Source organism: Gossypium arboreum, chromosome 9, assembly GCF_025698485.1.
Source record: "Gossypium arboreum isolate Shixiya-1 chromosome 9, ASM2569848v2, whole genome shotgun sequence".
Taxonomy (NCBI): domain Eukaryota; kingdom Viridiplantae; phylum Streptophyta; class Magnoliopsida; order Malvales; family Malvaceae; genus Gossypium; species Gossypium arboreum.
In genome coordinates, this window is record NC_069078.1 from 72,790,640 (window position 1) to 72,862,728 (window position 72,089).

Here is a 72,089-nt window from a genome sequence, read left to right on the forward strand (position 1 = left end):
CCCAGGGAGTCCTTTGTCGTTTTTAATTCTTGCAAATCAGGCCCAAAATTTTTATTATTTTGCAAATTAGTCTTATAATTATATTTAAATTCAATTTTAGCCCTTTCTTTATTATTTCAAATTTTGTTTCTTATATATATATATAATTTATTTATTTTAAAAACTATACATATATTATTATTAAAAATACTATTTATATATTTATATAAAATTTTTATTTATCATATATTATTTTCCTATATATATTTATATTATATTTTATTATATAACATTTATTATATTTTTATTATATATTACTTATTATTTTTATTATATATTATGTATATCGTATATTATCTATTATATTATTTATGTTTTATATTATTCATTATATTATTTATAATTTTAAAATTTTAAAATTATTATTATTAAATTATATTTTAACTCATTTATATACATATTTCATTATTAATCATTTATTTATATATTATGTGTTATTTCATTTTAAACTGATATTTTTATATTATATAATTATTTTATAAATTCTTTTACATACTTTTTATTTTATATATTATTTTTTTAAAACCAATATATTTTATTTTATATATAATTATTATTCTTTTGTAAATTTTTTTGTTATTATATATTATATATTGTATATTAAATACTATTTTAAAATTATCATTAAATATCATATTTTTATTTGTATTATAAGTATATTTCGTTAACAATTACTCACTTTATTTTATATTTTTATATATACTAATTCTTTTATATATTTTTATATTGTATATATCATTTATGTATTAAATGTCATTTTATAATTATTATTTGATGTTATATTTTATGAACATGTACATTGATATTATATTACTATTTTTATTGTGTATCATGCATCATTTCTTAATAATTACTATGTATGTTTGTATGTTTTGCTTATTCATCTTCAATATATGCTATGTATATCTTTGTATATATGATGTCATGTAATTTTAAACATGCATGTATCTAGTATATGATCTTTGTATTATTGCCATTGTATCGTTTAAATGCATGTTTTATTCACTTATTATTGCAATATTCTATTCCATAATGATAATGTGATTCCTCATGCATTAATTAAAAAACAAGATTCCAAAGTTTTCAAAATAAAAAGGCAATGCTTGGTGTTTGGAAGCTTCGAGAAAAGTAGTGCCCTAACTTATTGGGTTGCAATTTTTCTCGTTGAGTTTGAATAGTCAAGTACCCTTCTAAGTTTTTAAAATTTTCAAAATACGAGCAACTGTCTTGAAATTTCAAAGTGTTGTGTCCTAACTTACTGGATGTGGCGTTTTGTCGTTTCGAGATAAGGATTTCCAAAAAGGCTAACTTAGTGTCAAATATCTTAAAAATATTGTGTCCTAACTTACTGGATGTAATATTTTGATTTATTTGATATAAGTGAACCCTAATTTTCAAAAATAAAAAATATTAAAAGAGGATTGCATCTTAAAATTTTTTATTTCCGACCTTAAAGACATTTGATAATTAATTAGGTACCAATTTTTGGGCGTTACGGGGGTGCTAATCCTTCCTCATACGTAACCGACTCCCGAACCCATTCTTTTTATTTCGTAGACCAAAACTAATGATTTTAAAACAAAATGTTTTAAAGGTGATCCAATCACACCTAAAAAAGATTGGTGGCGACTCCTGTTTTCGTTTTTTAAAGTCGATTCCCATTTTCCTAAAACTCAATTTTAAAAAAATGGTTTCGACAAAGCATATTAGGATAAACTCCATGATTGCGGATCTGCTTACTAAAGGACTACACCCAAGGTTTTTCATGAGCACATTGCTTATATGGGTGTAATATCATTTAAAGATATTTGGTTTTAGTGGGAGTTTGTACTTTTAAATGTTTTTATGCTATAGGCACATTTTTAGTTATTTCAGTTTAAAGATATTAAGTTTATTTTCTGCAGAAATAAAGTTTATTTGGTTTATTCACACTCTAATTTTGGTAAGGTTTGATCTCACTAAGGAGGACCAGTTGAAAATAGACATGTTTAGATCATATTGCATGTAATTTCCATGCTACACATCCATATTTGATATCTATGTCATTTGGTTGTGTTAATATACGTGATCATGGATGGATTTAGTTACGATATATGTAACGAAAGTCGTCTTGGTTCTATGTTAACATAATTAATGGATGAGATTGTTCGGAATACCTTTTGGATATGATAGTAAAATTTTGAGCTCATAAGGTTATATAATTATATGTAATTATAGGGTAATTAGTATATATATGTGGTCCAAGTGGGAGACTGTTGGAAAATATGGACTGTAGCGACGTAAAAATTTTGCTTTCGGTCGCTAATTGAGGCGATTAAAAAATTTGAAAATGGAATTTCAGTTTTTTCTTTTAAAAGAGGGAGTCGCCACCGATCTTTTTCTAGGTGTGATCGGACATGTAATAAATCATCTTTTCAGAAAAGAAAATTTATTCTTGAACAAAATGAAGGCCGAATTTAGGTCTACGTCAAAAACCAAAGTAAAGTTGGGTTCGAGAGTCGGTTACGTGCGAGGAAGGTATTAGCACTCTCGCGACGCCCAAAATTGGTATCTTTATTAAACACATGTTGTCTTGATTTTCAAAAATAAAAATTCAATTTGACATTTAATCGTGATCCGATTGAAAAATGAGAATTTTAGTTTTCGTTTTTTTTAGAAGGGTGTCCCGTTTTTAACACGAGCCGACGAATTTCATCCAACATAGCGATGAAATCGATGATTTAATGTTAAATCGGTTCATTGCCTTATTTAATAAAAAAATATGAATAAAAATCTTTAAAGTAGTGAGCAGCAAAATTATATAAAATGGGCGGGAAACAAAAAATAAAAGAGTTATAAATACCTCAAGCAAACAATAAATATGACAATAATATTAAAAACAATAGCAATGTATGCGATATTAAACATGATAACAATAGTATTAAACAAGAAATAGAGACGAACATATATAAACATATAATAATAAGTAAAGTGATGGAAACGTAATATTAAAAACACTAATAATGTTACCTATATACATACGTATGTATATTTTAAATATAAACATGATAATAGTATTACAAAGTATATACATAGTATAATGTTGAAAATACATACATAATATAGAGTTATTAAAAATATATATATAAGATAATATGTAAGAAAAATATAATATAGTATTCTAAATATATACATGATATATATAAAATAGGATACTAAAAGGTATATATATACATAATATTTAAAATGCATAATGTTAAAATATTTACATAATATATACATACATAATAATAATGTTGAAAACACCTATTAATAATGTCACATAAACATGTACCTATATATATATTAAAGATATATACATATATAATAAAACATATACTAATATTAATAACAATAATAAGGATAATATAAAAAATACATACATGAAATAGTATAAAATATATATATAACTAATAATATAAATATATATATATATATATATATATGAAATAACATAAAATATATGAATAGTATGATATTTACAAATATATACATAATATAATATTTTAAAAAATACCTAATATAAGAGTATTAAAATAAAAATAATGAAGAAATGAGTAAAATAATATATTTATAATAAGTACTTAAAAATATCTATACGCATATATGTATAATAATGATAAAAATAAAAATAATAGTGAAAGTAAATAATATAATAATAAATATAATAATAAATACATATGTATATAATAGTAAAAAAACGAGACATTTAAAATAAATATACATATATATATAACTAAATATAATAATAATAATAATAATAATAATAATAATAATAATAATAATAATAATAATAATAATATAATATTAGAATAAAGTAATTAAAATAATGTCAGATATAAAATATATATACATACATATATAATAAAACATACACTAAGATTAATAATAATAACAATACTAGCAATAATAATAATTAGTAATAATCATACATTAAAAAAATAAAAATAAAAATAACAAGATTAGACAAATTGAGGTGAAAAGGACTAAATCGAAACTAAAATGGAAGTTTGGGGCAATTTAAAATAAATAAAGAAGAGAAGGACCAATTTTAAGCAGCACAAATAGTGGAGGGACTAAAACAAAATAAACCCCTCCAACCAAAACGCGCAGCAGCATTAAGGACCAAATTGGAACAAAAACAAAATTTTTGGGCAAAATTAAAAATACGAAAAATTGAATTATGAAGCTATAAAAAAGCGGAAGGGCTAAAAGTGTAATTAGCCCTTTCGTAAAAAACAAGCGGATCCTTAGCCAGTGTGGGTCGGGTCGGACCGGGTCTCATCAAAACGACGTCGTTTTGGGGTTAAAAGCCAGCCCCCAAAACGACGTCATTTTGGGGGCTATAAAAATTAAGTTTTTGAGAAAAAAATTCATTTGTGAGCTTGAGGGAAAAAAATAAGAGAGAGAAGAGAGAATTCTCTCTGAACTAGGCCTCTGCTCTGGATAGGAGGGCCACCGTCGCCGCCGCCAGTCCGCCACCGCTGGCTACCGTCCACGGTGGCCGGAAAAGGTAAAACCCTTTTTTTTTCCTTTTTTTTTGACTAAATGTATATGCTATTTTTTTAATAAAAAAAGAGGTTAGATGTATAAATAATTTCGAAAAAGAAAGAAAAAAATGAAAAGAAAGTAAATCAACCTTTGATTCGGTTTCTTGTGTTTCTTGCTGCGATTGTGGTATTTGAATCTCTTTCTTTTTGTTCTATATATATTTTTTTTGTCGAGAGAGCAAAATACAAAATATGAAAAGGCTTATATAACCATTTACATAATTTTTTTATTGTTTATGTCTTTTCTTCATTTGCAGGTGCAAGTGGTGGTGGAGCAGGTGGCGGTGGGTGGTGGCAGAGGCGTTAGAGGGCAAGTGGCCATAGGGTTAGCGCGGCTAGGGTTCTTTTTTTTTTGTTAATGTTTTGGGCTGATGTTAGTGGGTTAGGGTTTGTTTAATTAGGGCTGGTAGTTTAGGTTTTATTTTGTTTTGGGTTAAAAGTTGTAAATGGGCTTATGTAATGTAAATAGCCCAAAATTAGCCTACAACATGGACATCACATATATAATAAGGGTAATTATATGTTATTACTTATTATAATGATAGGTTAGCCCAAATTAAAAGTGATCTAATTTGGTTAAAATTTTATTGGGCTTTAATTTTTAAATAATAGGCTAATTAGAATTTGATTAGAACTAATATGCCAATGTTATAAATATTAGGGTTATGGTTACCAAATTATACACAAGATATCTTTTCTAATATCTCATGATTAGGAAAGAGAGAACAAATATTCTTTGAATTTCTTGTGTGCTAATTTGGAAGACCAAATCCCCAAAATTCAGTAAAACTTCAAGGAATTCATGGATTCAGGTATGCTTCTTCATTCAGTTTTATTCTTGATGATTTAACATAAAATATCCTGATTTACAATTCTAATTTTATATTAGATATTATTTAAAATTCTAACATTGTTTACTCGTTTTGTACTCGACTCGACATGCCTCTAATTTAATCTCTGTTTCGACTTTGAATTAAATATGAATTTACTTGTCTTGAACTCACCCAAAAATTAAAATTAAACTTGATTTTGCCTACTCGATGGGATATAATATGTTATAATTTTTAATTTTTATATTTTTTATCAAAATAGAACAAATCACTTTTAAGTTATGCCGTAATTTAATTTTTTATATTTTAATAAAAATACAAAAATATTTTTAAATTTTATTATATTTTTAATGATATCATTAATCATTTTATAATTATAATGATGCTAGAGAAAATAATGATATGAATTTTATCATCATATATTTTAAACTAATATTAGATATTAAAATATTTTGGTAATTATTTAGACAGGCAAATTTTATATAAATCAATCTCATCCAGACCCAATTAATTCTGAAATTGAACTGCTCAAAACTCAATTTCAAAAAAAAAAATCTTTTAGGCCAAGTTAAAACCTAAATATAACGAATTAATTAAAAATCAATTTAACTAAAAAAACTAAAACACCACATTATTTTTTCTAAAAAGTAAGGCAAATAATTTAAAGTTTTCTATTATATTCTTTATAAAATTATATATTTCTTGAAATCTAAAAAATAACTCATACTTTAAAATTATTCATTAGCATAACTTCATCTCAATTGAAATTGTTGAATTTTAGTTCAATTGACACTATTATTATTGTAACATTTAAGAAAATATGTGTTTGAGTGTGTTGAAGCATCGTTCCTTCAAGTTAAGGGTGAGGATAAGTTATGAGTAAAAATAGATTTTGCATAAAAAAATATTCTCCACAATAGAGTTACCCATAAGCTAGGCCAAAAAACTAAGGTTTGGTTCCAAAAAATTTTTAAACTCAGGTCACATTTTTGAGCCTAGCCAAACCGACTACTCGTTTTGTTTTGCTATTAAAAATTAATAAAATATTTAAAAATATGTTCTTTATATTTTATAATTAAATTTAAATTTAAAACTATTTATGTATATAGATTGAATTTGGGTTGAACAAAATTGAATCAAGATATCAAAAATCTTGTTCAAAATCATTTCAAATCTAATTGAGCCTATTGGATGGGATGGGCTACCTACTCATGAATAAATCTACTCTCGTATTTAAATAAAATAATTTAAATCAAAACTTAAAAAATTTGTAAAAAACAACTCTTAATTCATCACTACTTTGATGCACAGTTAGGAAATTCATCACAAATCTTCTCTTTGTACGCATTTAGTGGGTTGAGTTGAAAATATTTGATCAAGTTTTTTATTGCATCTTTTGAGAGTTTAAACTTTTGCAAATATACTTTTATATCCTTGAATCTAATGAGAGTTTTTCTATTTTGCTTTGTCTCTCGCCATGATCGAATAAGAATGGATAAGAGATTCGTGGAATTGACGTGAACTATATTTCTGGGAGCAAACTCTAAGCGAATATGAAGTGCATAGATACAAGTTATGCTTAGAAATAAAAGACAATTTTGAATCGACTTCTTCTACGAACAAGGAAGCTAGATTAGAGGTTAACATTGGTGTTTGGTTTACCTCACATTCTAAGGAATAATGTAAAATTCCAAAGTAACATTCCTCAATTTGGATTAAGAAGATCATACATTGCAAATAGTTTCAAGAAATCTCAATACTACCTCTTCCTTAATTAATCTTACATTTTCTTCATAATGTCAAATTTTTTTTTTGACAATTTTATTCTCATTTTAATAACTTTTGATTCACTTCACTTAAATGAAAAAATAAAAATAAAACTAATTAATCAAAAATTCTCAAATACCATTATAACTATATATTTATTATTATTATAAAAATAACATGTTATCTATTATATTACATTCTGATTGAATGTTACTTTTATAACAAATACAATTTTTTATTACTTTGATCATAATTGCCCTTAAGACCTAACAAAAACCTGTTTTAGTATTTTTTTATTTTTATTTTTTTACTTTGATAAAAGAGAAGCCTTATTTGTTTATTACTCTTCACAATTTTAGTTTATGTATGTGAGAAAAAAATATAAAATTAATTTACTAGAGATATGCATTCATTTATCAATTACAAAAATCCTTTATACTTCAATGTAAAGAATAAAAGAAAAGATGTAAATTCTAAGGGTACAATTTAGTAAAATATTCTTTTAAATAATTTTACAATTCTTCAATCAAATAAAAACTCTTACACTCCAATCAAATAAATCAATAATAATTTTTTTAACATTAATCTCATTATATATTCTTATCATATCTGCTCTTTTTGATACAATGCCTAGAACTACCTATAGCTTACTCACGTCCTCCTATACCGGCAACAATAGAGATGCCAATTGAACTAGGACTCAATCGACAAATCAAAAATAAATTTTAAATAAACACTAGTTAAGTATTTTTTGGATAAATATTAAAATTATACATAAATTTAATGTACAATGTCATTCATGAATTTTAACTTTATGTGATTTCATACACGGAATTTTAATTTAATTTAATTATCACAAATCATTAACAACATTATTGAATTAATACCATTTTACTTTAATATAATATATATTCGAACAATTATATTAATCTAATATGAAAATAAATGTATGTATTTGTTTATTTAAATGTATATAATTGAACCAAAATCAAAATTTCATATATACATATGAACCACAATTCAAGTTTCATATATATAATTACACCAAATCAAAATTCATATAGTAAATTTTACATTACACCAAAATTATTTTATAAAATTGATATTTATCCCTATATTAATATAAGATGATAAAATTAGAGTATGAGGAAATTTCAATGTTGGGTTCATATGATATAGAGATTAACAACATACCTTGAGTAAGAGGAGATTTCAATGGTGGGATTGCTTCGTAATAACTTCTAGTTTTCTTTTCACATTTTGTTCGCAAGTGTAATACGATTCCAACTTGAATACAATATACTTTTAACACTACATCAAATATTTATTGATAAAATAATTAGTTTCATTTTAATTCATTGAGAGGAGCAAATAGTTTGGGTAATTTGTGAGTTAAGTCTTGTAAATATTAGTATTAAAGAAGGGATTAAGCATAGCCAAGTCTTAAACATGTCATACAAGGTAGGAGGAGTGTTACAGAAAATGAATTCTAAAAATTTCACAAGCTGTCATAAACATACAATATTTCAGAGTGGTAAGAACCCTCTCCTGAGTTTCCTTAATGAAATCTAGCTTGAATTCATACTTTCTTTCATTGAAAACCCTTTGATGTTAAAGCTGGAAAGAATACAAGTTAGATCTGGATTTCAAAATTTGAGAGGTCATGAAGTGCCATATATGTGTGGAGCTTACAATTGTGTACCATGTTGCATGGCATCAAAATTCTTTTGCAACCATTTAACTTGGTTTTCCAATCCAGCATCCCTTAAGGCATTCATAGCTGAATGATATAGCCTTCCATCTAACTCAGTTCCTTCAGCTTTCATGTCCTGCAGAAGCCTCACCAACTCATCGATCCGACTTGTTTTCGAGAAAACTCCCACCATGGTGCCTGCCATTGCCTTATCGATCGATCCCCCGTTCAATCTAAACTCCTGGTAGAATTTCACACACATTTCGCACTCCCTTACCCGATTGTAAGCGCTAATGACGGTCGTGTAGCTGACTTTATCCGGTGCCAGCTTCCTTCGTTTCATCTCCTTCCAAAGCTTCTCCACCTGTCTCAAGTTCTTCACTCTCCCATGCATGTCCATTAATGAATTGTATATCCATACATTTGGTTGACACCCTTTTGCTTTCATTTGAGCTAAAACCTTCATTGCATCTCTTATCATCCCTGCTTTCCCATACATTGCTATCATGCTAGAGTATGCCACAACACATTTGTCAAACCCCTTCTGCTGCATCTCCGAAAACATCATTTTGGCTTTCGTGTTGAGACCAATACGACAGTACGCGTTTATGATCGAGGCATACGTTACCTGCCCTGGTTTGCAGCCCTGCAATATCAGCTGCTCATAAACTACAATAGCAGATTGAAACCCTCTCCTTTTGGAGAATCCATTGACAATTGTACAAAAAATACAATCAGAAACCTTTACATTTGCATCATTCATGACCCTCACAACATCCAAAGTTTTCTCTAATAACCCTTCTTCTATATACATCAAAGCAAGCTTCAAAAACACTTCTGGATCCCTCACCATCTTCCTCTCTTCCGCCTCTTCGAATAGTTCTTCGACTATGGTTATATCGCGGATGCTCGCGAACGAGATTATCAATGAAGAGTAAACCAAAGAACTCACGAAAAGCCCTTTCTTCTTCATGTCTCTGAAATATTCAAGAGCTTCATAAGGTCGACCCGATTTCGCCAACGAGTCACATAGGATACTGTATGCACGAGGTGCAAGTGGTGTCAATTTTAACTTGCTACTTTCAAATTCATCAAATAATGAAGAAACTTTGTCCATATCACCAATTCGGTGATAAGCTTCCATTATCTGGCAATAAGATTCAGAATCCTGAGAAATTCCATTGGATTTCATTGTTTCGTATGCAGCAATTGTGCTTCTAAACATATGCAACTTGTTATACCCCGCCATTGCAGAATTAAACGCAATGACAGAAAGTTCCTTATCTGATTTAAACGCTTCAAGCAAAGCCTCCGCAACCATGAATTTTCTAGCTTTAACACAAGTATTAATCAATCTAGAACAAGTATAAGCATCAGGGAAGACCTTGTAATGTTTAAAATCAAGTGAAAGAGACACAATTGAACCCCATTTCTTGGATTGGACAAAGTACCTGATGAGAAGCTTTAACATTTTTTTCTCTGGTATGAACCTTGGGTTTTCTTTTGCTTTCTCATAGAAATCATATGCAACATCCTCACTTGGAGTATCTTGCAATAACCCACACAACAACCCATTTAGATTATCAACATCAGGATCATGAAATTTCAGGCCTAACTTGGTGATGGGCACATTGCTGGTTGATGATGATGATGATGCATCTTCCATGATAGCAGATGGGGAATTACATGAGGAATTGATGTGGAACAATGGAATGTTAGAGGTGGGGAGTGAGACAAAGTGAAGGGTTTTGTATGGTGAGAAAAAGAGAGCAGATTTAGATTTTCTGGGTTTTGATGTGTAGGAATCAGTTGAAGCTACGGACCAGTCAGGAGAAGAGGAGATGGCCATGTCCGTTTTAGATTTTTTTTTTTTTTTTGAGGGAGATAAGGTTAATGGGAACTGTTGGAAACAGTATGTATAACTTGTGGAGCTAAAACATCTTTTGAAGGAAGTGGATTTTGCCATGGTCCGCATGTATTTTGTTACCCAATGGGAACATGACAAGTGGAATATAAATTTATCATTTTATGAAAAATTGGTTTTCTTTTTAGAAAAATAAAGGACTGGTTTTCGACACGTGTTTCGTTTGCAGGCAGTGCCAACTTTTCAGAGAGAGGCAGAGAAAAGTAGAGTTTGATAGAAAAAAAAGCAATTTTAAATTGTAAATTTGGGATAACAAATTAAAATTTTACATTATTTTTTATTTAATAGGTAATTTAATATATGAATTTTGAATTAGTAAATTTGAATTGTGATTTATAAATGTGTATAAAACTTTAATTTTAATTTAATTGTATACATTTAAAGAAATTAATACATATATTTATTGTCATATTAGATTCATATAAATATTTGAGTATGCAATATATTAATGTAAAATTATATTAATTTGATAATATTGTTAGTGATTTATAAAAATTAAATCAAATTAAAATTTTATGTATAAAATCATACAAAATCAAAGTTCATGTTTAACATTGCACATTAAATCAAAACTTATGTATACTTTAGATATTTATTTCTAAATTTAAAGGTTAAATTAAAAAGAAAATGTGATGATAAATTGAGTCCTCGTAATTTTTTGGCGATATTTTGGCCTTAGCTTTCAAAATTAGTCAAATTACATTTGTTTTCGGACGGAAAAATTTATTGAAGTATTAAAATTTTAAAAATTCTAATGTGTGAGTTTATGTGTTCAGTTTTTATATGGATTATTCGTTTAGAATTTCTATTTTTTTAAAATTTTAATGATTTTTTTTGAATTTTTGTAAGTTATATGTGGATTATCACATAAATGTAATAAAGCGAAGCAACACACAAGTCTCACAAAATTGTTTCGAGTTCATGAATAAGATCTTTTACAGTATCGATAAAGTTACAGTGACGAGCACCGTGACAATTTCAGAAGAGAATCGACATGAAATGATTGATGATTAAAGTGATCAACAGTGTCCATCATTCCGTTTGGGATCTGAAATAGCTCCATTTTGTAGAAGAGGACCTTGTTCTCTCGATCTAACAAATGTCTGAAGGAGAGACAAAGATAATGAACTCCCTATGCCGCCACAACTTTGAAAATTAGGGATTGGAACTCTGGAATGTGAACTTCCGTAGGTTGGAATGCCAGCTGATAAGTTGGGACTTACATTAACCATGCAGAAGGAAAGAATGGCGAGTTCAACTTCGACAAGTAGTGCATTGGCAGTGGAGCAATCAGCGCTGGAATTTGGCTTAGATGGACCATTTGGGATTGATATGGTTGATATCTTGATTGCCTGCTTGTGTTGAGGATTCCTCGATCTCGCATTGCTGTTGCTTTTTCGAGTCTTCTACTTGTTTCTCCTTCAGTGCCATTGTTGTACGAGTAGGCAGGGATCGTAGCCATCACTTGTAGAGGGACTTGTGATATGGGGGGTCCAAAGTAGGTTAAACATTTTGACTCGTGTGATATTCAAGAGGAGGAAAAGATGCTGGACTTGTGCTCGAAAAGTGGTTAAGCTTCCCACATGAGAAACACAAAGAGTTTAAGCCTTTATAAATAATAGCTTGGTTTTAGCCTTCGACAATGACAATGAGAAGAGGTTTTTGGAGATTTAGTTGCATGCACAAACATCATATCTACCTCTTTCACCAGCGATGGTGTGGCTATCCGTTCGTAAAAGAGGACCAATTTCTTTACCAATTTTCCTCAGAATTTCCATATTAAAGAATTCCACTGGCAGCTAAGCCTAAGCCAGATTACAATAGAGCATTGGATTAGATTTTAACTGTAGGTTTCCAGAGGGACGTGAGACGACTTGATAACCCATGGTCTTTCCAAAGACTTCAATGATGAGAGATCAGGACCATTTATTTTTTATTCTTTGTTTTTCATCTTTAGTAAAGGTGATGCTAATGCCTTCTACACCTGATTGTTGCATGTCATTCGAAGAATCTTGTAGGAGAAGATCTAAGTAGAAATCCTCATCAATTACTATCGATTGAACTGTAGATTCATTAAGCATTTAGAGGATCTTTGTAATAGACAGAAAGGCCATCAGTTTGTCGCAATTTAGAAGGTAATGAGTTATAGATATTTTGATGAATGGGAATGAAAGTGAAACTTGGCGAGATGATGATGATGACGAGTATTTATTTATTTATTTTTAAATTGAATTTGGTATTAATGGGTATTAAGGGTTAATAGGGAGGTTTTTAGAAAAAAAATCATTTTTAAATTTTATAATTTTTTATGTTATATATTTATTTTTGAAAATATTTAGGTATTTTTTTAATAATTTGGTATTCTTGGTAATTAAGAATAAATTATTACGATATGTAATGCAAACGACATTGTTAAGAATTTTCTCATTTGGGGAAAACACTTTCTTTTCTTTTTTATAGAAAAGGTCTGCCTAAACAATAGTCACCGAGTTCCTTTCTTTCTTTGCTAGAGAACTAGATTAATTTATGCACAGATGAAGCGGGGAAAGCAGTGTCTAAAACTTCTGTAGCTAGGGGAGTCCTAAGATATGGAAATGGGGATTGGATTATGGGTTACAACATATTTTTGGGTAAATGCTTACTCTTTGATCCTGAATTGTGGGGCATTCTTAATGGGTTGATTCTTATCTAATATAAGCTATTTGATAAGTAATAATTCAAGCAAGTAACTTGGAAGTGGTCAAGGCCATTCAAGACTCCTCTTTGATAATTTCAAATTTGAGCCTCCTTAGAAGAATTCATCAACTATTAGCGAAGATTTGACATTGGGTCATACAACATATTCCCAAGAAGTTGAATGAACTTGCAGATTGTATGGCTAGATTGGCTTTTGATACATGTCAAAACTTGACAATGTTTGAAAAGGTCCCAAGGGAGGTGTTAGCAAGTACGCCTATCGTCAAAGCAAGTGTTAGCTTAGTTCAAAACTCTTCTATGTAATTAGTTTGTCTTAAGTTGATTTTCTTTCCACAAAATAAAAAAAAAAAGTTATTAGTCTAAACTACATATATAATTACCCAACTATATATATATATATATATATATATATATAAAATCATTTTAGGCACCCACAATAAAGAGTTAACAATTTAAGCACCCACGTTACATAGTTCAATCATTTTTGGTCACTCTCGTTAAAATCACAAACGGTAAGTGACTTGATAATTAAAAATCAATATAATAAAAATTTAGCCTTCAACTTTTACATATTATATCGATTTAGTCATAATTTAAAAAATTAACCTTCAAAATTCATAAATGTTCTCAACTTTTACACATTATTTATATATATATTTAAATTTATTATTATATATTTTGGAAATATTTATGTATTTATTTAATTTTTTAAAATTAGGATCAAATTGAGAATATTTGTAAATTTTGAGGGTTAATTTTTTAAAATCATGACTAAATTGATATAATATGTAAAAGTTGAGGGCTGCATTTGTTATTATACCAATTTTTTAAATGTCACGTCAACTTGTGTTTCGTGATTTTGACGAAAGTGATCAAAACGACTGAGCTATGTAAGTGCTTAAATGATAAACTTTTTATTTTAAGGGCCTAAAATAAAATTTTTTATAGATGAATGATTATTTATGTAGTTTACCCTTATTTTATACTAATAAAAAGAAACTCACATTAAACTTTCATTACTAAATTAACAGTAGAGTGAAAAAAAAATCAAATTTCAAAAATAATTTTATAGTTGAGTTAGGGCTAGTTTGGTAATGTTTTTGGAAAGTGCTTTTGAAAAGTGTTGTGAAAAAGTACTTTTGAGAAGTGCTTTTTAAAAGTTTAGTTTAAAATTTTAATGTTCGGCATTGTTGACAAAAATTGATTTTGAGAAATAAAATGTCCATTTTAGACATATTATTATCAAGTAACAAATATGCATTTAAATAATATTTAAATTAGTTTGTATTATTATATTTTAGTAAGAATATAAAAAATTATTATAACTTGTTGTTAATATTTTAATATATGAAATATAAATTTTAAATATTTTAAGCAATAAATATTAATTATTTATAAAATTTAATTAAAATATATAAACTATATTTTAAATATTTAAATATAACCATTAGATACTTGTAATTAATAAAAAAAAGAAAAGAAAGTAGTATATTATTAGAGAAATTACTATTTTAAAAATATTGCCCTTTAATTTTTGAGCTAGATGTGAGCTTTTTTTTTTTTTTTGAAAATCGGTGACAGGGCTTAGATTAAAAAAAATAGAAAAGCCCAAACAATGTTATTTGGGCTAGTGTCTATCGAGAGAAACATACAAATAGGCAGCCCATACTAACTATAGGACAACCCTAAGTACTAAAAGACAAAAATGAAGGAAAAAACAGGAAACTTCAAACAAATAACAATGAAATTAAAAAACCAATAAACCTAATTAATGCCCCATCCCATCAGACAGCCTGGCCAGCATCTATTCCCATCGTCGTTTCATGTCAAAAGCCTCACCAGTTCCAAAGATAGCTTTTCACCAAATTTACTAAATCCAACTATCATGACTCCTCTTTTTACCGTTTCAAAAGATCAGTCCGGATGCTCTCTCCATCTTCCTTCTGGATCAGTTTCACTATGATTTCTCCCTTCTCGAACCAGGTAATCCCCTTCCCTCCTCTGCAATACATCTTTCGCTATATTGTGGGCTTGAACATTTTTCGATCTGTAAATAAATTGAAAGCTCACCTCTGGTATGCTGGTTCTTTTTCTCTGTACATCTCAAATGATTGCTCCCAGAACTGATTTGTCAACTATTTCCGATTGGCATTTTTTGACAACTGTTCTCGAGTCTCCTTGTATTATTACTGAAGATAAACTCATTTCAATTGCTAATTTGACGGCCTCTAACCCTGCATGAGCTTCTGCTATAAATGAGGAGGAGATATTTTCATGGAGAATCACCCTTTCAACTATTCTCTCACCTTGTTGATCGCGAACCACTAACCCCGATGCCGATCTGAAATTTCGTTTGTCGAAGGCTGCATCAAACTGGACCATTATACTTGTAGTCTCCCTTTCTTGGCTGAGGATACCTTCAGTGGGAGAAACAGGTTTCTTATCTCTAATCCCTTCCAGTTCTGCTAGATAGCTTCTAATTTTCTTGACTAGATCCCTAACTGCCAAATTTTTCCTTTCATGGACAAACTAATTCCGAGAGCTCCATACAAACCACAAGGCATAGCAAAACACCCGGCACTGCTCCTTAGTTCCTTTTTCAAAAAACCAGGTAAGCCACTCACTGATATTTTGATTCGAGTAGGTTACAGCCCAAGAGAGATTAAGGCTTGACCATATTTCACTAACTACAGGACACTGCCTAAAGACATGGAAACTATCCTCTTCGCCAGCACTACATCTCGGACAAATAAAGTTGTTTACCACTCTCCTGTAGCTTAGGTTAACGAGAGTCGGAATGTAATTCCAGTAAATCCTCCATATTGTTAAAATAATTTTTGAGGGCAGTTGTGTAGGCCATAGTTTCCTAAAAAAAATTTTTTCTTCAGTTTGTAATAAAGAGCTAGTAGGATCCATACTCGTATTTTGTAATAGTTTATAGGCGCTCCATATTGAGAAAACGCCTGAGGGTTCTCCTCTCCACACTTGGAAATCGTCATGCTCCACTTCAGCAAGAGGAATCTACAAAATCTTTTGAGCAGTTTCAATTGAAAGGTACTGAACACTAAGTCCTTATTCCATGTTCTGGTTGAGTGATCAATTAGGTCCGAAACTAACTCCAATTCATTGTTCCCTGTTTTGATTTGCCTACCCACTGCATCACATCCTGAAATCCATCGATCGTTCCATATAGAGATCCCAGTCTCTCTGCCAACTCTCCAACAAAGCCCATATTGGAGAAGGCCCTTTGCTGCCCAAATGCTCCTCCAGATAAAAGAAGGTAAATCCCTAGCCGTGCCTTGAGAAAATCTGATTGTGGAAAATATTTTGCTTTAAGAACCCTGGCAACTAAAGAATCTAGACAACTAAAAATACGCCATCCTTGTTTAGCTAATAACAAAATATTAAATTGGCAAAGATTTCGAAACCCCAATCCTCCACATTCTTTTAGAACGCACAATTTTTTCCAAGCGCACCAGTGCAATCCTTTTTTCCCACGTCCCTCCTGCCACCAGAATTTAGCGATAATACCCTCCATTTCTACACAGAATGACTTTGGTAATAAAAAACAGGCCATTGAATACGTCGGTATGGCTTGCAAAATGGCCTTAATGAAAACTTCTTTACCCCCTTGCGACAGATATCTAATACTCCAGTTATCAATACGCTGTTTCAATCGATCTTTCAAAGCTTGAAAAGATGCCTTCTTCTTTTTACCTACCAAACTAGGCAGTCCTAAATACCGTTCCGAATCTGTTGAGCTACGAACTCCAAGCTGGTGGACCACCAATTGTCTATCTTCTTCTGACTATTTCGAATAAAAAAGACAATTGATTTGTCAAAATTCACACACTGTCCTGATATTTTTTTGTATTTCCTTAAAATCTCCTTTATCACTTGAACCCCCCTTCTCGATGCTTCTCCAAACAGAATACAGTCATCTGCAAATAGTAAGTGGGACACCTGTGGGCCATATCTACTAACCTTAACCCCTTTCAAAGTCCCATCTCTCACTACTAGCCTCAATAGACTTGATAGACCCTCTCTGCAAATTAGGAATAAGAACAGACTCAGTGGATCCCCTTGTCGAAGTCCCCTAGTCGGATAAAATATTTCTCCAGCAAATCTATTCACCACTGTTGTATAGGAAACAGTAGACATACACTTCATAATGGCCTCTATCCATTTTTTCACAAAACCCATTCGAATCAAAACCTCCCCAACAAAATTCCATTCCACCCTATCATAAGCCTTGCTCATATCTAGCTTGACTGCCATGAAGCCATTTTTCCCTAATCTTTTCTGTTTTAGCGAGTGTAAGATTTCATATGCTAATAGAACATTATCCGATATAAGTCTTCCTGGGACAAAAGCATTCTGTGCTTCATCAATGGATTTATCGATAACTCTCCTAAATCTGTTCGAAATAGCTTTCACCATTATTTTGTAAATGACGTTGTATAGACTAATTGGTCGAAAGTGTGTTATATTAGTCGGATTGGTGATTTTCAGAATAAGCATAATAATTGATCGAACTAACCTCCATATCTCCATTCAGTAGGTGAAGACAAAAATCAACAACCTCTTTTCCAATGATAGGCCAACATCTTTGGTAGAAAAAAGCTGGGAAACCATCCTCCCCTGGAGCTTTTGTGGATCCCATTTGAAACAGCATCTCACGAATTTCCTCTCATGTATATGACACTATTAGCATCCTATTATCTTCCTTCGATATGCATCTATTGATCCCTGATAATAATTATTCCATATTAGTTGGAACCCTTGCTGTGAACAAATCTTGGAAATAAGTTCATGAGATACCTTTCATGCCCACCAGATCCTCTGCTTCCCCTCCGTTCTCGTTTTGTAATTTTTCAATCCGATTACGCCTCTGTCTCTGTGTAGCCTGGCTATGGAAAAATCTTGTATTCCTATCACCTAATTTCAGCCAGTTCAAACGAGCCCTTTGCTCCCAGAAATATTCTTTCTTTTCAATCTCGAAGTTCAGTTGAATCTTCGTATCGATCAACTCAGCCAAATTACTATCATCCCTTTCAGCTTCTGTTAATACTGATAATCCTTCAATTAAGTCCTTTTTCCTCCCTTTTTATTTTTTCAGTAGCTGTCGAGCCCACTTTTGTAAACCATTCCTTAACAAATCCATCTTCTGTCGAAAGTCTCCTTTAATCATACCCCATAATCATTTTACTTCATCATCGAATGAATCTTCCAAAATCCACCAAGCCTCAAATTTAAAACAGTTTTCTTTTCGCTGTTCAGCTTCTTTTTTTGTGACTATTAAAAGTGGACAGTGATCTAAAAATGAGTGGACCAGATGCTGAATTTTTGCTTCGAGAAACAAAAACATCCACTTCGTGTTTGCTACTCCTCTGTCAAGTCGTTCTTGAATGTTTGTCTCCAGTAAATTTCCTCTCTCCCATGTAAACCACCTCCTAGAAAAACCCAGATCATACAACTGGCAGTCCTCTAACGCTTTTCGAAATGCTTCCATCCTGTTCTCATCCCTTGGAAGCCCTCCCTTCTTTTCGAACCCATACATAATCTCATTAAAGTCACCAGCAACAATCCAAGGAATGTCATTTGTACGATAGAGATTTTTCAAAATGGCTCATGATTCTTCTCTGTCCTGTGCATACGGAGTGCCATAAAATCCTGTAAATCGCCATTTAACATTAACTTCAATATCCTCCATCAGAACGTCAATATGCCTTTTAGAAAAAACTCTGGAGAGCTATGGATATATCATGCCTCCATGCCAAACACAGACCTCCTCTAGTACCTTCCGCATCCACTTCGATACCATGTACAAAACCACAACTCCTCCTTACTCTCTCCATCTAAACTCTGCATAGTTTAGTCTTCATAAAGAAGACTACTTGGTGATGGTTGTCGATTCCACCAATATAAACCTACACTTAGTTTGCAAATTAAATCAGTATAGGGAGTAGGGTCGATCCCACAGAGACTGGAATTACTGAAAATTGTTTGTTTCTTGACCAGATTAGTATCTGGGCAGTTGTCGTGCCCGCGACATTTGGGGGGGAAATAAAATATGAAACCTGAAATAAACACAAGAAAACGTAAAAAGTAAAAAGTAAAAGATGAAATAAAAATAAATAATGAAATAATTTAAAGGAAAATTAATAAAACTTAGCTCAGCCTTAAGCACGGGTTTTCCCGTCTTTGACCCATTCCTCGAAATTAGGTGAACTCCTCTTTTCCGATAAGCTAGTTATAGCTACCAAGGACGCCTCAGACACCAACTCTTCCTTGTGTAAATTAGTTATGGAACGTCCTATAACTAACCCTTACCGATCGAACAACCTACGAAACGTTCGTGATTTAGAACTCCGGCAGCTTTGCGTTTTAGAAGAGCCTATCTCGAACCAATGCCCTCAAACGTTTGAGACATTTAAATCCGGTTACTACTTCCCTTGACGGAACCAAACAGCAATCCCCACTTGGCACGCCAATGTGTTCACGGAAGACTAATTAGACAATCGATCCTTTCGGAATTCCAACTGTACGTCTAGCCACACTAATTCAAACGACGTCTTTTTTGACTTAGTGTTGTCTAGACTTTGTGAGTTGACGAGGTCATACTCTTAATCCGGAGAAATAATAAATATCGAAAGTTGGGAGTTAAATAGCTCGGGTTCGTAACTCACGGGTTTTTTGACGGGGTTAACACCGACTTAAAACTGAAAGGGGTTTAGTGTGGCATGAATTTAATCATGCTTGAAGGTTATGGAAATGATAGAAATTATATGAAAAAGGTAGTGGAAATGGATAGGAAAAATATTTGCAAAGAGAATTAGATAAATTTTGTAAAAAGAAGACAAAATAATCTAATGCTCAATTGAATTAAGAAAAAGAAAAACAAGGTGGATAATAGAATTCCAAAATGAAATAGGAATGTAAAGACAATTGATTAATGGATGATTTCCTAAGAACTAAAACCCGCTATTTATATAGATAGGGTTTACTAAAAATAGCTTAAGAAAATTAATATAAAATCTAAAATAATAATAATTAAAAATAAATAAAATTAAAATAAACTTAAAATAGAATTTCCTATTTTTGGCTTTTTACAAAGTCAAATTTACGACTAGTCCTTGGCTTGCTCCATCTTTTCGCTTTGACCCATTCCAATAATTTTCTTCTAATTTGGCCCATTTTCAGCTTGCTTTTGATCAATTGCATCCCTGACAAGAATTAAATCATAAAAAAACACTTAATTAGCAGGGTTTAGTTCATCAATAAACCAAATTAAGCACAAAAAATATGCAATTTGACATGTTTATCAAATCCCCCTACTTAGCTCATGCTTGACCTCAAGCATGTTGTTCTTTCAAACATTAGAATTAATTCCACAATTTATTAAAAATCGAGCCTCTTTTCCATATCCTCAATCAATGCAAACAACATAGGCAAAAAGAAATAAATGTTCAAAATATACATTTTAATCAACAAGTGTCATAAAATTGAAATATGTCAACTAAACAATTTCGCTAAATTGAGATTGAATCCCATAATTTGCATGGCATTATTAATTAACTATGCATCAGAAAATTAATAGACAAGATCAAACCTTTTTACGCGAACTAGGATGACAACCCAAGTACCCTATCCCAGTTACTAAGTTTAAACAGTCTTTATTTATTATGTATTATTTTTTCTCTTTTTATTTTTATTTTATGGGGTGTTCAGCTAGCGGAATGTTTGTAAGTTATCGACTTGTCACTCGAACCTTTTTACGCGAGACAAGATGACAACCCAAGCACCCTGCCCCGGTTACTCAATTTGATCACATTTTCGAAACTTCATTCATAGCCTAAACCTTTATTAATTTATTTATGCACAAGCAAACATATTTTATTCAATCAATCAATTCATGCGAAAAAATTCTAGCTACATATACCAATTTTAAAACCTAAATGTCGACCAATCTATATACTTAAACATTTAATTCGAAATTTGCCCAATTGCTTAAATCGACTAAGTATGAGGTTTTAAGGCTCAAATGTTGAATAAATTGTCGAAAGAATTCATCGTAAGATTGAACACATGCAAAAGAGAAAGACATGCAGCAAAAATTAACATATCAATCCAACCCCCCCACTTAAGCTATGCTTGTCCTCAAGCATGTAAAATAAAGTCAGCAGCTCAAAATAAATTAAAAATGAAAAAGTTCAGAACACTCCCCGTGTATTTTAATGACATCATTGGTGTTGAGAGTCGTGACTTTGCAGGATATTGAGGATGGTGGCGACTTGTGTTTCCATTGTTTCAAGTCTAGTTTCGATTCGATTTAAACGGGCCTCCACAGTCAAAGGGTGTTCCTCTTGCTCTCTCGTATTAATGTGTGGATGTTTACGAAAAACTCTATTTTCCCGAGCAGCCCGTGTACCTGGAGGAACAAAATAACACGAAGCAGGGGTACCGGCAAGCAATCCCATAGAATCCAAACAATGTTTATCTAGGTGGTCCATACGATATGCACATGTGAAGGTTGTGAAATCAATTTCAGACTCAAAAAGTCGAGAGGCTAAATTTGAAATAAATGATCCAAGTATAAGTGGACGGTTGTAACTCAAAACGACATGAAAATTTCGTGCAAACCAATATCCTAAATTAACTTTAAGACCCGAATGCATGTACCACAAAAAGAACAGTTCAGTTTAGTCAAAGCAGCTGATGAGTCATTTCTACCTGAAAAACAAAATGCTAAAAATCGGTGTATGTATTTTAAAGCAGGCTCATGCACCCATAAATCTTTTGTGGTCTTTGGATTATAAAGTTGGTCAGAATTAGTTAAAACACGATAAACATGCTGAGCATCGAAGTCATTGGGAACATCTAAAAGAGCAAAATGATAGGCATCGGATTGAATGTCATTAGGGTCGATGAAACCCATGTCAATGTTAAATTCTGAAACAGACATCCGAAAGTCTTTTCCAAGCAAACGAAAGCACACTATATTTTGTGTTTCAACAGTTTGCAATGCATTTATATTGAAGCTAAATGTGGTATAAAACTCATATACTAATTCATAATATGCATCACAAGTAATATTAGCAAATAGAGTCCAACCAATAGCATCAAAATAATGGAGCATTGCATCATGAATATCCAGAAGTTTAAGAGTAGGGAAATCGATTTGCTTACAGACCGGAAGCAAGCGTTGTCAGATGGCGTTGTATCGTGTTTGCTGTTCCAATGTCGAAAACTTTAGAAATCCTCGCAAACGACTATCGGTAGGAATAACATTAGCTCGACTACATCTATTGCGTTGATTTGCTCGGGATGGTCGAACGTGCTCGTTAGGCGAGTCGGGTGGGGGATTTCGTTCAGCAGCTTCAGTACTGCTGTGCGGGGGCGTCGATGGCTCACGTGTCGATCGTTTATGACTTCGGGTTTGGCGTTGAGAGACTTGTTCAACAACGGTGGGTGTAGGCTCGACATGGACGTTAGAAGTTTCGACTTCCTTTAGATTGTCCGAAGTGCTTGTGTCGGCCAGGGTTAGACTTCGTCGTCGGCGGGCTCTTAGTTGCGCGGCCGTTCGTCTTGGAAGAGGTGGAGGAAAGTCGTCATCATCGATATCGACGACAAGAGGGGTAGAGAGTCAGTGCCGACTCCGATTGAGTGAAACCGGGAAGTTGTCGGCCATTTGGTTTCGAGTTTGAACCATGGTCTCGGTCGTAGCGTTAAAAAATTAGCGTTTCAAAAGGTTGCGGCGGTGATGGGTTACGGCAGCATACGACAGCAGTGACGGTGACGACGACGGTGGTGAGGACGAGTGGTGTATTTTTGGCTAATTTTTTTTGAATGGTGATGGTAGGGGTGTCGGTTTTGATGATGGGTGATGGGTTGTGTGTTTTAAAGAGAAGAAAAAGAAAAAAATAATAAGAATAAGAATAAAAATAAGGTTTAGGGGTAATGTGCGGTGGCGCACGGCGGTGGGGGTTCTGGTCGACGACGATGGTGCGATGTAATCGTTGGGGACTTGTTCGGCTATGGTTCGGCGGTGGGAAAGGCTTCGGACGGCATGGGTAAGTTGGAAGGGAAAAGAAAAGAAAAGAAAATAGAGGTGGCGTGGACGCAGGGTCGACAGTGGCGCGGCGCGAGGTGAGGTGTGGCGAGGTGCGACGATGGTGATGGATGGCCGGTGAAAGGAGTGACGACAGTGGTCGACGGTGACTAGGTTGTTTGGGGGTTGGGTTTTTTTTATGGAGAAGATGGAGAAGATATTGGGAAATTAGGGATTTGGGTGTTTAAATTTTTATTTTTGTTATTATTTTTTAATTGGGTTATTTTAGGTTGGGTGGGGTAATTGGGTTATGTGTAGTTTGGGCCAACCATGGTTATTGGGTTTTGTGTGGGTATTGGTTGGTGTTGGTTTATTTGGGTAGGTGATGTAATTGGGTCTAAGAGAAGTAGGTAGTTTTGTATTTGGGTTTGGTTTATTTTAGCATGTGGGTAAATGGGTTTGGATTTAATTTTTTGGGTGTTGGGTTTTTTTTTTCACTAACACCAAATTAGCAAGTCGTGCCCACGCCTCCATCAGTACTCGTCTTTTTGAAAATTAATAACTCCCATAGTGTTTCTGAAAACATCAAATTGACTAAGTTAAATAAGAATTAATTTATTTATTTACATCCTAATTTATTTAAACTAAAAATTAAATAAATGAAAATAAATTTGGGTTGCCTCCCAAAAAGCGCTTTTGTTTAACGTCGTTAGCTCGACGACCTGTTATTCAAACTTTAGGCTCGTCGAGAACAATCTCCTCAACTGTGTGTGTTTGAAAATTCTCGAAAAAGGGTTTTAGTCTTTGACCATTCACTTTAAAGCGCTTTCGTGTCTCTTCACTTTGAATTTCCACTGCACCATTCGCAAATAAATTAGTAATAATAAACGGTCCTATCCATTTGGATCGAAGCTTACCAGCGAAGATTTTTAAGGTAGAGTCGTATAGGAGAACTTTTTGTCCTATTGAGAACTGCTTCCTAGTGATGAACTTGTCATGAAACGCCTTCGTCTTTTCTTTATAAACTCGGGCATTTTCATATGCATCGTTTCTGATTTCTTCGAGTTCTTAGATGTCTAATTTCTGAGATTTTCCTGCAGACTTCATTTCCATATTACGCTGCTTAACTGCCCAAAAAGCCTTGTGCTCTAACTCGACCGGAAGATGGCATGGTTTACCGAAAACGAGTCGGTAAGGTGACATGCTTATTAGTCCCTTGTAAGCTGTCCTATAAGCCCAAAGTGCATCATTCAGTCTCAAACTCCAATCCTTCCTGTTAGGTTTAACCGTATTTTCCAGAATAGACTTGATCTCTAGATTTGACACTTCGGCTTGCCCGTTTGTTTATGGATGGTAAGCAGTGGCAATTCGTTGAGCCACTCCATATTTCTCCATTAATGCACTTACGAGCTTATTGTAAAAATGTGTTCCTCTGTCACTGATTAATGCTCGTGGAGTGCCATACCTGGAAAAACTAGAACTTTTAAGAAAGTCAACTACGGTCTTAGCATTATCATTGCAAGTGGCCTTTGCCTCTATCCACTTAGAGACATAATCAACAGCTAAGAGTATATAAAAATTACCGAAGGAAGAAACGAAGGGACCCATAAAGTTGATGCCCCACACATAAAAAATTTCACAAATATGAATAGAAGTAAGAGGCATCTCATTTCGACGACTAAGGTTGCCAACTCTTTGGCATTTTTCACAAGTTTTGCAGAAATAAAAGGCATCATGAAATATGTTTGGCCAAAATAATCCACATTCGAGAATTTTGTGTGCGGTGCGTTTAGGCCCAAAGTGCCCTCCGCATGCATAAGAGTGACAAAAAGTTAAGATAGACTGTACCTCTGTTTCTGCTACACAACGTCGTATTACCTGATCCGAGCAATGCTTCCAAAGGTAAGGATCGTTCCAAATGTAATATCGTGCATCCTTTTTTATCTTATCTTTTTTTGACCTTGGCAAATCTGAAGGAACAGTACCTGTTTCGAGGTAATTTACTATGTCTGCATACCAAGGATACACTACATTTGCTGAAAATAGGTTTTCATCTGGAAAGTTGTCCTTCAATGGTGTGTCGTCTACTGGAATCTGTAATCGACTCAGATGGTCAGCTACTAGGTTTTCGCTTCCCTTCTTATCCCGGATTTCAAAATCAAACTCTTGTAGGAGTAGAATCCACCTGATCAGTCGGGGTTTTACCTCCTTCTTCCCTATTAAATATTTCAAAGCTGCATGATCAGAAAAGATAATTACCTTAGTTCCCAATAGGTAAGATCTGAATTTATCTAAAGCAAACACAACAGCTAATAATTCTTTTTCGGTCGTTATGTAATTGCTTTGAGCAGCATCCAAAATCTTCGAAGCATAGTTGATAACATGAGGCTCTTTCCCTATTCTTTGGCCAAGAACAGCTCCCACACTTTGGTCACTCGCATCACACATGCTTTCGAACGGAAAGTTTCAATTTGGTGGCTGCACTATGGGAGCGGAGATCAATTTATGCTTCAGCACATCAAACGCATCTTTACAAGTCTGGTCAAATTCAAATTCTTTATCCTTTTGTAACAGTCTACAAAGTAGTCGCGCGATTTTCGAAAAATCTTTCATGAATCGTCTGTAGAATCCTGCATGGCCAAGAAACGAATGAACTTCCCTCACTGATGAGGGGTAAGGTAACGAGTCAATAATATCCGTTTTTGCCTTATCGACCTCGATTCCTTTCGAGGAAACTATATGACCCAAAATTAATCCTTTGTCAACTATGAAATGGCATTTCTCATAATTTAAAACAAGATTAAATTCTAGGCATCTTTGTAATATCTTAGCAAGATTATTGAGACATTCGTTAAAAGAGTTACTGTATACCGTGAAGTTCTCCGTAAAGACTTCGATGATTTTCTCGACGTAATCAGAGAATATGCTCACCATGCATCTTTAGAAGGTGGCCGGAGCATTGCAGAGTCCAAACGGCATCCGTCTATACGCAAATGTTCCGAAGGGACATGTGAAAGTTGTTTTGTCTTGATCCTCTGGAGCCACTAGAATCTGAAAAAATCCTGAGTACCCATCGAGACAACAATAATGGGACTTACCGGCTAATCGCTCGAGCATTTGATAGATGAAGGGGAGTGGAAAATGGTCTTTTCGGGTAGCTGCATTCAACTTTCTGTAATCAATACAAACCCTCTATCCATTCTGTACTCGTGTAGGGACCAGCTCACCTAACTGGTTTTTCACCACTGTCACGTCAGTTTTCTTGGGCACAACATGAACCGGGCTAACCCAATTACTGTCAGAAATCGGATATATCATTCCAACATCTAACAGTTTCTGGATCTCCTTCTTTACTACCTCCATCATGGATGGATTAAGGCGCCGTTGAGCATCCCTCTTTGGTTTCGTGTTGTCTTCAATGGAAATTTTGTGCATACAGGTAGATGGACTTAGCCCTTTTATGTAGGCTATCGTCCAACCAATAGCTTCCTTATAATCTCTCAGAACTCAAACTAGACTTTCCTCCTCATCTTTGGTTAACTTGTTTGACACTATTACCGGTAAGGTGTCTTTCTCTCCCAAAAAGACGTACTTAAGATGGTCCGGTAATACTTTAAGCTCCAAGATCGGTGGCTGCAAAACCGAGGGTAACATTTTAGTTTGGAAAGGTAATAGTTCAAATTGGTTACCTCGGTTTGTCAACGAAGGTTGCATATCTAAGTGATTGACGATTTCTTGCAACGGATCTTTAATAACTGCGAATTCCTCGAGATGATGTAAAACATCCATGTCAATGTTTCTGTAAAGGACAGTTTCCAACTCATCAAAGTCATGATATTCAGAATAAGATTGAGTTAAACAATCTAAAATATCAATGCTAGAAATATTTAATAGTGAGTTAGGATGACCCATGGCCTCGTAGACATTGAATTTCACAATTTCACCATCAAACTCCATGGTCAGTGTCCCACTTCGAATATCTATTTTTGCGCTTGTGGTACTTAGAAACGGCCTTCTAAGCAAAATGTCAGATGAATTAGTTGAATTATCATCTTCCATACTAAAAATGTAGAAATCTGCAGGGAAAACTAATTCGTTAACTTTAGCAAGGACGTCTTCAAGTAGCCCTTCGGGTTAGACGACTGACATGTCTGCCAACTGGATTATTACTCCTGTCTCTTTTAAAGGACCTGCGTTAATCAGCTTATAAATAGAATAAGGCATAACATTAATGGAAGCCCCTAAATTGTACATGGCTTTCTTAATACCTATATTGCCTATCTCACAAGGAATAGCAAACATACATTGGTCCTTGTATTTGGGTGGAACTTTCTTTTGCAGCACTGCAGAGACATTTTCTCCTACATTTACTCTTTCGTTACCTATTAACCTCCTTTTGCTAGTACACAATTCCTTGAGGAATTTTGCATAACGAGGGATCTGTTTGATAGCGTCGAGTAAAGGGATATTTACCTCCACCTTCCTGAATGTCTCGAGGATTTCTTTTTCCTCATTCTCTTTCTTATCCCTTGCAAGCCTCCCTGAAAAAGGAGGTGGCATCACAACTGGTTTCTGAACTTCCAATTCTGGCCTTGCTGTTGGATCCAAGATCTGCTTTTCCCATTCCTTTTCTTGCCCATGATTTTTTGCTGGAACTGTTTCAAGAACCTTTCTGCTACGAAGAGTTATTGCACTGACATTCTGTCGGGGGTTCGGCTCTGCTTGAGAAGGTAGTTTACCTTGAGACTCCAAGCGATTAACTGCCATCGAGAGTTTACTAACTTGATTAGTTAACTCTTGTATTGATGCGTCTGTCCTCTGTTGATATTTTACAGCATCGGCAGCAAGTCTTTCCACGATAGCTTCTAGAGATGTGCTCGGCTTGTGTTGTGGTGGTGGCTGCAGAGGTCTCGGTTGGTATGATGAATTATATCGGGGATTAGCTCCGTAATTCAGGTTGGGATGATCTTTCCACCCGGGATTGTAGGTGTTGGAGAAAGGATCATAGCGTCTTTGCGGAGGTCCTGGAAAGCCTCCGATAGCATCAACATGTGCCGTTGAATTGTTGTTAAGGATTGGGCGTAAATCCGTCGGGTGTTCATACGTAGTACAAATTCCACATAGTGGGGTCAAACTCTTCTTTTCTGTAAGCAAAGATTGAACAACATTTGTAAGCTTATCCAATTTATCTTCTAAAGTTGAAACCTTTACCCCATTAACCTGTCTTGTCGGTTTCGAATTTGGCCGATATTGTTGAGAATTTGTCACCATGGTGGATATTAGCTCTCTTGCCCTTTGAGGGGTCATATTGACAAGCGCTCCTCCGCTAGCAGCGTCGATCATCTTCATTTTCATAGGGAGCAAACCCTCGTAGAAATATTGAAGAAGTGATTGTTCGATCAACCCATGTTGAGGACAACTCGCACACAGTTTTTTGTACCGCTCCCAGTAGTTGTAGAGCGATTCACTCTCCAATTGGCGAATTTCCACTATGTCCCTCCTAAGCTCGGCTGCTCGAGACGCTGGGAAGAACCTGTCAAGAAATACACGGGATAAGTCATCCCACGTTGTGATAGAACCGGGAGGTAAGTAAAATAACCATTCTTTTGCTGTATCAACTAAAGATAAAGGAAAGGCCTGAAGTTTGATCTCATCTTCAGGTACTCTCTGGGGTTTCATGCTTGAGCAGACCATGTGGAATTCTCTCAAGTGAGTGTGTGGATTTTCGTTCTTCAGGCCTCGAAAAGTGGGCAAAAGGTGAATCAAGCCCGACTTCAATTCGAAAGGAGTTCCTCCGGTTGGATAGTTAATGCATAATGGTGTTTGCTCGTTGGGAGCAGCAGCTAGTTGACGAATGGTTTGGTTGGCCATCCTTTCTAGTTCACCGAGGTTGCCTTTTGTTTCAAAGAGTGGTTCAGTCTCAGGTTCAACCTCTTCTAGTTGTTTCCCACGTCGAATTGCTTCCGCACGAATTACTTCCGCACGAATTACTTCGCTCAATTTTTCAATGTCGGATTCTAGGATCCCCTGTCCTAGCTCAATTCCTGATTTACTTGCACGTTTAAGAGCTTCTGTCTCTTTTCATCGTGCTCGTGCTGATTTCTCGATCTCTGGGTCATATTCGAGATCTCCGGATGAAGATCTGGTCATGAAGACAATTTAAACAATTGTAAGTGTTGCCAGTCCCCGGCAACGGCGCCAAAACTGATGGCTGTCGATTCTACCAATATAAACCTACACCTAGTTTGCAAATTAAAGCGTTATAGGAGTAGGGTCGATCCCACGAGATGGAATTATGAAAATTGTTTGTTTCTTGACAGATTAGTGTCTCAGGCGGTTGTCGTGCCATGACGTTTGTGGGGAAATAAAATATGAAACCTAAAATAAACACAAGAAAACGTAAAAAGTAAAAAGTAAAAGATGAAATAAAAATAAATAACAAAATAATTTAAAGGAAAATCAATAAAACTTAGCTCAGCCTTAAGCATGGGTTTTCCCGTCTTTGACCCGTTCCTCGAAATTAGGTGAACTCTTCTTTTCCGATAAGCTAGTTATAGCTACCAAGGACGCCTCGGACACCAACTCTTCCTTGTGTAAATTAGTTATGGAACGTCCTATAGCTAACCCTTACAGATCGAACAACCTACGAAACGTTTGTGATTTAGAACTCTGGTAGCTTTGCGTTCAAGAAGATAGCTCGAACCAATGCCTTCAAATGTTTAGGACATTTAAATCCGGTTACTACTTCCCTTGACGGAACCAAACAACAATCCTCACTTGGCACGCCAATGTGTTCATGGAAGACCAATTAGACAATCGATCCTTTCGGAATTCCAACTGTACGTCTAGCCACACTAACTCAAACGACGTCTTTTTTGACTTAGTGTTGTCTAGACTTTGTGAGTTGATGAAGTCATACTTTTAATCCGGAGAAATAATAAATATCGAAAGTTGAGAGTTAAACAGCTCGGGTTCGTAACTCATGGGTTTTTTGACGGGGTTAACACCGACTTAAAACTGAAAGGGGTTTAGTGGGTCATGAATTTAATCATGCTTGAAGGTTATGGAAATGATAGAAATTATATGAAAAAGGTAGTGGAAATGGATAGGAAAAATATTTGCAAAGAGAATTAGACAAATTTTGTAAAAAGAAGACAAAATAATCTAATGCTCAATTGAATTAAGAAAAAGAAAAACAAGGTGGATAATAGAATTCCAAAATGAAATAGGAATGTAAAGACAATTGATTAATGGATGATTTCCTAAGAACTAAAACCCCCTATTTATATAGATAGGATTTACTAAAAATAGCTTAAGAAAATTAATATAAAATATAAAATAATAATAATTAAAAATAAATAAAATTAAAATAAACTTAAAATAGAATTTCCTATTTTTGGCTTTTTACAAAGTCAAATTTATGACTAGTCCTTGGCTTGCTCCATCTTTTCGCTTTGGCCCATTCCAATAATTTTCTTCTAATTTGGCCCATTTTCAGCTTGCTTTTGATCAATTGCATCCCTGACAAGAATTAAATCATAAAAACACTTAATTAGCAAGGTTCAGTTCATCAATAAACCAAATTAAGCACAAAAAATATGCAATTTGACATGTTTATCATTTGGGGATTATAAAGCTTCAGCATATGCTAAAGCCTCCAAATTGTCCGTGATTTCCCCAAACCACGGACATTCCAACTTAGGATTTTCATTAAATCGGTCGACTTGCCTCCTGGTAGCCGCCGATAATAATTGATTTTGATCTTCAGATCTCCCACTTTTTGGCATTAACTTGCTCACCTCATTTGTTCCTGTTGGCTCATCCTCTTCCACTCTAGATCTCTTTTTGCCCTCCTCTCCTATTAAAGCTGTATCTTCCATGTCGTGATCCATAAAAGTATGTATCTGCCCTGGCCATACCCTCTTCAATCGTTCGCTAGAAGCTGATGAATCCCCTTCTATATTAAAACCAAGAATTGGGTCTACCTTCCTTCCACAACTCTTTCTGTTTTCAGCTCGCCACATCCCATTCACTATGAGTCCTTTACTGTCATTACTACCATCCACTTTGACATCACCAACCTCACGTAGCCAGATACTATTCATAGCTCGAGCTTTTCTGGATTGAGCTCGTAAGGTTAAATCCAAACCCATATCAGCAGCTTCCATACCGAGCATCATCCTATCTTCACAAAAGGAATCACTGTGACCCAGTCGACCGTAATAAAAACAAAATAATGGCAATCGCTCATATTTAAAATTGAAATATGAACATCTCCCATAAAATAGAATCTGTTTTTTCCTTTTCAATGGGCGTCTAACATCAATTTGAACTCTGATTCTCATGAAAGTCTTATTCTCCTTCCCCAAATTGGATCCATCATATTCCAGAAAAACACCAATGAAATTTCCTATTTGGATCGCCAAATTTTCAGAATATAAACTAACAGGAACATCATGAATCTGAACCCAAAAAGGTGCCAAAACTAAAGGTACTTGTAATGGATCCTCCCCAATCGCAGTTTATAAAGAAGCAGCAAATGATTATTAAAAGTTCAAGGAGAACCTTTAAGAAGCCTATCAAGATTCATAAAATGAAAAAATTGAAACAAATACTTTTTTTTCCTCATATCTCGAATCTGAACACCCCTAACCGGATGGCATAAGTTAGCCAAAGTACTTTTCATTGCTGGAAAATGTATGATATTGGCTGTCAAAAAACAACCCATAGAAAACTCTCTCCCTCTTCTTCCCTACTCAGATCTGGTTGAATTTGAATAATTTCGTGTTCTTCTTCATTTATTGAGAGTTGAGCCAATGCGTTCTCCATGTTTGCAGGTGTAGAATCCCAATTTTTGTACCTTTCAATAGATCCAAGCCACTAAGCATGCACCTACGTCGCCTTGCAGAGGCCAGACTTCAAAGAACAAGCACTAACAAAAGAACGAAAAAACACCAAAGACCTAAAACTTCTTGCCAGCGGCGGCAGACAAAACCTTGCTAGGGTAGCAGACTAAACAATGCATTTAAATTTTTAATTTTTTTTTTAAGCAATGCAGAAGAGTGTTTAGAAGAATAAAAACACCGTGGGTGAATATTATTGGAAACTGGTGTTTCTAATATCGGTTTTAACTTAAAAGAAAAAAAAACAAAAATAGGCCATTTTCACTCTGAAAGCGATGCTTCAAGTTAAAAAATCTCTCCGAATTTCAAATTTAGGTAAGTTTCTTTCTTCTTATTTGTAAATTAAACGATCGTTCTCAGCATTAAGTAAACATCTATTTTCTCGCTGGTTTTACTTTTGCTTGTTGCAGCTGTACAATATGTGTAAAAAATTCTGTAATTTGTTTAATATACATTCAAATTCGCATCTTTTTACCTATATATATATATATATATATACATATATCTAAACTCTAACGTCTCTGTAAAAATCGGTAAACGAAATGAAAAAGCAAAAAGAAATTTGTTGGGGGTATTCATGACGCCAAAGCAATCCAATAACTTGCTGTGCATGTACTTGTTGGAGTGCCAATTATCCGTATCCATACCCATTGCTTGTCCTGAACTTCCCGAATTTCTGCCAACTGCATAATTTAATAAATTTCATGACTATCTTACACATTTCTCAATACAAAGCTTAAAGCAAGGATTTTTCTTTTTCCATTGAAATTCTGTTGCATGTTTAAAGTTGCTTGATTGTTGTGGATCCCAGAATGTTTTAATAGGAAACTTGAACAAAATAACGTAAAGAACTTCAGTTGAGTTTTTGCCTAGTCTGTGATGACATTTTCTAGATTGATTTTTTTTCTTTTGTTTGTTTGTATGAAATGTTCATGAAATGCATTATTTACCTTTTATGTCTGTGTTTTGGTTGCTTAGGATAATTATCAGATGTTAGAAAATTACAAATATGGATAAATTATGGTCTTGAATTGCTTACTCTGCCATCTCTTAGCTCGAAAATAGCTGAATTTTCAGAAAGTGGAATTGGTCTTGTAGAAGCAACCTGTCCATATTTGTAGAGATTTTAAAAATCAGTTTAACATCACTGTTGTTGTAGGCATGCAGGAGTAAGTGAATGTGGATGGCTGGATACTAACCTTTGGGTCACAGTTGCCATTCGAATAATTTGGGTTCTCCATTTTTGTTTGATGTTCAGTATCTTTGTCTCTATCATGCGGGGAACCACAGTTTTTCCATCTCCATGTCAATTGATCCATGTACCTTAGGTATACATTTCCGTCTGAACCTATCAAAAGCAGTTGATTGCCTTTGAAGAATGGACCAGGAGGAGCAACTAAGTTAACATCTTTGCATGGAGTGCCATGTTCTACCCAGATCCAACCATCCCATGCATTCCAGTGATATTCAACTAATCCACCATCTTCTGAAAGCATGAAAAGTGAACCTGTTAATGAAAAGAATGAAGGCCTTATGGCAGTTCCTGGCAACCTGGATAGAACCAAATGCTGAGATTGGTGATGCTCATGCCACAATTCAGTTACTTTGTTATACTGGTAGAGCCGACCATTTCTTCCAACAACAAACACTATATTCTCCCTAAAGATTTCTTGGTCTATTATGCATGCAAGTTTGGTTTCTGGAGGGTTTCGGCAGTATTTCCATTTGAACTTTCTCAGGGCAACCTACATGACATGTAAGGATGTTGGTTAGTGCAACACTTTGGAGCAAAGTAACGAATCTGAATCACTAGTTTTTGAAGACTAGATAATGGAATTATGTTATGTTAACGTTATATATCTTACTCTAGTTTATCTAGTAGTCAATTGCCCTTGACGCTGCCATATCATTCTGGATACTCAGAATGTGGCTCTTCTTAAGGTATAATTTGAAAATTTTCACTGTTAAGATGGTTTTAGGTATAATATGGTGAAAATGTGATAAACTGAGTCGGTACTTGAATATATAATTCAAGGCTTGTGTCTCTTATGGAAGAATTTCAGAAATGAAAAAGCAGCAGGCTTGTTATCTTTTCGTTTTGGCCTTTTATTTGTTTTTTCTTATAGGAGGAAAAGAAGAAAGAAAGAAAATCCTAAACGAACCATCTTGTAATTAATCTGTTTGCTTTTCAGATTTTATTTTATTTGCTACTTACTGTGAACTGAAGTAGTCTTCCACTTTTGCTCACAAAAAAGAGTGCATCTTCTGCTGTGACTTTCAGTTTACCATCCCAAGGAGGGCCTGCTGTAACTTGTGTTCCTTTCCTCATTGCAGTGCAATTTATCCATGCTAGGTCATTTCCGCTCCTTTCTCTTATAAGCAAGGTTCCATAAATGTCAACAAAAAATAAACTTCCATTGTAGTTTCCTAGGGAACCTCTCATAGGTGTTGAATGGTCGTGCCTTAACCAGAGCCATACATTTTCAGTGTAAAGATATTCAAACGTCAAACCCTCATCTGTTACCATAAAAAATGATACACCTGCTTGCATCATCCTCAGTCGGAAATTAGTGTTAGTCCAGTTATCTGGGAAACTGTATTCTTTTGATGTTTCTGCAAGGGCACTCCTGGATGTGCTTGGAGATAAGTACTCTTGTTGTGCTTTATTACCCTTTCTCCTTCTTGTCAGGGATCTTGTATTACCTGCATCGTTTGATTCATCTTTTATACCTGCTATGCAATTCATAGGTCCACGTTCTTCTGTACAATACTCAGCATTCCATCCTTCTGTCTCAGGCGCATCTAATATTGACCAGACATACTTAGAGGATACTTTTTTTCTCATGTTAAATTGATGTGTTGGCCCTGAATTCTCACCACCTAGGTTAGGCATATGTAACTCTGCAAGTCTACCGTCATCCAGTGCAAACAGGGTCCTGCCAAGTTGAAATCTTAGTCCTGCAATACCTCTAGCAGCTTTTGCATTTGGTGGATGCATATGATTCAGCCATGTTACTGAGATTTGGTTCTCTTGAGCTGTACCTGTCTTCACATGTAAAAGTTAAATTGAGGATCTACTGTGGTTGCCAGATATCAAGAAGACTGTAACTAGCAGGTAATAAACATGCATCATTATCTTAAGACTACATAATTTCATACATTTTTTTGAACTTGCTTAGAGGTCTCATATAAAAGCCATGAGTTCCCTGAACTACATGTGCATAAGAAAGGGCAACCTCATTTGTTTCCCTCAATGAGTTTACATGTTTTGCATGAGAAGTTGGTTCTAGGAACTTAAGATACTTATATTGTAGTTAGATATCTTTTTGTGGCTGAGATTTGAGTCTTCTTCATTATTCAGTTAAACTCACTGATCTAAAAGTTGCTTTTCGAAGTCATTTTGTAACTTATGTTACTTCTAAACTTAATGTTGGTTGCTTTATCATCTACTCCCTCGTTGACTTTCTAAAGTCTACTGTCACGGCCCCTTAACACATTTTTCCTTTAGTTCTTTTCATGATTCTTCAGCTTTATACTGATAAGTGAATTAACTGATATATATATATATATATATATGTATGATTATTTAGGGGGGACTAAGACAAATATTTAATTTTGAAGGCCACCTGGTATATGTATAGTCAGATTGTGAAAATATCTTAATATCATTGATTTCCATATTTGGCAGTTACCTTTAATCTTATTATTTCTTCTCTACTTTTTTTGGACTGTACTAGGTTCTCTCATGTCCTCAGATCATAACTGGTTTCTTGCAAGAACTACAATGGCCGTTCCTTAGAGTTAGAGGGATATTCAATAGAATTTAGACGTATACTCTAATGTGGCTTGGAATGAGATTGTTATTGATATCAATAACTAGATGTCTGAAAAAACAGTGTTATTTGAACTTAGGGTTAGTTTTGTTTATGGTTATGTTTCCAACATGGATATGTTCAGATTCTTAAATGTTTTTTTTCCAAGATAGATGAATATATGACAAATGCAGGTACTTCAAGAAAAATGAAGAATTGGAGTCACATAGCAAAAAAAAAGAAAAAAAAAAAAAAGAAAAAGCTATTTGGGGACCATTCAACTTAACCTTATAAATAACTAATATGTTTAAAGTTACCATTCAAGGAAGATTATCTATCAAGCTATTGATTTTTTTCCATTATTAAAGGAAGAAGAGAAGATTGCTGGTACTTTTTTTTGGAGAATCTCATGGATTCTTTAGGTGCAAATATTGTAGTGCTGTAAATCTATAATTGTTTCAAATTTGTAGGGATAGACTGATATTTTGAGATAGGATCCTGATTTCTTTCCTAGAATAACTATTGTATCATTTGGAATAAGAAACAATAAATATTTATGTTATCGGAGCTAGGTATTCCTAAAATCTTCTCTCCATTCATTTACAGCCTTTTGTTGAAACCTTAGTCTAAGAAAACTTATCAACCTTCATTGTTGAAACCTTAGTTCAAAAACCTATCTTCCTTCATTGCTGAATATCACCTTGAAAATGGCTAGAATCTGAAATAATTCCTCAAACACTTACTGAAATAGTCAATCAAATGGCGGACTACAGAATTTGAACCCTGCTTATCATCTCAATTGAAGAAACTATCTGCAGTGGTTACAAATTGTCAATGGAATCTATGTCATTAGTCTGCTCCAACCATAATTGATCCCAAGTTCAGTGCATGGGTTGAAGAAGATTCCTTGATTATATGGTGGCTTTTGATTTCTATAGATTCTAAAATAGGTGGACCTTTTATGTTCCTTTCAACTACTCGAGAAATATGGGAGGCAATAGGTCAATCTTATTCCAAGATCAATGATGTAGCCCTTATTTTTTGAGATCAAAACCAAAATATCAGCCACTAGGCGAGGTACATTCTTCAGCTGTAAATATAGTAGTGCTGTAGATCCATAATTGTTCCAGATTTGTAGGGATAGACTGATTTCTAGGGATAAACTGATTCTTTGGGATAGGATCCTGATTTCTTTCCTAGAGTAACTATTGTATCTTTGTATAAATAGAGGTACAAAGCTGTCATTTGGATAAGAAATAGCAAAGGTTTCTTCACTTTTTAATACTACTTGACTTACCTGAATGGTTTGGTATTCGATACTCAAAAACTGATCCGGTGGATGTAGTTAGAAACAATGAGATGAATGTTTCATTTGGTTCATCTTCCAGCAAGGGAGTAATAGATGTCAGGTGATGATCTTCTGGACTTTCATGATTTATCCATTTCCATTTCCGTTGATATAGTCGTCTCTCTACCAACTTACCTCCCTATATATCAAAGGAAGTCCATTAGACATGACATTAAATTTAGGATAATAGGATATGTATGCATTGTGTTATTAGTTTGTAATGCAGAGTACCTTTGTTAGGAGAAACAAGGATATAGAGTGATCTCCAATCAAGCCATGTACGGTGCACCCCATGAGTGGTATTAGAGAACCCTCTTTTGATGCATCTACACTCTTTAGATGCTTTTTCCATGATGGCCTTGAGTTCTTATCATATTCATAGAGATCACCTGCAGAACTATTGCACCATTTCATGTTTAACTAACTTTGGTGAATCTTAAAAGTGAAATAAACAACGGGTTATAGTTTATACTCTGATAGCAACATGCATAGACATTTGTGGCATTCACACATAACTCTTTCTTTTATACCTTAGGATCTTGTTTTGGAGAAGCATTTTATTTTATTGTGCATTCATTTCTCCATTTGACAATGCTTTATAATTTGGTTAAAAAATAGTCAGAAGTTAATGGCAAAATAACATTTGTGAAAAATAGTGGAATGTTCCACAAAATATTTTAGCTTTTGACTATCTTTGAGTCAAATTTGAAATAGCAGTAAAATTGCACCTGCACCTGTTCAAAGTTGAGCTGTAAATTTGATCCATCATCTTAAGTAGAGTAGGAATATTGAACCTTATACCAAAACTAATAACATATGCCTTGTTAGACTAAAGATTTTCAATATCTCTTTGCTGGATAAAAAGTAAGACTAGAGTATTTTGGATGTTTCTGTACTTCTGGAGAGAAAGGGAGAGCACCTTATTGTATATACAACTTCTGCTCTAATTCTAGCTGCATCAGCAATTGCTGCGACATCTGCTCCTGGTGGCCGGCCATGATTCTCCCACCTGCTCTATATTTACAATTACAACACATAAGCCATACTGTATATTAGAGTCTGCTATTGAAATCTGAATCTCATTTATAGACTGGCATATAAGAATTGAGTCATCAATGGTAGCAACGAATGAAGTTCTCTATTTGCTTTAAGACTTTGAAAGGAAAAGGTTTCTACCTTGGAGGTTCAACCTCGCTGAGTTCTAGCAACAAGCCGTTCTTTGTGCAGAAATAAACTCTCCTAAATTGAGTTCAGAAAAAACAACGAAACTGTTAGTAGTGGGAAATTGCTTACATAATGCAATGAAATTTGATCACGCCCCTCTATCATGTGTTATTCCCTGAAACAAAATTCTTGATGTTGAATTAATGTACTTACTGTCCATCATATGAAACAGTACTGGACTTTATTTGAATCACTGAACTCTGTTCTGCTTCTTCATTTGTACTTTGATTGAATGCAGGTTTGAACTCCACCCATATTGGTTGCGAGTTGTCACCGAGTTGCATCTGAAAAAAGGAAGATAAATCAGCCTATAATAACAAGGAACCCTTGTGGTCACAATACAAGTACGTGCCTTTTGCAAGATTTTATGTGTTATATTATTCTGGCTACGGATTCAAAAAGTTGAGGATGGGGTTTTAAAGTATTCTAACCTAAAATAATAGAAGTGGACAATTTACTCTGAAATCGTTTGTTTTCAGGATTTTAAGAAGTGAGCTTTTTTGGGTTTGGTATGTTGGTTAATTTTCAGACATGTTAGACTGAAACTTTGCTCCTTTCTGTTTCAGTAAATTGATTATCATTTGAGCTACAGAAGTCCAATTGAGGCGATTCAAGATGTGTTGAGAAGCAAATTGAAAGAGCTACAAGTTGAAAAAGGCAACTTAGGCTAACTCCACTTGGATCAAACACAAGATCATGTCAAAATTCATGTGCTGTTTTTGGTCGAGGTTTTGAGTTCATTAGGGAATATGAATTCATGTAAAATTTACCCCCCACCCATGCACGCATCACACTATCCCTCTCTCCTCCCTTTCGTGTCCAACCATACTGTTGAAGTATGTGTTCTGTATTGGTGTCAGCCTTGTTACCTGTTAGCTATGATTGAAATCTATCTTTATACCGGTGGAGTTGTGCCTGAGGCTCTCCATTAATGTTTTACATATTTCAGAAATACCGTTGGCCCATTGGATTCCTTTCCTACTTCTCTTTGTTCCAAAATAATTGAAATTTGGCTTCATGGTTTTCTATATATGCATGATCATCAAAGTCGTTCTATGTGCATGCTATATTTCTATTCTGTAGCTCTTATGGACATTAAAATACTCATCAGAAGATTGTATAAACTTTCTAATAACTGGCACATACATGGGAGAGAAAATGATCCAAATATAGTTTAGTTGAAGTTTACTTTATTCGTTACCATAGGAAGAAATTCATCTCATCCAAATTTAGGATAACCAGAAGTTTTCACTATGCAATCCTGTAAAGTTCATACTATTTCATCTAATGTAAAATTTAAAACAATTGGTATTTAGTGGTACCTGGTATAGATTTCCTTCCTCTGAGATGGCAAGAATTGTCTGGTTGACTATCAAGACTGAGACTGCAGAACCTGCGGATAGATGCAAATCATGTGGTGCTATAACCCACTGAACTCCATTCCAGAACCTCTCATAGATAGACCCACTTCCACCAGTGACCCAAATGGATGTATCAGACATTTTAGTCAAGGAGATTCTTTTTCTTTGAGGCAAATTTGCATAAGAGTTTTCATCTAGTCTTCCAATATTACCATCCTTCATACTGTTGTTGTTTTGGTTAGAAGCATCTTTTTCGTTTCCTAAGTTTTCTTCTTTGGTCCCTTTTGTTTGATCAATCAAACCCACTTTATTACAGTTATCGTTAACACAAGATACAAGATCAAAAGGAAGTTTCACTTCAACCCATCTGTTGGATTGCTCTTGAAACTCCCAGAACCGATCTGTTTCCTGCTCGAATTGCCTAGTCGTTTGTTGAACAAACTGTTTGCACAAAGAAGCAGAAGTGAAAAAGGCAAGATAGCTTATTGACAAAAGGACCCAGATGAAAAGTTTTAAACGGAATATAAACATGGCAGCTGAAGAACCTTAGAAAAGGGAAGATGAAGCTAGGTATAACAGAACTCTACCAAACTAAGATATTGCTGATTTTGTCATAAGCAAAATTAGGTTGGTTTTTTACAGTTTGTGGTGCCCCATATGGACCCCTTAGGCAAAAAGGCTATCGTAAAGTACTTAGAGGACACTACAGCTGCTCCTTTCATGGCCTCTCTATTGCCACGAGTGCCTGAGAAAGAAGATCATGGCAGCGGGGGCCCATGGAAGATGGAGTAGAGAAATAGTTACAGCTATCCCTATATTGCCGGGCATCTTTATCAGTAAACTCGCAGCAAAGTCAAGCTTCTACGTTTGTTTTGGTTAGCTTGTTTTTCTACTCTGCGTTTGTTGTTGCAGTTAGTGATGCTTTTTTCTTACCTAATGACATAGAATTTGTGTCACTCTTGTAATAATTCGTTGCCATGTTTAAAGTTTAAACAGTACGGTTAAACATGATGTTGGAAAATATCTTTGGCTACTTTTATGAAGTAAATCCTGCTCCTGAAATTCTATACTAACGCTTAGATTTGTTCATGTTTCTTACATGTTTGCTCAGTGATCAAATGAGTTTACAACTAAAGCCACTTGGTCAATACATGGGGCGGGGGTCCACTACCGTCCTTCATTATTTGGTTCCAAGGATATAAATCATCAAAAATTTTTATAGTTAGATCGAATGGTAAAGAGTTTGATGTCTTTAAGTAAGGTATTCAATTCGATTTTTATTTATGAAAAAAAATCATCGAAAGATATTTACCCCTTTCGTTTAGAGGTCTGATCCTCAATTTAATCAGAACTTAATGATTATCGAATACTAAGGGTCTCAGAATAAAAAAAAAAAAGAAGAGTTTCCAAGCATGGAGATCATGAAAAGCTTTTTCCATTGGTTTGAGTGGTTAAGAACTTGATGTTTTTTAAGTAAAATTTTAGATTTTAAATTTTGTAGATGAATAAAATAATATTGAAAAAAATTTACTTTATATTTAGAGATTTAATTTAACTCGACTTTAAATTTAACTACAACCTAATGTAATTATTAGATCACAAAACGTGAAAAAACTTTGATTGAAATTCCTTTATATTTTCATTTAACTTGTTGGATGGGAGTCTTGGCATGTGTCAGCTGAGGTATGATGTTACCAAATTTCTATGGTCATTGGTAAATGAAAGTGACTCATCACAAGTTGGGTTTATTTAATGACATGAATTTTCTTGCCCGCTTCTTTCAAAATAGTTTCATTTTACAATACAAATATGAGATAATAGATACATGAGGGGTGTGAGAGCTGTCATCATCCATGCATGGTCCACATATCATGATTGGCCTTTTCAATTTTGGTAGCTGAGATGTGAAGTGAACCCCCTTATGGCACAAACCATGTAGTGGGTACTGAATATTCAATTGATGTTTTGAATTCCAATAGTAGGGTTCATTCACCATTCATGATTGGGGAAGGTGCCAAGAAATGGGGTCTATAAGGCCTTGGGTTAATAATAATAATTATTATTATTTATGTGTATTAATAATGTATAAACTAATTACTTCTATCAAAGAATTAATTATAAACTAATTGCATATGATGGTAGGTGTGGCACTTGTTAATATTTAAGTCTACTGTGTCTGATTATATATGTGCATGCATATAAGATATTAGAGCATTGAAATTAGCGTTTGATTATATGAAAAATGTTCAAAGAGAATATCTATTAGGTAGATATGAGATTAGTTGATTCCAACTCCAAATAACATCAATTTTGAATTATAAAAAGATATGCTCCTAAGAAAATATAGAATTTGACTGACAGCCACTTTTATTTAAAGAGAAAAACAATTTGATTTCTCTAATTTAATTATGGTTGATGATTCAATTCCTTCTCAAACGATTGATGTAAACTTGGAAAAAAAAAAGTAATATATTTGTTAGGTTTTTTTTTAAAGTGTTATAAGGACATGATGGGTCTCAAACTTAAGTACTCAAGACTCAAAACTTTATTAGCATAGAAGTTAAGTAATGCCAAAAATAGAGTAATTTTAGGTACTAACATAAAATAGACAAAATTTATTTTTAAAAATATGACCTGATATAAAAATTAACATCAACATGATAAATTATTAATATAGCAAAATTTATCGAAAGATATAATATTTCAATTACAATTATGAATTATGAGAATGACATAAATACAACATGATTAGGTCATATATGTTTTTAAATAATGATATCTCAAAAAAAAAAACATAACAACTTTGTAGGCCGTCAAACTATTTTTAAAAATAACATGAGATTTTTATATATATTTTTATTTAAGTGTGATTGATTTCTTAAAAATTTGTCATATTTAATAAAATATTAAAATAAAATAGAATTCATTAAAATAAATTTTGTTATGCATGCAAAAATAAAAATAAAATTAATTTGAGAGTATAGTCGTGTGTGAAGAAGATTACGACACTTTTATAAGAAAAATTATCAATAAATCACGTATTATTTGAAATCTTGAAAAGAATTTAATGTTGATATTTAAAATAATTTTTTCTAAAAATAAATTTATCTTATTTCAAATATTCATTTTCAATGAATAAATATCAAATGCTCTTTTATTATCTTGATCAAGATATGATAATTTATTATTACTTGAAAATATTACTAACATCAACTCAATTCGAATAATTTTAGAAGACAATACAATATGATTTAGATATAGTGAATTCCACAACTCAAATTCAACCCTCACATCAGACAGATCAATTAATTTAATAATTTCTAAAGTCTTTCACAATTACAAATCATTCATTTTCAGTATTTACATATCATTAAAGCGGATACTTTTCATACCACACAAATATATATTTCTTTTCGAAGACTTATTCAATTGTTTCACAGATCATACTCAATTCTTAATCCCTGTACTTCTCAATACTTTATCTTAGCCATACTTATTATAGATTAATAGAATTTATTCATATATTACCATAAAGACGGGCATTCAAATCTTACAAGGCATTCTTGACAGATTACACCATACAGGCTAAACAAAACACGCTATATAGACATCATACATAATCTCATTATTGTCCCGATGGACTTCACAGAAGATGCCATAGGCCTTTACCTCATGGTTTTATACAAAGTTTCATGTGTCGCAATCTGCCATTTCGATTTATACACTATCAAAGGCTATGCCATGAACATATATACAATCATATCACATTATGCCAAGGGTATTAATCACACGGTCTTATACACGTTCATGTATCACTATCAAACTTTCCAGTCTCATCTTACTGAAGGCCACACCATGAATGGCTCCAATTCATACCACGTTACCATGGGCTTCTAGCTCATGATCTTACACTTAATTTCAATACGTGACATGCCAATCTAGTTAGCATTATAACTACCCTACCAAAGGCTTCACAATAGGACATTTCTCATTCTTACTTACCCAGATGATCGTATTTTTTATTGACATTCTTTTCGCACCAAAACTATACCTGCACGCTTACCAGTTAATATTATTCTCAACAAGAACTTTACACATTGTAGTAATACATACTTCATCCTTACTATGATCCCACATTTACTGATTATTATAGTTATCATCATTTTTTTTATATATAATTACTTTTACTTGAAAGATTTACATGAGAGAGTCAGGGTAGAGACTCACCCACTTCTTACCCACTACAGTTCTAAGCTCCACTATTATTACTCTTGTACATACAAATTACTTATCATCTCAATCGTTGACAATCTCATGCAAAAACCTTATACTCGTAGTCTTACTGTTCAGATACCAAACATAGATTTACTCATTTAGAACTTAACATGCACAGCTGGAACACTTACCCTAATATGATATAACCACTGACCATTAAAGAACCATAGCTTCTAAATTGTCAATAAAGAGATATATTCAGACTTAAAGAAGGAATCAGTGAATACTACTTAAGGAAGAAGAAGAAGAAAAGAAGAACCCTTTTCAGAACTCATTTCATACATATAAATATGACTCAACTTACTAGTGAAATTTAACAAGTGTTATATGTTTCATATTTGCCTTCTTAATGGCCTATAGTTTCCAAGAGAAATATAATTAAGTACCTCGCATTCACAATTATCAAGCTAGGCTATCTAGTTGATTTTTAACGAAGTTACTTATAATCTGATTATCACAGTGTCCCAAACGAACCAAGTGTACCATACTTTTGGCGAATACTCATTTCATACTTACACTTTATCTATTAACACAAACTTCTCCTTAATATAGAAATATCATGAAATCAAAATCTTACTTACTCATATGGCAGTTATTATACGCCCACATGTATACGCCAAAACAATCATTTGGATGGATAACACTACACCAGACAGATTGTTTACTACTATATGCCAAAACTATGGGTCTCACCAGACCTAGATTGTTACGAGTAGGCTCCCTTTCAGCTATCATAGCTACTAAAAAAGAATGATGTTTTGGAGAAAATTTGTCACAGTTTACATAATGTGCTATAGGATGGAAGATACCTGAGGGCAAAATTGGTTTGAATGAACGTACAGAGGGGCTTATTGGTTGTGCAATATGTGTCACAAAATCTCATAGTTGAGTGGAAACTTCTTTTGTTCTATAACCATACCCAAGTTGTTCTTGAACAAATTCAACCGAGACTTCAGTGACACCCCCTATCATCGTTATCAAATTGAGTCACAGTTGAATTCTCAAGTATCTCACTTTCTTTGCCCTCATTTAAGTCACCATAAGCATGGTTGGTGATATCAAAAGGAGAACTCTATACTAGATCTGGTTGTGTACTCTCCTTACTAACATTAACAAATGAAAATTCATATTCAAAGTACACAACATCTCTATACAAAATACTTTCCTATATCAAGATCATAAACTTTCCACCCTTTTTTTTCCCAAAAGGATATCCTACAAACATACAACGTTGACTTATGCTAGCAAACTTGTCTTTCTCCTTATTCAAGTTCTGAGCATAACAAAGGTATTCAAAAGTTTGAATATGATTATAACTAGATGGTTTACCAAGCAAGATCTCATTAGGAGTCTTTCCTCCTAATAGTTTAGAAGATGTTCAATTGATCAAATATCCAACCGTCAAAACACATTCTCTTCAAAAATTGATAGGAAGATTACCTTGAAATTTTAAAGATCTAGTCACATTTAGTATATAGCAATGCTTCTTCTCAACACGACTATTCTGTTAGGGTGTTCCTACACATGAAGTCTGATATAAAATTCTATTTTTTGAAAAATAGTCTTTCAAGCACGTAAATTTAATCTCATTATCACATCTAACTATTTTCACATATTTATGAAATTGTCTTTTAGTCATAACAAAAAAAAATTATGTATGATAAGGCCCACTTCTATATTTTCAGTCAACAAATATATCCATACACCCCTGAAAAAAATCATCAACAATGGTAAAAAATATATGAGGCATCGCAAGAAGCATTAACACAATAAATGTTGGATCTGGTACCCTAAGTGTAGTATTTTCGTCTAAGTACAATTTTAATTCTTCGAACAGATTGGTTAATAAAATTATTCATAAGTTGCATTAATACTTTGTATATTTTCCTTACATGGTTTTTGCATGCAAAGCAAATGGAAGCAAATATTGCTCATTGGTTGTCTAAATGTTTAAGTAATACTAAGTGGTATTAAGTGGTTGGATCATAGTACAGAAAAACAACTTGTATTGGTTTATGAACCTAAACCTGTCTTTAGTCTAATTGGAAATAAGCAAACTGATTGAAAGACTAGTATGTTGTCTATTAAGTCCAATTGGCGAGATGCATTGTCTTAGACATTGAAACAGATGAATCCTAAAAGATAGAGACATATGTATGACTAACAATACATCAGACAGGACCCAAACAGAATAGATCTTAAATCCATTTCTGGATTTATTCACTAGTGATGTTCATAGTGTGACATACCTAAATCTTGAGTGAATGGCGGACTATGTATGTGTGACTCGTACATTTTGATGTAAGTAAAAGCCTAGGGTCAAATAGATAAGGAACTGAAAGTTGGTGCGTTAGGTGTACGACTTTTGTAGTATGTAGTGTCATTCACACAAATGGAATTCATAACCCAAAACATGGGTAACTGATATTCTCTTATTGGCATTACATGGTTGATGAAAATTAAACATGGCCACAGGTTGTCCGTCTTTGTGATAGATGATTTGATCATTATTTGATAGTGATTGACTTTTCATGAAAGAAGATGTAATGGTTACCATATGAGATAAAATAGGATCATATTGGGAGAACAGATGTTATCTTAAAGAGATCAATGATATCCTATGAGGGTAACACACTTATGACAAGGTTATTGGATGAGCATTGAGTAATTGCTTTCGTAATGGTATGTCGTTGGGGAGAGCTCAATCACGAAACTATAGTGGAATGACTTTGTGAATAAATGAACTTATAAGTAATAGGCAAAAAGCCAAAAATTAATTATAAATCATTTGAGCCTTAACTTCATATGTTCAATTGGTCCCTCCGTTAACTTGTTGAAACTAGAAATGAATTGCATGTTTGAATAAAAATGAACGGAATGAATAGAAAAAGAGAAATAGGAAGCATTTATGAATGATTATGGTTTTCTCCAAAATAGAGAAATGGAATCATTTGGAAATGAATGTAGGTTTCCAAAAATAGAAATGGAAATGGAAATTTGCAATCCTATATATGATTTCTTAAAAAATGATAGAAGAATGAGTTTTTGTTTTTCGACTATTTTGAAGCCTGAAAATGAAATAAATCATTCGGTCATAATGAACATGTTGAGTTTTGACATATTGAACGAATTTTCTCAAAATTTTACCGCGGGTAAAATCATCAAAATTTTACTAAAGTAAAATTGGTATAAGAAAATTATTTAATATGTAAATATTAAAGTTTGTTTTGGGAAATAGAAAAACTAAATCAACTTGGATCACTTTACAGAGTACTGAGTCAAAAAGGCTAAGGAAATACCCGTAATTGGACTCGATGTGAGAGAGGCCCAAACATCCCTCGTGAACATGAAGGGGTCGAAAACCTTAGTAGGAATACTAGGATGTGTCGTTCACCCTAGTCCTATTCTAAGTAGGATGTTGTTTTTCTATTTAAAATAAACCACTATAACTTAACCTGTAACATTCCGAAATAGGGCCTAAACGGAACAGTGGTTGCGAAACCACAAATTCAGGGTAAAAAAATAAAATAAAATAAAAAATATTTTATTATTATTTTGAGGTTCATGGTATGATTACATGATTGTGTGAAAATTTCGTGATAAAATTCTATGCATAAAGTGCTTAAATTGAGGTTAGGGACTAAATCGAATAATTTGCAAAACTTGCATTCTAGAAGTTTTAGTATGAAATTATTTTGGAATATTAATTAGGAGATCTTAAATGGTAATTTGACCAATTTTAAGTTCATGGACAAAATTAGGACATGGAAGGAATTTTTGAAAGTTTAGTAAGGAGGGCATTTTGGTCATTTGGTTATTAACATTAATAAAAGGTAAAAAGATGATAAAATTGTATCATCTTCTTCAAGTTACCAGCAGAACCTTGCCTCTCTCCATAGCTGGGGTTTCTTCAACTTTCAAGCTTCATAGTAAGTGACTCCAAGCCCGCTTTTAATGATCTTTACGTTTTGAAGTCCGGTAGCTCGATAAAGCTTATGCTAGCAATAATTTAAGTTAGGAATCAAATTTGGAAAAATACCCATAGGTGAAGTTTGTGTATTTTGATGTTTTATGATGGAATATGAGGTTTTAAATTATGTTAGACAACTTGTGCTACTTGGTTTTAAGTGAAAACGACTAAAAAGGCTTAATCGGTAAAAATACCTAATAGTCATAAGTACATGTTAGTGTGTGAATTTGATGTTGCCATAGAAGGTAAAATGATCAGCATGTCATAAAACATAAGAAAATAGGATGAAGTTTAATTTACGAGCCTTGGGGCAAAAGTGCAAATATGTGAAAGTTTAGGGCAAAATGTAATTTTTCCAAAGTTTGAGTAAAGGGTTGTTTTGATAAATGTTGATATTAAATAAGCTAAATTTGCTATTATAGATCAAGAAGAGCGAAATTCGAGAGTAGATCGGGAAAAGAAAAAGTAAAGGACTAAATTGTAAAGTTTAGTCACATTTTGTATCGAGGTAAGTTTACATAAATAAATGCAATATTCTTTTATTTTACATTATTATTGTCAATTTCAGCATTTATATATTATGTTATGAAAATATTTAAAGTCGAATTTAAGGTGAAGTGACAGAGGAAAAGTGTTAGAAAGCCCAGTTGAACCCTAGGAATGTTAGGATATTAGGGTTGACAGATGTAATGAAATGAGCCATGTAAGTCCATATTAGAAATATGGCTTTGGAGACAGGATTGAGCCATGTAAGTCCATATTATATATGGCATTGGAGACAGAATAATTCATGTAAGTCCACGTCAAAGACATAGCATTGGCGGGATATTGATGAGCGAGAGCGACCCTAGTATCCTTAGTATTCCGAGTGGTTCAACGGGTCAGGATACGAGTTAAATTATAGTGAATTAACAGCAAAGGAAAAGTAGATTATACTTATGAAAAGGAAAGGTCGTAAGAAAGAAGGTAAGGGAATAAAGAAGAAGATAGAAATTGAGAAGTAAAGAAATTTATGATGTTAGATGATATTATGCATAATTATTCATTATGTTGAATGTTGTGATTTATTTGCTTGTAAGCTTACTAAGCCTAGTGCTTAATCTCTTTATTTTCTTCTTCTTATAGTACTTATCTAGTCACTCGGGATCGAAGGAAATGTCGGAGGCCGATCACACTATCAAAGAAATAACTCGGTATAACTAGACGTTTTGTTTTGGGTATGGCATGTATAGAAACTTAGCTACTTTTGGTATAATATGAATAATGAATGATGTGTAAATACTTGCTAGTGATTAGCTAAGAAAATAGCTAATGATATACATGTTTATTAATATGTATGATTGAATGATGATTATCACATGAAAATTATGAAAATGTGAAAGTAACCTAAAACAGATTCAAGTAATGAAATGATGTAACTTTGAAAAATCACTAAAAATTGTAGAAACATATTTTGAAGATGAATAATATATGAAATTAAAGCTTATTATGTATATTTTCTTATGGAATAAGCAAAACAGGTAAAAGTATTATATTTTATGATATATCTGAGTTTTAGTGAAATAGGGTCAGAGTAATTTCTGGATCCCCTGTTTCAACTTTGGAAATTCACCATAAATTGTACAAAACTAATTAGAAGGTATAATTTATATGGTTAGAATTCTTGTTGAATCTAGTTTTGATAGAAACAAATGACTTAGTCATATGAATTTTTTACAGGAAGAAAAATGGTTCGTAGTAAGAAGAGGTCAGTGCAATCTAGTTTTGAAACAGGGGAAACTTTAACTAATAAAATGTACTAATTGGATAAGTCAAAAATTCTAGAAAAAAATTAGTAGATATATATATGAGTCTAGTTTCATGAAAAATTTACGGATCTTAATTTCGAGTTTTGAAACTCGAGAAATAAATTTTTAAGTAACCATGACGTAGAAAAATAGTTTATTCGAAAATTAAAATAAGTGATTTAGAGTTGTTTAAAAGGTAAGATAAGTTTAGTAACACCTCAAGCTTGACTCGGTGATGGTTTGGGCGTGAGGCGTTACATTTATTGGTATCGAGCAGGTTTAGTCGGTTCTCGGAACAGCTAGTGTGAGAAAAAGTCTAGCTATACATGCCATACTTGTATTTTGATAGTGTGACGACTCGACGATTTTAAATATTTTGTTTTATTGTAATGGATCCCGAGTGAGCTGGTGATGATGATGTAGAAAGTAATGCGCCTGCTCCGTAGAAGGGTAGCGCCATCGAGAATAGGCGAAGAATGATTAATCGGGGAGGAGTGACTCGAGAAGCTCTCTTCCAAGCTTTGAATGATTTGTTTGCCGAGTTCGTTAAACGAATCCGCAGTTAGACCTCCACCCCTCATGACTCTCGGGCTACCCATGTAGCTCAAGCTCCCCAATCACAGTGCAGTGATAAGAGAAAAGCCACCAGTTGATAGAATCAGAAATAAGGGCGAAGAGTTCCGAGCAACAAAAGATGATGATGCAGAAAGAGCGAATTTTGGTTAGAAAATACTATCGAGTCTTTGATGAGTTATCTTGTACACCGAGGAATGTATGGAATGTGTAGTATCACTTCTTAGAGACTCAAACCTACTACTGGTGGAAGACACTTGTATCGGTTGTACCAAAAGAGAGGGTCACTTGGGATTTCTTTCGGGAGGAATTTCGTAAAAAGTACATCATCGAGGTTTATTGACCGAAGAGAAAGGAATTCTGGAATTGAAACAAGGTAATATGACGGATCGATGAGATTCGCTTAAATTATCGGCAACTTAACAAGGTAACAGAAAGAACAAGTATCCATGGCCTAGAATTGATGATCTGTTTGATCAATTGAAGGAGCTCTGTGTTTTTCAAGATAGATTTGAGATCCGGATATTATCGGTTGTGAGTTAAAGAGTCGATGTCTTGAAGACGCTTTCCGGACTAGGTATGGTCATTATGAGTTCCTTGTGATGCCATATGACTTGACTAATGCTCCTGCCATTTTCATGGACTTAATGAACCGAATTTTCGAACCGTACTTGGATAAGTTTGTAGTTTTGTTTATTGATGATATCTTGATTTATTTTCATGATGAGACCGAGCATGCGAGCATTTGAGAACGCTTTTCTGATTCGAAAGATAATCGGTTGTATGTCAAGTTCAGCAAAAGTGAGTTCGGTTATGAGAAGTTGGTTTTCTTGGACATATTGTTTCGTGAAGGTATTAAGGTTGATCCGAGCAAGATTTCACCATTGTTGATTGGAAGCCTCCTAGAAATGTATCAAAAGTTAGAAGTTTTCTTGGTCTTGCGGATATTATAGGCGATTTGTAGAGGATTTTCCATGATAGCTACCCGTGACAAGATTGCTGTGAAAGGATGTCAAGTTTGAATGGATGAGAAGTGTCAATGAGTTTTGACAAGTTAAAAGCATTGTTGACTAAAGCTCCTGCTTTAGTGCAACTAGAACCGGTAAGGAGTTTGTGATTACAGTGATCGTCCATGAATGGACTTGGTTGTGTACTTATGCAGGAAGGAAGGTAATTGCTTATGCCTCTAGACAACTAAAGCCACATGAGAAGAACTATCGACACATGATTTAGAGCTAGCTGCCATTGTTTTTTGTTGAAGATTTGGAGACATCATTTGTACGGTGAGAAGTGCCACATATTCACCGATCACAAAAGTTTGAAATATTTGATGACTCAAAAGATTTGAATTTGAGGCAAAGAAGATGGTTAGAGTTGATTAAAGATTATGAGCTAGTGATCGATTATCACCTGTAAGGCAAACGTTGTTCTTGATGCTTTGAGTAGGAAATCTTTATTTGCATTAAGAGCTTTGAACACTAGTCTAGCCTTATCGGATGATGGTTTTATCTTAGCTGAGTTGAGAGCTAAACCGATGTTTCTTGAAGAAATTTGTGAAGCTAAAAAAATGACGGTGAGTTGTTAACCAAAAGAGATCGGTCTGAGTCGGATGTAGAGTCGATTTTCGGATCGATTCGGCGGTTGTTTGATGTTCCGAGACAGGTATGCATACCAAGAATGATGAGCTTATTCGAAAGATTTTACAGGAAGCACATAGTAGTTCTTTGTCTATTCATCCGGTAGTATAAAGATGTATAATGATTTAAAAAAAATGTCTTGGTGGGTAGGAATGAAAAGGACATTTGAGTTTGTTTTAGATGTTTGATCTCGGCGGTAAAGGCCGAACATCGGTACCTTCGAGTTTATTGCGACTGTGCTAGTCCCTGAGTGGAAATGGGATCGAGTTACTATGGATTTTGTGACAGGATTGCCGTTTACACCAAGAAAGAAAGATGCAGTATAGGTTGTGATTGATAAGTTAACGAAGTCGCCTCATTTTATCCCAGTTCGTATGGATTATTCACTTGACAAGTTGGCCGAATTGTATATGTCAGAGATAGTCAAACTACACAGGGTACCATTATCGATCATTTTAGACAGAGATCCAAGATTTACTTCACGGTTTTGGAAGAAATTACGAAGGCTTTGGGCACAAAGTTGAGTTTTAGTCTGACTTTCCACCCTCAAACCGACGGTCGATCAGAGAGAGTTATTCAGTACTTGAAGATATGCTTAGATGTTGTGTCTTTGGAATGTCAAGGCGGTTGGGAAAAATATTTACCATTAGTAGAGTTTGCCTACAATAATAGTTATCGATCGAGTTTGAAGATGGCACCTTATGAAGCTTTGTATGGACGTAAATGTCGCACACCTTTATATTGGATGAGCTTAAAGAAAGCCGGATTACGAGGTTGATCTAGTTAAAGAAAGCAGAAGAAAAGTGAAAGTTATCGAAATTGTTTAAAAGCGACTTGAGACGGTGAAGTCATATGCGATTTAAAAGAAAAGAGATCGAATATCAAGTTGGTGACAAAGTTTTTTTGAAAGTATCCCGTGGAAGAAAGTTCTCGATTTGGCAAGAAAGGCAAACTAAGTCCATGTTTTATTGGACCGTTTGAAGTGATTGAGAGAGTCGGACCATTAGCATATTGGTTAGCTTTCCGATTGAGTTAGAAGATTCAAAATGTATTTCATGTGTCTATGCTACGTCGTTATCATTCAGATCCGTCACATGTGATTTCTTAGACAAAGGTTGAGATTCAACCGGACATGACTTACGGTGAAGAACCCAGTAAAGATTCTAGCTCGAGAGGTAAAGCAATCAAGGAACAAAAGTATTGCATTTGTGAAAATACTATGGAATAGACATGGGGTAGACGAGGCTACATGGGAACCCGAAGAGGCTACACAAAAATAGTACCAAAATCTCTTCACAGGTAAGATTTTCGGGACGAAAATCCCTAAAGGGGGGAGAAATGTAACATTCCGAAATAGGGCCTAAACGGAACAGTGGTTGCGAAACCACAAATTCAGGGTAAAAAAAATAAAATAAAAAATATTTTATTATTATTTTGAGGTTCATGGTATGATTACATGATTGTGTGAAAATTTCGTGATAAAATTCTATGCATAAAGTGCTTAAATTGAGGTTAGGGACTAAATCGAATAATTTGCAAAACTTGCATTCTAGAAGTTTTTAGTATGAAATTATTTTGGAATATTAATTAGGAGATCTTAAATGGTAATTTGACCAATTTTAAGTTCATGGACAAAATTAGGACATGGAAGGAATTTTTGAAAGTTTAGTAAGGAGGGGCATTTTGGTCATTTGGTTATTAACATTAATAAAAAGGTAAAAAAGATGATAAAATTGTATCATCTTCTTCAAGTTACCAGCAGAACCTTGCCTCTCTCCATAGCTGGGGTTTCTTCAACTTTCAAGCTTCATAGTAAGTGATTCCAAGCCCCGTTTTTAATGATCTTTACGTTTTTGAAGTCCCGGTAGCTCGATAAAGCTTATGCTAGCAATAATTTAAGTTAGGAATCAAATTTGGAAAAATACCCATAGGTGAAGTTTGTGTATTTTGATGTTTTATGATGGAATATGAGGTTTTAAATTATGTTAGACAACTTGTGCTACTTGGTTTTAAGTGAAAACGACTAAAAAGGCTTAATCGGTAAAAATACCTAATAGTCATAAGTACATGTTAGTGTGTGAATTTGATGTTGCCATAGAAGGTAAAAATGATCAGCATGTCATAAAACATAAGAAAATAGGATGAAGTTTAATTTACGAGCCTTGGGGCAAAAGTGCAAATATGTGAAAGTTTAGGGGCAAAAATGTAATTTTTCCAAAGTTTGAGTAAAGGGTTGTTTTGATAAATGTTGATATTAAATAAGCTAAATTTGCTATTATAGATCAAGAAGAGCGAAATTCGAGAGTAGATCGGGGAAAAGAAAAAGTAAAAGACTAAATTGTAAAGTTTAGTCACATTTTGTATCGAGGTAAGTTTCTGATAAATAAATGCAATATTCTTTTATTTTACATTATTATTGTCAATTTCAGCATTTATATATTATGTTATGAAAATATTTAAAGTCGAATTTAAGGTGAAGTGACAGAGGAAAAGTGTTAGAAAGCCCCAGTTGAACCCTAGGAATGTTAGGATATTAGGGTTGTGAGATGTAATGAAATGAGCCATGTAAGTCCATATTAGAAATATGGCTTTGGAGACAGGATTGAGCCATGTAAGTCCATATTATATATGGCATTGGAGACAGGAATAATTCATGTAAGTCCACGTCAAAGACATAGCATTGGCAGGATATTGATAGACAGGAACGACCCTAGTATCCTTAGTATTCCGAGTGGTTCAACGGGTCAGGATACGAGTTAAATTATAGTGAATTAACAGCAAAGGAAAAGTAGATTATACTTATGAAAAAGGAAAGGTCAGGTAAGAAAGAAGGTAAGGGAATAAAGAAGAAGATAGAAATTGAGAAGTAAAGAAATTTATGATGTTAGATGATATTATGCATAATTATTCATTATGTTGAATGTTGTGATTTATTTGCTTGTAAGCTTACTAAGCCTAGTGCTTAATCTCTTTATTTTCTTCTTCTTATAGTACTTATCTAGTCACTCGGGGATCGAAGGAAATGTCGGAGGCCGATCACACTATCAAAGAAATAACTCGGTATAACTAGACGTTTTGTTTTGGGTATGGCATGTATAGAAACTTAGCTACTTTTGGTATAATATGAATAATGAATGATGTGTAAATACTTGCTAGTGATTAGCTAAGAAAATAGCTAATGATATACATGTTTATTAATATGTATGATTGAATGATGATTATCACATGAAAATTATGAAAAATGTGAAAGTAACCTAAAAACAGATTCAAGTAATGTAAATGATGTAACTTTGAAAATCACTAAAAATTGTAGAAACATATTTTGAAGATGAATAATATATGAAATTAAAGCTTATTATGTATATTTTCTTATGGAATAAGCAAAACAGGTAAAAGTATTATATTTTATGATATATCTGAGTTTTAGTGAAATAGGGTCAGAGTAATTTCTGGATCCCCTGTTTCAACTTTGGAAATTCACCATAAATTGTACAAAACTAATTAGAAGGTATAATTTATATGGTTAGAATTCTTGTTGAATCTAGTTTTGATAGAAACAAATGACTTAGTCATATGAATTTTTTACAGGAAGAAAAATGGTTCGTAGTAAGAAGAGGTCAGTGCAATCGAGTTTTGAAACAGGGGAAACTTTAACTAATAAAATGTACTAATTGGATAAGTCAAAAATTCTAGAAAAAAATTAGTAGATATATATATGAGTCTAGTTCCATGAAAAATTTACGGATCTTAATTTCGAGTTTTGAAACTCGAGAAATGAATTTTAAGTAACCATGACGTAGAAAAATAGTTTATTCGAAAATTAAAATAAGTGATTTAGAGTTGTTTAAAAGGTAAGATAAGTTTAGTAACACCTCAAGCTTGACTCGGTGATGGTTTCAAGCGTGAGGCGTTACATTTATTGGTATCGAGCAGGTTTAGTCGGTTCTCGGAGCAGCTAGTGTGAGAAAAAGTCTAGCTATACATGCCATACTTGTATTTTGATAGTGTGACGACTCTGACGATTTTAAATATTTTGTTTTATTGTAATGGATCCCGAGTGAGCTGGTGATGATGATGTAGAAAGTAATGCGCTGCTCTCAGTAGAAGGGTAGCGCCATCGAGAATAGGCGATGAATGATTAATCGGGAGGAGTGACTCGAGAAGCTCTGTTCCAAGCTTTGAATGATTTGTTTGCCGAGTTCGTTCGCACGAATCCGCAGATTAGACCTCCACCCCTCATGACTCTCGGGCTACCCATGTAGCTCAAGCTCCCCAATCACAGTGCAGTGATAAGAGAAAAGCCACCAGATTGATAGAATCAGAAACAAAGGCGAGAAGAGTTCCGAGCAACAAAAGATGATGATGCGAAAGAGCGAATTTTGGTTAGAAAATACTATCGAGTCTTTGATGAGTTATCTTGTACACCGAGGAATGTATGGAATGTGTAGTATCACTTCTTAGAGACTCGACCTACTCTTGGTGGAAGACACTTGTATCAGTTGTACCAAAAGAGAGGGTCACTTGGGATTTCTTTCGGGAGGAATTTCGTAAAAAGTACATCATCGAGGTTTATTGACCGAAGAGAAAGGAATTCTGGAATTGAAACAAGGTAATATGACGGATCGATGAGATTCGCTTAAATTATCGGCAACTTAACAAGGTAATGAGAAAGAACAAGTATCCATGGCCTAGAATTGATGATCTGTTTGATCAATTGAAGGGAGCTACTGTGTTTTTCAAGATAGATTTGAGATCCGGATATTATCAGTTGTGAGTTAAAGAGTCAGATGTCTTGAAGACTGCTTTCCGGACTAGGTATGGTCATTATGAGTTCCTTGTGATGCCATATGACTTGACTAATGCTCCTGCCATTTTCATGGACTTAATGAACCGAATTTTCAGACCGTACTTGGATAAGTTTGTAGTTTTGTTTATTGATGATATCTTGATTTATTTTCATGATGAGACTGAGCATGCAGAGCATTTGAGAACAGTTTTACAGATTTTGAAAGATAATCAGTTGTATGTCAAGTTCAGCAAAAGTGAGTTCTGGTTATGAGAAGTTGGTTTTCTTGGACATATTGTTTCAGGTGAAGGTATTAAGGTTGATCCGAGCAAGATTTCAGCCATTGTTGATTGGAAGCCTCCTAGAAATGTATCAAAAGTTAGAAGTTTTCTTGGTCTTGCCGGATATTATAGGCGATTTGTAGAGGGATTTTCCATGATAGCTACCCCCGACAAGATTCTTTGTGAAAGGATGTCAAGTTTGAATGGACTGAGAAGTGTCAACAGAGTTTTGACAAGTTAAAAGCATTGTTGACTAAAGCTCCTGTTTTAGTGCAACTAGAACCAAGTAAGGAGTTTGTGATTTACAGTGATGCGTCCATGAATGGACTTGGTTGTGTACTTATGCAGGAAGGGAAGGTAATTGCTTATGCCTCTAGACAACTAAAGCCACATGAGAAGAACTATCGACACATGATTTAGAGCTAGCGCCATTGTTTTTTGTTGAAGATTTGGAGACATCATTTGTACGGTGAGAAGTGCCACATATTCACTGATCACAAAAGTTTGAAATATTTGATGACTCAAAAAGATTTGAATTTGAGGCAAAGAAGATGGTTAGAGTTGATTAAAGATTATGAGCTAGTGATCGATTATCACCCATGTAAGGCAAACGTTGTTCTTGATGCTTTGAGTAGGAAATCTTTATTTGCATTAAGAGCTTTGAACACTAGTCTAGCCTTATCGGATGATGGTTTTATCTTAGCTGAGTTGAGAGCTAAACCGATGTTTCTTGAAGAAATTTGTGAAGCTAAAAAAATGACAGTGAGTTGTTAACCAAAAGAGATCGGTCTGAGTCGGATGTAGAGTCGATTTTCGGATCGATTCGGACGGTTGTTTGATGTTCCGAGACAGGTATGCATACCGAAGAATGATGAGCTTATTCGAAAGATTTTACAGAAGCACATAGTAGTTCTTTGTCTATTCATCCGGTAGTATAAAGATGTATAATGATTTAAAAAAAATGTCTTGGTGGGTAGGAATGAAAAGGACATTTCGAGTTTGTTTTAGATGTTTGATCTGTCGGCAGGTAAAGGGCGAACATCGGTACCTTCAGTTTATTGCGACTGTGCTAGTCCACGAGTGGAAATGGGATCGAGTTACTATGGATTTTGTGACAGGATTGCCGTTTACACCAAGAAAGAAAGATGCGATATAGGTTGTGATTGATAAGTTAACGAAGTCGCCTCATTTTATCCCATTCAGTATGGATTATTCACTTGACAAGTTGGCGAATTGTATATGTCGAGATAGTCAAACTACACAGGTACCATTATCGATCATTTTAGACAGAGATCCAAGATTTACTTCACGGTTTTGGAAGAAATTACGAAGGCTTTGGGCACAAAGTTGAGTTTTAGTACTGACTTTCCACCCTCAAACCGACGGTCGATCGAGAGAGTTATTCAGTACTTGAAGATATGCTTAGATGTTGTGTCTTTGGAATGTCAAGGCGGTTGGGAAAAATATTTACCATTAGTAGAGTTTGCCTACAATAATAGTTATCAATCGAGTTTGAAGATGGCACCTTATGAAGCTTTGTATGGACGTAAATGTCGCACACCTTTATATTGGATGAGCTTAAAGAAAGCCGGATTCTGAGGTTGATCTAGTTAAAGAAATGAAGAAAAGTGAAAGTTATCGAAATTGTTTAAAAGCGACTTGACAGAAGGCGAAGTCATATGCAGATTTAAAAGAAAAGAGATCGAATATCAAGTTGGTGACAAAGTTTTTTTGAAAGTATCCCGTGGAAGAAAGTTCTCGATTTGGCAAGAAAGGCAAACTAAGTCCATGTTTTATTGGACCGTTTGAAGTGATTGAGAGAGTCGGACCATTAGCATATTGGTTAGCTTTCCGATTGAGTTAGAAGATTCAAAATGTATTTCATGTGTCTATGCTACGTCGTTATCATTCAGATCCGTCACATGTGATTTCTTAGACAAAGGTTGAGATTCAACGGACATGACTTACGGTGAAGAACCCAGTAAAGATTCTAGCTCGAGAGGTAAAGCAATCAAGGAACAAAAGTATTGCATTTGTGAAAATACTATGGAATAGACATGGGGTAGACGAGGCTACATGGGAACCGAAGAGGCTACACAAAATAGTACCAAAATCTCTTCACAGGTAAGATTTTGGGACGAAAATCCCTAAAGGGGGAGAAATGTAACATTAGAAATAGGGCCTAAACGAACGGTGGTTGCGAAACCACAAATTAGGGTAAAAAAATAAAATAAAAATATTTTATTATTATTTTGAGGTTCATGGTATGATTACATGATTGTGTGAAAATTTCGTGATAAAATTCTATGCATAAAGTGCTTAAATTGAGGTTAGGGACTAAATCGAATAATTTGCAAAACTTGCATTCTAGAAGTTTTAGTATGAAATTATTTTGGAATATTAATTAGGAGATCTTAAATGGTAATTTGACCAATTTTAAGTTCATGGACAAAATTAGGACATGGAAGGAATTTTTGAAAGTTTAGTAAGGAGGGCATTTTGGTCATTTGGTTATTAACATTAATAAAAGGTAAAAAGATGATAAAATTGTATCATCTTCTTCAAGTTACCAGCAGAACCTTACCTCTCTCCATAGCTGGGGTTTCTTCAACTTTCAAGCTTCATAGTAAGTGATTCCAAGCCTCGTTTTTAATGATCTTTACGTTTTTGAAGTCCGGTAGCTCGATAAAGCTTATGCTAGCAATAATTTAAGTTAGGAATCAAATTTGGAAAAATACCCATAGGTGAAATTTGTGTATTTTGATGTTTTATGATGGAATATGAGGTTTTAAATTATGTTAGACAACTTGTGCTACTTGGTTTTAAGTGAAAAGCAGTAAAAGGCTTAATCGGTAAAAATACCTAATAGTCATAAGTACATGTTAGTGTGTGAATTTGATGTTTCCATAGAAGGAAAAATGATCAGCATGTCATAAAACATAAGAAAATAGGATGAAGTTTAATTTACGAGCCTTGGGGCAAAAGTGCAAATATGTGAAAGTTTAGGGGCAAAATGTAATTTTTCCAAAGTTTGAGTAAAGGGTTGTTTTGATAAATGTTGATATTAAATAAGCTAAATTTGCTATTATAGATCAAGAAGAGCGAAATTCGAGAGTAGATCGGGGAAAAGAAAAAGTAAAGGACTAAATTGTAAAGTTTAGTCACATTTTGTATCGAGGTAAGTTTACAGTAAATAAATGCAATATTCTTTTATTTTACATTATTATTGTCAATTTCAGCATTTATATATTATGTTATGAAAATATTTAAAGTCGAATTTAAGGTGAAGTGACAGAGGAAAAGTGTTAGAAAGCCGGTTGAACCCTAGGAATGTTAGGATATTAGGGTTGTGAGATGTAATGAAATGAGCCATGTAAGTCCATATTAGAAATATGGCTTTGGAGACAGGATTGAGCCATGTAAGTCCATATTATATATGGCATTGGAGACAGGAATAATTCATGTAAGTCCATGTCAAAGACATGGCATTGGCAGGATATTGATAGACAGGAACGACCCTAGTATCCTTAGTATTCCGAGTGGTTCAACGGGTCAGGATACGAGTTAAATTACAGTGAATTAACAGCAAAGGAAAAGTAGATTATACTTATGAAAAGGAAAGGTCGTAAGAAAGAAGGTAAGGGAATAAAGAAGAAGATAGAAATTGAGAAGTAAAGAAATTTATGATGTTAGATGATATTATGCATAATTATTCATTATGTTGAATGTTGTGATTTATTTGCTTGTAAGCTTACTAAGCCTAGTGCTTAATCTCTTTATTTTCTTCTTCTTATAGTACTTATCTAGTCACTCGGGATCGAAGGAAATGTCGGAGGCCGATCACACTATCAAAGAAATAACTCGGTATAACTAGGACGTTTTGTTTTGGGTATGGCATGTATAGAAACTTAGCTACTTTTGGTATAATATGAATAATGAATGATGTGTAAATACTTGCTAGTGATTAGCTAAGAAAATAGCTGATGATATACATGTTTATTAATATGTATGATTGAATGATGATTATCACATGAAAATTATGAAAAATGTGAAAGTAACCTAAAAAGATTCAAGTAATGAAATGATGTAACTTTGAAAAATCACTAAAATTGTAGAAACATAGTTTGAAGATGAATAATATATGAAATTAAAGCTTATTATGTATATTTTCTTATGGAAAAGCAAAACAGGTAAAAGTATTATATTTTATGATATATCTGAGTTTTAGTGAAACAGGTCGAGCGATTTCTGGATCCCCTGTTTCAACTTTGGAAATTCACCATAAATTGTACAAAACTAATTAGAAGGTATAATTTATATGGTTAGTATGCTTGTTGAATCTAGTTTTGAGAGAAACAAACGACTTAGTCATATGAATTTTTTACAGGAAGAAAAATGGTTCGTAGTAAGAAGAGGTCAGTGCAGTCGAGTTTTGAAACAGGGGAAACTTTAACTAATAAACTGTACTAATTGGCTAAGTCAAAAATTCTAGAAAAAAATTAGTAGATATATATATGAGTCTAGTTTCATGAAAAATTTACGGATCTTAATTTTGAGTTTTGAAACTCAAGAAATGAATTTTTAAGTAACCATGACGCAGAAAAACAGTTTATTCTGAAAATTAAAATAAGTGATTTAGAGTTGTTTAAAAGGTAAGATAAGTTTTGTAACACCTCAAGCTTGACTCCGGTGATGGTTTCGGGCGTGGGGGCGTTACATAACCAGGGTTCTACATTTTTTTCATATAAATAGATGACATTGGTAGAGGTATTAACATAACTTTGAGAGATTGTTATTCTATCGAAAAATAGGAAAAAATTATTCTCAAATTATAAACATATTTTTTAGAATAACAATTTTATCTGTTTCTATTATAAAAGAGAGAATTTTTGTTTTCACACTAAAATGAGAGAAAACTTTTTCTAGTTCTATGTTTCAATTCAATTGGTTTGAGCCCACACTCGAAGCAGTTCGTGGTATGAGAATAGTGAAGAAGATCGTTTGGTTGAAAGTCAGGAACAACGAACGTCTGCTAAGTTAAAAACATATGTACGAATTCGGTTAAGGTTTATTGCTATAAATATCATAAACCAGGTCAATTTTTAAAATTCTAATTTTCCGTTGTGTAAGAAAACTGCTTTCAAACCTAGATTTTTTTCCAACAATAAGGTCCCCAAAAATCATAATGAATTAATTCAAAATTTTTATTTGCTTTAGTGTCACTAGTAGAGGTGATCATGGGCGGGGCAGGGCCCAAATAAAATTTTAGGCCCGTCTACTAGGCCCGGGCCCGGCCCGGCCCGAAATATGGGCCTAAAATTTTGCCCAAGCCCGACTCGAAATAAAATTACTAAGCTGAGCCCGCCATATTAATTTTTTTCTTATTTCATTAAATAAAAAATTTAAAAATATAATAAATCAAATATATTTAAAAACATAAAATAAATATTAAAATAAATAAAAATAATACTAAAACAATTCTTAAAACAATACACAAATTAACAATATAATAAAAATAGTTATATTAAAATTTAAAATAATTAAAAATAAAATAAAAAATATATTAATATATAATTTGGTAGGGCAGTAGTGCCCGCCAAAAACTCTTACCGAGGCCCTGCCCGTTTTTTGCCCAAGCCCATTTTTCGGCCTATATTTTACCCAAACCTCCCATTTTTAGGCGGGCCTTGGGGGCGGGCCGCCCAACCCATGATCAGCTCTAGTCACTAGAAACAAAAACTCCTTTTGTTTGCTTAGCTCTCAAACAAATGTCACATGGTTTATTTTTCATCTAAGAAAGAGATTCTACTATTTTTGTAGACAGATGCCTCATCCTCCTATGCCATAATTCAAAGGAATCTACATGACTAGCCTTGCATGCTTGGACTGATACTGCCGACTTCAAACAATAAAGCCTCTTGTATTGTTCACCCGCACCAATCATCACCCTTGAGGTGCGGTCCTGTATAACACAAATTTTATTAGTAAATTGGACATCACAATTAGAGTTATCAACCAGTTGTGACACAAATATCAAATTGCAATTCAAATTTGGAACATAAAGAACATTATCCAGTTTGATATGTTCTCCTAAACAAATCGATCCTTCCTTCTACGCTATTATCTCCTCACCATTAGGCAATCAAATTAGACATGCCTCAATTTCTTTCAAATTTGTTAAATATTCTAAAGTATCTATTATATGTTGGGAAACACCCAAATCAATGATCCAACTCAGATTACTCTTACTGTTCAACTTTTTGCTAGTACCAGATTTGCATGTGTTCAACAAATTGAGAAAGAGTGCCCATTGTTCACTTGTCAGGGCCTTAGAAGCTGTACTTTCTTTTGTTACTGTCGTTGATGATGATGGTTTCCTAATTACATGTGTTTTATTCACCTTTGGCGCATCACTACATCCTTGGCTTGCACTATGTCCCCCTTGTCCACGTCTAGTCCCTTTGGATCGGTTACCCCACAATTTCATATATCTAATGAAGTTAGAAACAAGTTTCAAAATCATTGTTGTAGGCCAATTTTGGCCTATAAAATAACAAACCCACTTAACCCAAACCAATGTCAGACCCAAAACGAAGCCCAATAAACAACAAAAAAGTTAAACAAATCAACCAACCTTAAAAATAAAATAAAATGAACCCAATTTCCAAGGCCCAATATGCAAACCCTAGCCCAAATCACAAACCCAACTAGCCCACAACCTATTTTCAAAAATCAGAAACCCTAGCCGCAAGCCTCAACCACCCTCTGCAAATGCACTCTGCCACCACCTGCTCCACAGCCACGGTCGCATCACCACCGCCCACTTGCACCTGCAAGAAAAGACAGCAAGAAATAATAATAAAATTTGTAAAATGATGGCTATAAAAAAAGCTATTAAAAAATCATGTAAAGGGTTCTTTTTTTTTTCGCTCCAACAAAATAAAAAAGAGAATACAAAGAATAGATTTCAATAATAATAAAAAGCAACAAGCAATCAAGAACAGACGGCGGGGTGACGGCGATCCCTTCGCCAGATTCTGGGTTCGTCCAGAGAGGAATGAGAGAATCCCCCCCCCCTTTTTTTCTAAAACAAAGAAAAAATGAAATTTTAACAAAAAAACTTTGCTTTATATAGAGGACTAAAATGACGTCGTTTTGGTCTGGGACTTTAAACCCCAAAACGACATCGTTTTGACTTGGACCGGATTGACCCGACCCTACCCGCTTAGGATCCGCGTGTTTTTTAACGGAAGGGCTAATTGCGCTTTTAGCCCTTTCGCTTTTTTATTACTTTGCTATCAAGTATTTTTTGTTTTTTTAATTTTACCCTGTAATTTATTTTGACCTTCAATTTAGTCCCTCTTGGTGCTATGCGTTTTGGGAGGAGGGGATATTGCCCATTTTGGTCCTCCCTTGTTATCTGTGTGCCCAAATTGGTCCTTCTCTTCTTTATTTATTTTCAAATTGCCCCCAAACTTCCATATTAGTTCCAATTTAGTCCTTTTTTCGCATCAATTTGTCTAACACTATTATTTTTATTTTTATATTATTATTATTACTATTATTATTATTATATATTAGTGTATATTTTTATTATATACGTATATGTATTTATATTTATACATAGTATTATTTTTTAATTACTTTATTTTAATATTTTTATTATATTATATTTGCTTTTTTGTATTTCAATATTATTATTATTATTATTATTATTATTATTATTATTATTATTATTATTATTATTATTATATACGTATATATATATATATATTTATATATAATACTATTTTTAATTACTTTATTTTAACATTATTATTATATTATGTTTATTTTTTGTATTTCATTATTATTATTATTATTATTATTATTATTATTATTAGTATATGTTTTATTATATATGTATATATATATATTTTATATATAGTATTATTTTAATTACTTTATTTTAATATTATTATTATATTATATTTACTTTTTTGTATTTCATTACTATTGTTAGCATTATTATCATTATTAATATTAGTGTATGTTTTATTATATAGGTATATATATATTTTTATATATAGTATTATTTTTAATTACTTTATTTTAATATTATTATTATATTATGTTTATTTTTTGTATTTCATTATTATTTCTAGTATTATTATTATTATTAATATTAGTATATGTTTTATTATATATGTATATATATATATTTATATATAGCATTTTTTAATTACTTTATTTTAATAATATTATTATATTATATTTACTTTTTTGTATTTCATTACTATTGTTAGTATTATTATCATTATTAATATTAGTGTATGTTTTATTATATGTGTATATATATATTTATATATAGTATTATTTTTAATTACTTTATTTTAATATTATTATTATATTATATGCCTTCCTTTTGTGTTTATTTATTTATTGTTTTATTATTAACTAATTTAGCATTATTAATTATTATTAATTATTGTCTTTGTTAACATGTCATCATTTTATTAATCTATGATCGTTACTATTGATAATATTTTATTATTTTCTACTTTGACTTATCGTGTCATTATTATTATTATTATTTCTGTTATTATTCGTGTATATATTAATATTATTGTTATTTTTATTCTAATATTGTATTTTAATATTTTTTCATTAATTGTATCATCGTGTGCATTATTTACAAATTCCTGTTGCGAATAATATTATTTTTTATGCTTTTAATTAATTTTAATAAATAAGGCAACGTACCGATTTCAACACCAAGTCACTAATTTTATTGCTATGTTGGGTGAATATCATTGGCTCATGTTAAAAACGAGACGTCCTTCTAAAAAACCAAAATTTCAAATCCTCGTAGTTCAATCGGATCGCGATTAAATATTAAATTAAACTTGTATTTTTGAGAATTAAGACAACACGTGTATAACAATATACCAATTTTGGGCGTCGCGAGGGTGCTAATACCTTCCTCGTGCATAACCGACTCCCGAACCCTATTTCTCTCTGGATCTTCGCGTAGACCCAAATTCGGCCTTCATTTTTGTTCAAAAATAAATTTCCTTTTCTTTTAAAAAAAAAAAAGAGAATTTATTAGGTGTCCGATCACACCTAAAAAAAAGATTGGTGGCGACTCCTTTTCTTTTTAAAACTGAAATTCCATTTTCAAATTTTCAAATAATCGCCTCAACTAGCGGCCAAAGCGAAATTTTTACGTCGCTACAGTTGGCGACTCCGCAGGGGACATCTTTTGAGAGTCGAGTCTAGAATTAAACGCTTGTTGTCAAAATTTTCAAAATTCCTTGTTCAAATTAATATTTAGTCGTGATCCTTAAATTTTGTTTTGGAAAAGTCATGTATTTGCATCATGTTGTAAATATTCTTCTAACTTGTTTTGTCTTGTTGTTTTTCAGCTCTAAGTTTGTATGGTTTTAGTTTTTTAGTTTAGTTTTTAAATAAAACGTAAAGGTTTGTAAGTTTCTCCCCACACACCGTGTACTTGCATTTTTTCATAACATGAGCTTTCTACCCGGGCTCCGTCCGCTTAAGTGGATGTAAATGCTATGCCTTCGTGAGTTAACTCGTCCCTCCGCACAGGCTAGTGAATACTTCCGGGTTACATACGACTTATGCTTTCGTGAGTTAACTTGTCCCTCCGCATAGGCATAAGTAAATGTAATCCCTCGAATTGAACTCGTGAGCCTGTGATGGGCTACGACCGAGGCTTCGTACTAGTCTTAGTAGACGATAGTACGAACAATTCGAGTACCTGTCTAAGACCGAAACCGCATGTAGTGAACCATATAAGCCACCTAATTAGAGCCATGCCGAACCTCTGTCCGTTAATAGTCACCAAAATAAGTACACGGGATAAACGCCTCTTGCCTTTCATTTCCTTTACATTTACACTGTTTATGCAAAAGAATTGAACCGGGTAGCTTTATTTGTTGAAGTTTATTCATATTTGTTGTGATTACTAACCAAGGTTGTTTGTCTTTATTTTTATTTTTCATCATGCATCATAGGCATCTTGATTAGGAAGGTGTTGATTAGAGATTGGTTACAAAAAAGGGGTTTCTGATGGAGAAGTCAATTACGCAAGTAACTGAGAGAAATGTCGTTGTTCGAGACTGGTCTTTGAAAACCCAGAAAGTAAAAGGGGACAGTTTAACGGAAGGATGTATCTCCAATCTTCCCGAACATGTAACTTCGAACGTTCGTCAGAATAACCTCAAAGACTTGACTCAGATTTGGAAACAGTGGGACTTAGATACTAGGGGGATTTTCACTGAAAAGTACAGGGATATAGCTCACTTGATCGCCGTCAATGTAGATGAACAGTTGATTCAAGCCATGGTTCGATTCTGGGACCCAGCATACCAATGTTTCACTTTCAATAAGGAAGATATGACTCCGACCATAGAAGAGTATGCTGCCTTGCTTCGTGTTGACAACGTACACTTCAATAAGATATATGTGAAAGAGCCCAAACCAATGACTTTCAAGAAAAAGCTAGTGAGGTTGACGGGAATGACTGATATATGGGCTGAAACACAGATAAAGAAAAAGAATGAAGTCAGTTGTGTTCCGTGGTTTTCTCTGCGAGACTTAGTTCAAAACCATCCAGATATTGCGAAGAGAGTGGATCTGTTTGCTTTGGCCATTTACGGATTAATTATCTTCCTAAAAGTTCTCGGGCATATAGAAGTCACGATAGTGGATTTCTTTGAAAGATTGAAGCAAGAGATCAACCCCGTCCCGTCTATCTTGGCTTAGACTTTCAGATCTCTAAGCTGTTGTAGGAGGAAAGGGGAAGGACATTTTATCAAATGCGCACAGTTACTTAATGTCTGGATTCTAAGCCATTTCTGGAAAGTGGAGCGCACACCTTTCCACATGTTTTCAAAAACATTCACCCCATTGAAAGCTTACCTTGAGAAAGATTGGCCAAAGGATGTCACTGAATAGCATTGGGTTTCAGTTTTTCAGAACCTTCATACCAAAGATATAACTTGGAGAGCACCATGGATCCATCCTTCAGTTCTATTATACAAATGTGGAAGCCAAGATTGGGTGCCTTTACTAGGACTATGGGGAGGAATTGGATACGCTCCGTTAATGGTTCAAAGACAGTTTACTTCACAATAGTTCATACCCGCTACCGGAGGATTGGCACAATCAGAGTTCGCCTTTACGGGTGAAGGCTACATGAAAAGAGTCCGAGATACTGCAAAGTCTTAGAAGGAAATTCACCTAATGGAGTTAGCCCTTTATGCTGATACTATCACTCAGGATTATGACTTATGGAGAAAACGACGAGTGAATAGTTAACAAATATCACCGACGAGTTACACTTTCCAGAATCCTTTCTCAAAAGAAATGCCATCCGAGCTGGAAGTAGGGAGACATGAATTCGAACGTGAAAAGGCCAAACTGTTACGGGATATTAGTTCTTTTTAAGAGGAAAACTACCAGCTGAAGATCGGGGTTCAAATTGAAGAATCCAAAACCATGAAAGTTCAAAAAGAAGCTGAGATCGTGAGAAACGACTTAAGGGACCTTTATTTGGAAAATAAGAAATTAAGAAACACTATAAAAAATAGTGGTTTGGGCAAGTCGTCAGCAAAATGGAAGGAAGAAATTAGCAATATCAAAGGTGGGATGGAATTCTGGAAAAGGGAAAGTAAAGAAAGAAGAGGAAAAAACTGCGCGTGCTATGATAGAGTTAAGGAAGAAGAATGCTGAGTATGAAACTGTGTCTGCAGAATTTGTGACTAGTCAGTCTAAACATCAAGAGCTAAGAGGGAAAGTACGAGATTTAGAAAATACACTGTAAGCTCAATAGCAACAGTTGGATAATCTCCTAAAAGCCCTGGAAGAAAAGAATAGTCAGTACAATAGAGACACTCACGCCTACGAAAGAGCTCTCCAAGAAAAAAATGCAACTCGGCTTTTTTATCAACGAAATTAGCAAGGCGGCTATGCAAGTCGTACAGTCATCAAATGATGTCGAAGTTCTCAGTTGCTAATTCCCTCCGAGTCAAAGATCAAACATATCAGAATTCTTAAAACGAGTGAAGAAACAAAGTGATATGGCTAGAAAATTTATGTAACTGTTGAATCAAAGATAGTGAAACGTTTTGTAATAGACTCTTTTGATTAATGAAATGCCTAAGTAGGGGCCATCTTGGAATCAACACTAAATTCTTGCATATTCATTCATGACTAACATTCATTTGTCATTCATCCATTCATCTGTTCATTGCATGTACATATTACCATACTCATTCACTGAGGCTAAAATCGTATAATCTACAGTTGCAACACTCCAAGTCTGGAATCACGTTATTCTTATAGGACGCGCCGAAAAGCTAGAATTATGGAAGCCGAGTTCAATGAGAGAATTGAAAAGATGGAAAGGACCCAAAGAGAATTACAAGAGTAGTTGACCAAGTCACAACAGGAAGCAAGAGATCCGATGTTAAGATCTCAAGAGGAATCGCTCGAGTAAAGAGATCAGATGGTCAAAACAATGGAGATGATGACAGCTTTGGTCAAAGGAAAAGGACCTATGCAGAGCCCTGACACTATAGAACCTCAGTCAAGAACTAATCATGATCAGGATCTGCTCTATCTCCCAGGATTCACTCCACCTCATGCACATGTAATGCAAAGAGAATGTCCTCGAGGAGAACCTGCAAGCTTGGAGCAACGACCCGTACCCCCTGCTCATCTAGGGTAAGGTATATTCGTATCAAACCCCGGAGCTAATTCTGCTGATCCCAATGTTCCAGATTTGGATGATCCGGTAGAAATAGCCAGGTTGAAAATGGACGATCATGATGCTCAGGATAAGTATAGGAGTTTGGAAGAAAGGCTCAAGGCGATAGAAGATGCTAAAACCTTCTCTGCACTAAGTGCCAAAGAGCTTGGTTTGGTGCCCGATCTGGTTCTGCCTCCAAAATTTAAAGTGCCAGATTTTGAAAAATATGATGGAACGAAATGTCTAAAGGTACATTTTGTCATGTTTTGCCGGAAGATGACTGGTTATGTAAATGAAGATAAATTGCTAATACACTATTTCCAAGATAGCTTGGTCGGATCGGCCTTTCGATGGTATAATCAACTTAGTATAGAAAGGATCCAATCATGGAAAGACTTGGCGTCAGCATTTTGTGAACAATACAAGCATGTATCTAACATGGTGCCTGATCGGCTAACTCTGCAGATGATAGAAAAGAAGCCGACGGAGACTTTTAGGCAATACGCGCAAAGGTAGAGGGATATCTCGGCTCAAGTAGAACCCCCATTGACTAAAATTGAAATAACGGTCCTCTTCATCAACACTTTGAAAGCATCATTTTATGATAAGTTGGTAAGAAGTGCCACGGAAGACTTCGCAGATATTGTAATATCTAGGGAACTTATAGAAAATGCCATCAAGAGTAGAAGGATAGAAGGTTTCGAAAGCTCTAAAAGGGTAGCACCTGTAAAGAAAAAAGAGGTAGAAGCCTATATGGTGGGAACTGAGAGTCACCACACTTCTAATCCTTACCCAGTCTAACCACGACCTCGATATCGCCCACCTCCAAACTTTTATTATCCTCCCTAAAACCCTTACAATCAAGCACTTCCTCCTTACCCCGTCTACGCCACAGATAACCAAAGACCATTTGCCATGTTCCCACCAAATACCATGCCTGTTCAAAACTAACCCAAAAATGAACAAAGACCGACAAGACACAATCTTGAAAAACCCCAATTCACCCCAATTCTCGTGTCATACGGAGAGCTATACCTAAAACTGTTGGAAAAACAATTAATATCCCCACATTATATAGCACCCCTAAAGCCTCCATACCCAAAATGGTACAATCCTAATGCTAATTGCATGTACCACACTGGAAACTAAGGGCATTCTACAAAAAATTGTTTGGCCTTTAAAAGGAGGATTCAAGGTCTTATTGATGCAGGCATTCTACGATTTAATGGGGCTGGAAATACAGCTGGAAATCCACTCCCTAACCACACTGAAGGGAACGTGAGCGCAATGACAAAAGAAGACAGGGGGTGTCCCAAAAGTTGTGTTTCTGAAATAAAGACACCGCTGCGAAAGATTTGGGAAGTAATGGTTGAAAAGGGGCTGTTCTGTCATCCCAACATAATTTTCAAAGAAGGAAATACAAAAAGTCAATGTTTTTGTGATTTTCATGGGATCGAGGGGCATGACATCCAATCTTATGAAGGATTCAGAAAACTACTTCAAGACATGATGGACAACAAGTCGAGATCTTTAACAAAATGAAAGAGGCCGATGAAGGAGAAGTATGCACTCCTGATAATCAATCATCGGGTTTCCCTTATAGTGCCGATCGACCATTGGTGATTTATTATGATGCAAAAAAGGAGCAAGTGAAACCAAAGATGATAATTGAAGTACCATCTCCTTTCCTTACAAAGATAACAAGGCAGTACCATGGAAATATGATGTCAATATTATCATACCTGAAGGTGAAAAATCCAAAGTCACGGCCGAAAATGTTGGCAAAGTAGGACACTTCACCCGTAGCGG

At 34.0% G+C, this 72,089-nt stretch overlaps 5 protein-coding genes and 2 long non-coding RNA genes across 7 annotated transcripts; 2 read left to right on the forward strand and 5 right to left on the reverse strand.

Annotated features, from left to right (window-relative positions):
• Positions 1–8,637: 8,637 nt before the first annotated feature.
• LOC108454678 (pentatricopeptide repeat-containing protein At5g13770, chloroplastic) lies at positions 8,638–10,807 on the reverse strand. Its single transcript, XM_017753210.2, has one exon. The coding sequence runs from the start codon at positions 10,744–10,746 to the stop codon at positions 8,893–8,895; it is 1,854 nt and encodes a 617-aa protein (XP_017608699.1). The 5' UTR covers positions 10,747–10,807; the 3' UTR covers positions 8,638–8,892.
• Positions 10,808–15,432: 4,625 nt separating this feature from the next.
• On the reverse strand, positions 15,433–17,958 carry LOC108455547 (uncharacterized). The gene is made up of 5 exons (XM_017754094.1): positions 17,503–17,958; positions 16,995–17,326; positions 16,670–16,883; positions 15,709–16,047; positions 15,433–15,612 (listed from the first exon to the last, which is right to left on the reverse strand). The coding sequence occupies exons 1-5, from the start codon at positions 17,956–17,958 to the stop codon at positions 15,433–15,435; spliced, it is 1,521 nt and encodes a 506-aa protein (XP_017609583.1).
• Positions 17,959–27,076: 9,118 nt separating this feature from the next.
• LOC128280469 (uncharacterized) lies at positions 27,077–29,263 on the reverse strand. The gene is made up of 2 exons (XM_053018623.1): positions 27,760–29,263; positions 27,077–27,645 (listed from the first exon to the last, which is right to left on the reverse strand). Exons 1-2 carry the CDS (start codon positions 29,261–29,263, stop codon positions 27,077–27,079), a joined length of 2,073 nt encoding a protein of 690 aa, XP_052874583.1.
• Positions 29,264–30,917: 1,654 nt separating this feature from the next.
• Positions 30,918–31,842, reverse strand: LOC128280638 (uncharacterized). Its single transcript, XM_053018863.1, has 2 exons — positions 31,369–31,842; positions 30,918–31,090 (listed from the first exon to the last, which is right to left on the reverse strand). Exons 1-2 carry the CDS (start codon positions 31,747–31,749, stop codon positions 31,079–31,081), a joined length of 393 nt encoding a protein of 130 aa, XP_052874823.1. The 5' UTR covers positions 31,750–31,842; the 3' UTR covers positions 30,918–31,078.
• A 344-nt stretch (positions 31,843–32,186) lies between these two features.
• Positions 32,187–39,881, forward strand: LOC108454481 (uncharacterized). The gene is made up of 4 exons (XR_001866723.2): positions 32,187–32,787; positions 33,632–35,587; positions 39,095–39,200; positions 39,423–39,881. It is a non-coding gene; the product is annotated as an uncharacterized LOC108454481 (long non-coding RNA).
• Positions 32,783–41,238, reverse strand: LOC108454480 (uncharacterized). The gene is made up of 10 exons (XM_017752956.2): positions 40,179–41,238; positions 39,010–39,140; positions 38,809–38,871; positions 38,552–38,641; positions 37,864–38,029; positions 37,582–37,771; positions 34,688–35,514; positions 33,672–34,217; positions 33,512–33,577; positions 32,783–33,155 (listed from the first exon to the last, which is right to left on the reverse strand). Exons 1-10 carry the CDS (start codon positions 40,746–40,748, stop codon positions 33,048–33,050), a joined length of 2,757 nt encoding a protein of 918 aa, XP_017608445.1. The 5' UTR covers positions 40,749–41,238; the 3' UTR covers positions 32,783–33,047.
• A 13,386-nt stretch (positions 41,239–54,624) lies between these two features.
• LOC128280388 (uncharacterized) lies at positions 54,625–55,631 on the forward strand. The gene is made up of 2 exons (XR_008270559.1): positions 54,625–54,827; positions 55,451–55,631. It is a non-coding gene; the product is annotated as an uncharacterized LOC128280388 (long non-coding RNA).
• Positions 55,632–72,089: the final 16,458 nt, after the last annotated feature.

Coding starts and splice junctions, on each gene's coding strand:
- LOC128280638 (XM_053018863.1), bottom strand. CDS start 31,749: ATGATGCTCGGTATGGAAGCTGCTGATATGGGTTTGGATTTAACCTTA.
- LOC108454678 (XM_017753210.2), bottom strand. CDS start 10,746: ATGGCCATCTCCTCTTCTCCTGACTGGTCCGTAGCTTCAACTGATTCC.
- LOC128280469 (XM_053018623.1), bottom strand. CDS start 29,263: ATGGTCTGCTCAAGCATGAAACCCCAGAGAGTACCTGAAGATGAGATC. Junction 27,646..27,759: donor TTATAAGCTGATTAACGCAG/GTCCTTTAAAAG, acceptor TTTTCCCTGCAG/ATTTCTACATTTTTAGTATG.
- LOC108454480 (XM_017752956.2), bottom strand. CDS start 40,748: ATGTTTATATTCCGTTTAAAACTTTTCATCTGGGTCCTTTTGTCAATA. Junction 37,772..37,863: donor CCTTGTTTCTCCTAACAAAG/GTACTCTGCATT, acceptor TTTGATATATAG/GGAGGTAAGTTGGTAGAGAG. Junction 35,515..37,581: donor TCGAATACCAAACCATTCAG/GTAAGTCAAGTA, acceptor ATGTGAAGACAG/GTACAGCTCAAGAGAACCAA.
- LOC108455547 (XM_017754094.1), bottom strand. CDS start 17,958: ATGGTGAAAGCTATTTCGAACAGATTTAGGAGAGTTATCGATAAATCC. Junction 16,884..16,994: donor GGGAAAAAAGGATTGCACTG/GTGCGCTTGGAA, acceptor GCGTATTTTTAG/TTGTCTAGATTCTTTAGTTG. Junction 16,048..16,669: donor TTCAGGATGTGATGCAGTGG/GTAGGCAAATCA, acceptor TCTCGGAATTAG/TTTGTCCATGAAAGGAAAAA.